Below are 56,612 nucleotides of genomic sequence, written 5' to 3' on the forward strand. Positions count from 1 at the left end.
GACGCTTTAGGTATGTAAGCAATAATTGAGCTGTTCGGGTGTAGACCATGGTAAGTGACATAAAGTATGTTTCGAGATATGGACATTCGAAACATAGAAATGAAAGCCTTTTCAATTTTTTAAATTAACTTTATTATTTGAGATTATAATTACATCTTCATTATACAAAAAATATTTCAATTGAATTTAAAAAATGAACATAAAGGTTGAAAAATGGGAAAAAAATGTCAGTTAACATCCTTTAGATCAGGGGGGAGCAAACTTTTTGGATGGAGGGCCAAATTCAAGAATTAAAAATGAGCGGCGGGCCGCAAGTAAAATACCATTTTTAGATATACACTATTTATTATCACGAAAAATAAACATTACAAAAAATTAATGAGAAGAATGAAACTGATGTACCTTTTTTAACATTTTTTTAAATTCAGGTGTTAATTTTGTAGTTGATATTCTCAAAGCTGCTTCTAAATGGGCATCAGAGATATTTGATCGTAAAGAATTTTTATTGAGGTTCATGATCGAAAATGTTTGTTCACATATATAGGTTGATCCAAAAATAACGAACATTTTTCTTTCATAATCTTTAAGTTGGTCGAAATTGTCTGAATTAAGGGCATTGTAAAATTTGGAGATTTCTTCACGACGATGCAATTCTCTTAAATCAGTGTCACACTGCAGATCAATAATCTCAAGTTGTAGCTCTGTCGGCACACTATCAATATCTATTGAAATCGATGTTCAACGTAGAAAATAGTGGTTACATAGTCTGAGACGAGACGCAAGGAAGACGTACTGAGATAATACATTTACGAAACAAGAAATTCTTCAAATTTTAATCTATTGTCAATATTTTTTAAAAAATATATAAAAAAAAGTTATCCATAATCAGAAGTACAATTAATGATGGCGGGCCGCAGTTTGCCCCCCCCTGCTTTAGATGAAATTATGATCGCATATACTTTGGACATAAGATGGTTTTCGAAAGAAGATCAAAATATGTACAGATATGCTGTAATCTATACATTTAACAATGTAACAATTAAAATTTTAAATGAACTTTACGTAAAACACTAAATATCATGATAAACTAGGCAAATGCAAAATTTATAATAAACTTCTCGAACACAATTGTTAAATACTGGTGTCCCAACAGCAACCTGCAAAAATATAATAAACAATGGTAATCGTGAAATGTGTTTATCCAATGAAATGTTTAAACGTAATTGAAAACAACCTAATCTTATGCAGTTGACATTAAATCACAGTATAAATAATAAAAAATTCAAGTAAACGATGGTAACTACAGGGAGATACCTACCATTAAAAGTTCTTGATATCAGTATAAATCACAGCATTTATAACATGTTAAGTGAAATCACTAAACAGGTTACTTGAAATATGCCAAAATCTTACCATTCTCACAACCACACTATTTGAAGAGCTTACATCACTATTTTTGGTAATAGTCCGGGTCCATCACACTATCATCGCTGTCAAAAGGATCCGTCTGATTCATAAGGTTTTCGACAAGTTCTTACATTAATAGTGAGACTGGCACTCATGTTAACTACCTACGCTCCGCCATCTTGCTTCACTTACCATAGTGTACATGAAACGATTGTCAGATACCATGGATTGCCCGTTCTAAAAAACCATCTTAATGCAGTGCTACCACAACAAATTAATCTCATATTAATTGAATTTATTAACAGACAAGAATAAGTCGAGTAAATATTGGTTCGGTCCAGGACACCCAGGAATGATAAAATGTACAAATTATTTTTATGAATGGAATATTACTTCATCTTCTTTGTCAGGACCTCATGCCTGAGAATCGTGTATCGGATGATTTGGTAATTTAATAGTCTTCTCAACGGATCGGCCTTCTCACCTAGGTATTCTACAACACGAAGGCCTTTGGCTGTAGAAGATCCGTGGCCCATGAATTGGTGCAAACGTCTGAGGCACTCGATGTTTCCTTTATATTATGACTAAAAGGCAAGACACTAACTATCCTCGCAAACAAAATCGCAACAGCGTGTCTGGGTATACGGTCCATAGTTGAAAAGACATTTTTCGGTTCTATACGTTTATCCTAGATACAGCGGCAAACACATTTTGAAAATAGCCGATATACTGGATTATTTGTTAGTTTAGGTTAGGTTATCCTAACAAATAATCCAGTATATCGGCTATTTTCAAAATGTGTTTGCCACTGTATCCACGATAACCGACTTGTACGCATTTTTCGTCAAATATACAATAAGGCAGTAAAAGCAATAAAGCAGGCACGCATATAATAATCTTATTGTTGATGAAGATGTCTTATATTCCTTTTCGTTTATTATTTTTGTAACTTGATCATGCATAATAAATTTCAGTACAATATAACAATGTTGCTGAGGACAATAGCTGTGAGGTCCCGTAGGAGTAGGCAGATTGAGCGTCGCTTGGGGGCGGCAGTTACTCGAAGGGTGGCAAATCGAGGAGAATCATTTGATATATTATATAGAAAAAGCTAAAATTATGATTTTACATATACAATAAAATTAGCATAGTAAAAATAATATGCAAATAATAAATCTTTCACTCCAATTCTGTTAAAGAACTTTACAATTTTGCCAAGCTCTTCCGTCTTACCCACCGCCAGGGCACCTTTCAATTCGTCGACATTCTCAAAGGTATCCGCAATTCGCAGCTGTACTCGTGTCGTTAAAATTTAGGGCATTGTACAATTACATGTACAATGTCCTCCAAAACATCACATTCATTGCAGAGCTGCGAATCGCTTCTTCCCATGAGGACATTGAATCTTTTACTTATTGTGTGACCTGTTCTTAACTTCAGTATCGTCAAATGGGTTACTTTGCCTAATTTTCAATATTTTTTAAAGTTAATTTTAAAATTTTGTCAGTTTTTTGTAAAAAAACTTATATTGAATTCAATTGTTTGGATTAAGAATAGCATTATTTATGGTATATGGATTCTTTTTTTTCAAAACCAAAATCAGGCAAAGTAACCTCATGGTTTGGGGCTTCTTTGCCCACACCTAACCCTTTGAGATTTTTCTCATATAAAATGGTACTTTGGTACAGTTAAACCTGGCCAAATGTTGATAAATGTTGAAACATTTTACCTCAAGAGTTGTCTTTGGATAGTTATTGGATCATAGGCAATCTTACCCCCAGGTTCACGTTGATTTTCATACATTTTTACTTTTCTAGGTTGTACATAATAAAAATTTAATCAATAAATTCAAATATAATGTAGATTAATATAGTTAGAACTAATAGGTTGTCGTAAAACATGAAATAATAAAACAACAAAAAGTATGCTAATTCTGGCTGATAAAGTAGAAAACTTAAAATTTGAAAATAATTGTCAATATTATATTACCTGGCATACAACATCTCTTCCCATGATGCCACTAGACAAGATAATATGAGATTTCTTGGTTAGTAACTTACTCTGACAAAATAATTCGATAGATAATACAATAACATCGACTCATTATTTTCTGGAACTGTTTTTATGAATGAATGTCTATGAATTTCAGGTACCTATACACATCCAATGAAATATTTTTGTAGAAACTTTGCATTCCATTGGGTACTTTTTGATAATTCTGCCACATTTGTATCATAATTAAATGCATTTTATTATCATTTGGTATTGATGTTTGAGGATATCCTTCACTTTGTGAAATATTTATCATTTTCGTTATTGGCAAAAGTTTGCTCTGTTAAATCTTTATTTTGGACTAATTACACTACGCCTGAGTGGATAGCGTTTCACATATTTCACATTTTAATCCCCATATATTGTTCTCCACACTTACAACACACGCTAACGTGTCTATGGGTGAAAAAAATCATATTATGACAGGATGTTCAACTGAACATTGACGAAATCGATGTTACCTTTATTTGTTTTTGTTAAATTAATAGTTTTCCTTTTAATTTTAATAGATTCCTTCATTTGTACTTTTATTTTTTTCCCTTTCCTTTAATTTTTAATCTTAAACAAAATTCGATATTCTAAATATTAAAATCGAACAGCTGTAAATAGTTGCTTTCAATGTGCAGTAGAATACCTATTAAGGTTATAAATAGGAAAAATTTATTATACTTAATTAAATATCAATATACCTAACACATTGCCTGGTGACTTATGTACTATCAAAACCAACCAAATCGAACTATATAAATGCCTAAATTATTCCCAAGATATCAATAAAAAACGCGGCTGATAGGGCTCTAGCCTGGGACCTGGGCGTGGCGAGTCGACCAGATAAGTGAGATAAACACATCACAAATTTGATCTAATAGTAAAAAAAGTCCTATTTTCCTTCAATACTGTTATTATTTAAAATTATATGGTTATACGATACAATTTTTAATTGTGTATCGATCCTTGACAACTTCATAATTCAAATGGATGTATTAAAATATACAAAAAAACACTTAACATTCATATTAATTTTTCCACTAACACCATTTGGAAAACGCTACTGTAGAGCATCACACTGCCTTTATCCTTAGCGATAGGTAGAGGGCCCCGCCAAAGATCCTAGCCTTTCAGGATGTGGGGGCCATGGATGCACAAACTGGCGGTGTATATGTAATTCTATGATTCATAGGTTGGTTAGCGTTTCTATGAATAAAGGTGACTTCGATAAACCTAAATAGTTGCTGACTATTAAAAAAAAAAAAATTTTACCGAGTAAATGCTGACTCAATTAATAGGTGATTGATAGATATGACATTCAAGGAAAGTTTATAATAAAACAAAATATTTTTTATTGCGTGGTAGCAATATATTTTGTAATTTACTTATTAGTATATAAAATAAAATAATTAGCATTAAATAATCTTTGAAATTTAAAACTTGCACATGGTTGGTAATAGGAAATACAGGAGAACCTCGACTTTCGCACATAATTGGTTCCTGAAAAGGTGTGCGAATGTTGAATGTTCGAAAGTAGAGGGAAGTAAAAAAAAATTAAATTGTGTGCATTTTGAAATATTTATTTATCAAGTGAATATAAGATGTTTAAGAGACATGTTTAAGTGGGGTTTGCGGGTGTTTCCCTTAAAAAGTTATCAAGAGTTAACTGTTTGCCACTCTTCTTTTTCTTATTTTAAATAAAATATTTTAAATGGTAAATCATTAACTTTACAATATTGCTTAACTGCTGGCACGAAATGTAAGGTGAACCAATCTTTTAATATTAACGCAGTAAACCCAGGCTTTTTATTTGAGTACTGGAAGCAATTCTTTATCCTTCCCTTTCAATGCTCTGGGATTTTCTGGTTGATAAATTAACATTGGCATCAATTTTAAATCACCAGCCAAGATTCCACCGAGAAGCAATGTCAATCAGTTTTTAGAAGGTTTATGCCCAGGGGCAACTGATTCTTCCTTAGATAAGAATTTACGACTAGGCATTTTTTTCCCAAAATAAACCTGTATTAAATATTTGGCTAGAGGAATATTCTCCATCTTCAATAATTTTGGATAATGAGGAAATAAATTCTTTTGCAGCTTCTTTATCCGCATCCATTGAATTTAATATAAACCAACCGTTACTTGCTTGAAAAATCGTGTTAGAATCTTCTTTTTCTAGCCTTCCAATCTTTGTGCAAACTAAGAGCCTTCGCTTGAATAATTGAAATATTCAGAGGGACATCTTTTTGATGTTGGTCGTCGATCCATGATGACAAATATTTTTCCATTTCATCCATAACTATGCCGTGTCTTTTGGAAACAACCTTTAAAGATAATATATTTCCACAATTTTGAATGTATTCCTTAATTTTATTTTTATTTTTCAAAATTGAACATATCGTAGTAGACCTGTTTGTATCATACGAAACGTCCGATTGAAGCAAAAGATTCACCGCAATCAGAACGTCATATGAAGTTTATAAGTCCTTGATTTCTTTTTGTTCGTATCAACACTGCAGTTTTTCCGTTTCTCACTCATGTTTATAAATTTTTAGGGTGAAATATTTCAAATGAAGAAAATTAGCAAAACGCCCGCACGCGCTCCTGCGCAAGACTATATCTATTCTAGCTAGCTCACAAGCAAAGTGACGGGTGCGAGCAGGATGCAAGTGACGCAAGAAATGAACTTGCTTGTGAGCGAGCGAGAAGGGGATATCTTAACCCCACGGCCAGCGTGTTGCGAATTGTGCGAAAGTCGAACGTTCGTAAGTCGAGGTCCGCCTGTATTGGTAAAAAAAAATATCTGAAGTGATTAAAAACTAGTATGCAGTATGAAAATTATCTCTTAAAACTAATAAATCTTAACAGTAGGTACAGTAGAACCTTTATATAACGGACTAATGCGGTGTCAATTATATAAAAACACAAACAGAATCCTTCACTTTGAGTTAACAAATCAAACTGCTGTGCAGCTGTGTGAATTAGCAACCAGCATTGCAAACGTTAGTACAGTAAGTCCTCGACTTGCGCGATTTTTAAAAATACTTTTTTTTTTTGCTGCAATTTGTTTTTCTGCGCTTGTGTTTACATACAATATTATGTTACGTAAAAAAAATAGTAGTAATGCAATGTATGATAATTACCAAGAAAAGAGGAATAATAATAAAAGAAGAAATAGAAAAAAATGGTTATATGGATGGAAGATATGCAGCAACAAAAATTCCAAGAAGCCTTATACTCATACAGGATAAACTTTTGAGTCGTTTTGAAGACAATAAAGTTACCGAGTTGTGCAGATACAGAGGAAGCTATGAATTTCAGTCTAGCAGAAATCATAAAAATGAGGATTACCTGCCACAACAAATTTTTAATGTGGACGAAACTGGGCTTATTGGAAAAAATGCCAAATCTGACATACTGAGAGTATTTTAAATAGTGGAACTTATCCATCTCTCATTGTTGTATGTATTTTTTTACAAGGTAATCTTTGGAATGGATTTAATACATAGAGAATCAGGCGCACATAAAAACTTAAATATCCAAATTCCACATTATAATGTTATAAGTCTTCCGTCACCTTATTTTCATTTTCAAAATTGTATATATGTAATTAAATTACTACCGAATTTTTAGAAATATCAATGGCAATAATAATTATAATAAATTGTCAATAACTTTACATATCTATTTTCACTCCTTTTGGCACATTATCGATTGCTTTGTCTTCTTCTTCTTTGATGACACTACAGCTCAAGTCGAGCCCTGCCCTCCTCCACCGCCGTTCTCCGCACGTCATTTCCAGTTCCTGATATTAAGCATTTTTAACTGGTTGGCATCTTTTTTAATGTTATCACCCCATCGTGTGCATGGCTTTCCCACTGGCCTTTTCCCCCCTGGGTTTCCTTCGAGGATCTTCTTCGGTATCCATGACTCAGGCATGCGCTGGACATAGCCTGCCCAGTTTAGCCTCTGGAGTTTTATGAAGGTGGAGAGTTTTGAATCTTGTTATAAGCGGTATAGGTCCGTGTTGTACCTAATTCTCCACTCCCCACCATCATTCATGGGTCCGTATATCCGCCTCAGGATCTTTCTCTCAAAGCAGTCCACCATTTCAGCTGCTTTCATATTTAGCGTCCATGTCTCGCACCAGTATGCAACGACTGTGCGTATGACGGTTTTATAGAGCCGGGTCTTAGTTTTTCTGTGGACATTTATGGATATGAATATGGGCAGCAATAAGTATGATTTATTTGCAGCGGTTATTCGAGCTTTTATTTCTTCCAGTTCCTAGTTCTCTTTTGTAATATTGGAACCCAGGTATGTGAATCGGTTGACAACCTCAAATTGATGGTTTCCAAAACTGGAACTTTGGCCCAGCCTACTCTGATTTTGACGGCTTTGTACCATGACTTTAGTTTTGTTTTCATTTACTTTTAAGCCAATCTCTAGTGCGGCCCTTTGGAGGTGGTCAAATTCTTTCTTCACAATCTGTATGGATGTGTCCATCATGTTGTCGTCTGCGTAGCCAACCAGTTGGCTCGGTCTGCTTAATATTGTGCCGCTCCTATTCACTTGAGACTTTCTGATAGCGGATTCGAGGGCTAAGTTGAACAGCATGGGAGCCAATCCGTCTCCTTGCTTTAGACCCCGAGATACTTCAAAGCCCTCCGTCAGTTGGCCATTCACCTTCACCTGGGAATGTGTATTCTGCAGTGTGATTCTAACAAGAGTGAATAGTTTCGGTGGGATGTCAAAGTCCAGAAGGACAGTGAATAGTTTTTCATGATCGATGCTGTCATATGCCTGCTTAACCTGGCCGCCGCGTAAGTTTCAATACAGAAGAAGCTCTGTCTGCGGTTCGTTTTTTCGAAATGTTTTTGTTTGCTTTATCGTAATAAATACGACAGTAAAAAATGAGTAGTCTGACATTTATTGCCTTCAAACACATAATGATCGCTGTGACACATATAAAATAGGAATTAATTAACCAATGCACTCAAAAATACACGAACAAATATTTCAGTAACAAATTTCTCACCCACACTGCCTAATATGTGATATGCGTTAATTTCACGGTACAAATCAATTAATCACACTGCTTCTTCTTCTTTCGACCATGTCCGATCCTAATAGGATCATATCGTCGGTCTATCTTGTAAACCTCGTAAATCCCGTTTTGGTCAAAAATGAGATTTTGAGCGAATACGTTAGAATGGTTCAATATCTACGAATGTGTTAAACTCTTATATCCATATCTCGTTTAATAATTTCAAAAATCAATCCACAAAAACCTCGTAAATCGCGTCCATACAACAATAAAATTTGCAAACCTCGTAAATACCGTAATCCCGCCATTTCGTATGGAGAACTGTCACAGTGTCTTGAGTATTACATTACCTTCGTCTTGTTTCGTTATACAACTATACTTTGGGTATCATATTACGAGAGGAATTAATTTATATTGATACAATATAGATTAAATATTAAGGTAAGCGTTTTATTTATAATGATTTCCCATAATATACACACAATGTTACATTTACAATAGAACGTTTTTTTCAGGTTAGAATTTCATGACATGCATATTTAATGATGTTTGGTTATTTTCAATGGTTTTTAGTTTATTAGCACATACAATTAGAAAAGAAAACAAATCAAATTACATTCAAGTACCCACTTACTACGTGAATGCAAAATTTACAAAGTTTAATCTGTTTTCAGATGTCATGGGCTCAAAAAATTATGGGCATGCTACAAATAAAAAATAACACAATTGAAACAACTGCTGCTAAGGAAGGAAATAATATAGAAATAATCCCAATGGAATATTATGAGACCATACATATTATTCCATTATCATCGCCATATGAGGTCATTTCTAGCGATGACAATGTTTTAATGAATGATTCACAACACGAAGCTTCTTACAATATAAGTGTGAGACCCCAACTAGCAAAATTATCAGGAAACAATATAATCGAGACTATTGACAGATCTTCAAACTATGAAAATCTCGTGAAAAAGCCATTATTTAGTTCCTTATTCCAATACTGATGATTCGTTACAGGAAATCAGTACGGACACTTAAAGGAAAAGGAGGAAAAAAAATGAATGCAAGGCAGATAAGTCCGAGTGGAAAAGTGAAAAAAAGAAGGCAAATATAGGAAGAGGTGAGCAATATTTCGGAAGGAAAAAAACAGAACATGCATGGGAGCATGTTCTGTTAAGCATCAAAAGAGTTTTTGCCATCTCTATCGGAAACAGACAGAAGAGAACTAATCCTATATAGCGATGGTTGTACATATCAAAATTGAAATTCGACGATGGAAAATTCACTATTGAATATTGCAATGATAAATGATATTAGGATATTAGAAAAAGGACACACCCAAATGCCAGTTGATTCGATGCATTCTACTATTGAAAGGTACCTGAAAAAAAACAGGATATAAATGTTCCTGCGGAATAAATGCCGTAATGCTCGAAAGAAACCAGAGCCATATTATAGTGAATATCTGTATCACAACGATTTCAACAAATTTGACTTTAAATTTATCAAAAGTGTTTGTCCTGGAAAAAAAGTTGGTAATCCGGTTGTTACTGATATAAGGGCATCATTATATGAACCAAATGAACAAAAAACAGTATAAATTAAGATTTTCAGATGTTTGGAGTGTATTGCCTCCAATGACATTAATATGGACGAAGCATCTGGGAATAAAAATGACACTCACTTTTTTGTCGGGTCTGCCGAATGGCATAATCTGTTCTAACGCCATTACAATAAAGGTGATATTGCTATAAATTCCTGATGCTTTTTGTCGGGTCTGCCGAACGGTTTGGTTCAAACGGGTTCGCTCAAATGAACATTGACACTAGAAACACTGTTCTAACGCCATTACAATAAAGGTGATATTGCTATCAATATCCGATGCGTGATATCGCATAATGGAAATTGCGTGACGTCTACCTATACATGTGCGAATGTCGCTGTGCGTGAATTTACTTGCTAGCTACTGTATTGAGTGCGTTGTCCATTAATAATGTCATTGATTGCCTCACAAAAAGGACAAGGACGTCACACCTAAAAAGTTTTCTGACCTTTCACCTCTACATGCCAGTCGTCTTAAAATCAAACCAAGGAAACATCATGATCTGCAAGAACTGAAGACTGTTTTGTCGAAAAATTTTCACGATTACTACGATAATCTACCACATTAAAAAAAAATAACATGTTCATTTATTATTTTTTTTAAATATACCTATATAAGTAAAATTGTTAATAAGTTTAAACATTACATTTGATATTTTTGTAAACTATACAATGTGTCTTAATTTGCAATTGTCTTAAACAGTACTCGTTTTTATGACTGAAAACCTTCTAAATCCATCAAAAGGCAAAATACACTAAGTATGAAAACCTCATAAATCCAAAAAAGGCTATTTTTAATAAGTATAATGAAAATTTATTAAAAATAATTACTGAATACAGTTGCTGATTTAAAAAGTAACCAAATGGATTTTTGAAATTTCGAAATTCCATTTAAAACCAAAATTAGACAGTTTTTATTGTCTCCTGAACAATTAGTTGATTTGGATTTACGAGGTTTACAAGATAGACCGACGATATGGGCCTACATATGCCCCTTTTGGGTGAGGAATTCACATTAATTATTTTTGATTGACACATTTAATAATTAAATCTTAAGTTTATTTTTTACAAAACTTAACACTTAAACACACACAAAAACAGTTTTAAAAATGTTTTGTAGAGTGGTATATTTTATAGCATGGGTTCAAACATAATCCTACATCACAAGCTACGCAAACAAAACAGGAAAATGTTTTTTTTTATTGTTTTTCTTCGAATTGCCACATACATGACATCGACGTCGAGGCTTATTGGTATTTCTAGTCGGCGGAAGTAGCTCTGGCAAGTGTTGTGTAGCGGTTTTCGGCAATAGTCTAATTGGACCATCGCTTGTTGACGGTCTAGGTTGGGGTGTATTTGAAGGGTTCACTTTATATTTATCCACTAATTGTTTAATCACGGTAAGCTGAAACTCACCCAATGTTTGTATACGTCCTGTTATAAATTTATACAAATAAAATGAATTTAATAAATATAAATCTATCATATGGAATGCCACTTTCTTATACCATTTAATGGACTTACGCATGCACGACAAGCTACTAAGCATCATGTCGGCTTTGTCAACTGTGCCCATATTTTTGTTGTAGTCAATGACACATTTGGGTTTTTGAATGAGCTCACCAGTCCTAAAGTTTATTTTTCCTGTTGGCCAAAAAGATTCGTTGTGAAGCGTGGTCAGCATGTGAATGTCTCTTCTGTCATGCCATTTTAGAGCTAAAAGGGGACTGTTGCACTTAGCCTCAGTCTCTCCCTTTTTCAATTTTTTAAAATCCGGCATCTCTTTTCGGTTTTTCCTAACCGTTCCACATGCATTGGTCATATTAGCATGGAGAAATTTAAATAGCGCCGGACTGGAGTACCAGTTATCACACCACAGTGTATGACCTTTGCCGATATAGTCATTTAGCAGTGTCGTGACGACCGCACCAGAAATTCCCAAATTGTGTGTGTCCTCTATATCGGTCCCTTCTCCACAATAAATAATGAAGTCTATAATGTATCCAATGAGAACATCACACAGGACGAACATTTTTATTCCAAAGCGATGGCGTTTAGATGGAATAAACTGCTTAAAAATCAATCTACCTTTAAATACTATTATGGATTCGTTGATACACAGATTCTGGTGTGGTTATCATTGACTCTCTGAATATCTTTCTCGTGTGTTCCAATAGTAATCTAATTTTAGCGAGTCTGTCTGGGGTGGTTGTGGTTACATTGGGATCAGAAAAATGCAGCATCTGTAAAATAAGCTGGTAACGATCCCTGGGCATTGTTATCAAAAATATCTGTGTGCAAGTACGGGTTGGTACTCCAACGCTCTTCTATTGACGTGCGCTTATTTCTTGTCACCAGCATGGATACGGCAAAAAACGTATAGAGTTCCGGCACAGAAGTATCTTCCCAATTGTGTGACCGCGATTTTGGTCCAAGGTTGGTCACATTGTACGTAAAGTTAAAAAAAGTGTTTGTTTGGTTTACAATTTTTACCATAATATCACTATTTAAAAAATGTTCAAAAAAGAGACACTCGGGAGACGTTTCATCCAAGTCATTCGATGTGTAAGCACTGTTGCGTTTAGGTATGCTCGCTTCTTTGTTGTTATAGTCTTGATGGCCTCTCTTCGCGACTGCTCATACTTAGCTCTTTTTTCTCTCATTGGTCTGTCTAAGTATATTCGTCTATCTTCATTTCTTTTCTGTATGGCTGCTGAGCAGTCTTCGTCAAACCAGTTACTTCTGGTTCTTCTAGGGCTACTGCCTATACTCTTTTCAGCTGAGAGTGCGCTAGCATTTTTGATGTTCCAGGCATCTTCAGTGGAGATTGCTGCATCAGATTCAGGAAGATTGTCGGTTAGAGAGTCCTGATATTGGCATATAACTTCTGGGTCTTCAAGGCTGTAGATATTTATTTGTGGCGCTCGTTGGTGCTTTTCTGTTTTTCTACATGTTATACGGCATCTATAAGACATGCACAGTAGATAATGGTCAGAGTCTCAATTGGCGCCTCTATAGCTTCGGACCTTTATTACACTAGAGGCACTCCTTTTGTCGATCAGTACATGATCGATTTGATTATGATGTTTGCCATCAGGAAAGGTCCATCTCCACTTGTATGTCTTTTCTAGGGAACTGGGTCGAGCCTATAACCATGTTTTTGGATATAGCAAAGTCTATGATCAGAATTCCGTTATTATTGCTCTCATTGTGTAGACTGTTTTTGCCTATTGTTCCGTGGTATATTTGTTCTTTGCCGATTTTTGAGGGAGCTTTATCATAGACATCTTCTAATTTACTGTAGAAAGTATCTTTTATTAGGTCATCTTGATCTTCTGTTTCTGCGTTGAAACCAGTTCCTTAAGGGCTCCCCTTCTATACAGTGTTTGTGTGTTCCATGTACCAAAAATCAAGTCAATGTTTCGTTTGCGAGGTCGTCGTGGAGATGGTGCTGGTTTCCGAGGTTTTGGTTGAGGATTCGTAACAGTTGGATTTTTACAAGGTGGGGTTGTTATCCCCACACTCAACCCCTTTTTCAGAGGGCCATTTCTTCCTTCTCCGTTAGTCCTGACCACACTTTCCACCAGGGTTGACTACTTGATCTTAGGTGTAGTTGCTCAGGCTTCCAGGATTCACCACGTGGAGGTGGAGATAGGTATTGAATAGGAGAGGCTACGCGACACTCAGGATACAGTGTCGAGCAGTACGCATGCACTACCTCGTTAGATACCCTGATTGGTTTGTCTACCTCTTGCTTTTTACCGGTATCCACCATAACATTCACTGATTCTGTGTTTTCAGTTTTTTTGGTTTCAAGTTTTCCTTTTCTGTTCCCTTAATATTTTCATTCACTGGACTCTTATTATCATCATTCTCAGAATCCATTTTCCCATATTCAACAGAATTACTACTTTTTTCCCCTTTCCTTTAGCTTTATTTTTAAACATACTTGATTTCACATTAAAGCCATCAGATTCTGCATTACATTTATTTTTATCAAAGGAAGTATCGTTCAAGATGTCTATATTACATTTAAAGCTTTTGTCATCTTTTTGGCAGTGTCGTTTGTAGCACTGCTGTTGGCATTAAAATATTCAATGATTTTATGTAAACTCTCATCATTAGTTAAAGGCAAAAGATTATCATCCGAATTATCGAGTCTGTCTAGAGCATTAGTCATTCAATGAAGCGTTGCCATTGTCATCCATCACATCTAGGACCACTGCTCGGTCGGCTTCAGTTTCTTCACAATCTGACTCCATGTCTGAAGCCATTGCCAATGTTTTCCGCTTCCGCTTGGTTCCATCCAATTTATTTGATGCTGAAAGAAAATAGACAAATAATTAACAAAGTGATATTAACTGGAGTATAGTGGTCCGAACATGGTCACAATTAGAGACGAGTCATTGGTTGAAGAATAATTGTGAAAGTGGTGACAAAATATTAGAATAGATGATAGAGCTGAGTCCAGATACTTATAGCAGCAAAGCTCTCAATGATATTTGCTATGTGCACAGAAAGTGTTCAGGAGACAAATGAAAACTATTCAGTACATATATCAAAATAAATATAGATTACAGATGGTTCTCGACTATTGTATATTCTACTTTTGTACAATTCGCTATTTTGTACATTTCTTAATATTTATATTTTTGTCAATAATTTAAAAACTGTACGCTTCATGCTGTCACTCCCCTGTCCTCCGATAAATAAATATTTTAAAATACATAAATTGACGATTTTTTGGCAAAAAACGCTTGGGAGTTTTCACATATCGTCGGTGTTTTGTAAAAAGGGCGAATTAACCAAAATGCTACTTTACAGGAGGAGGATTTTTAGCTTTTGACATTTATTTGTTATTTACCTGTAGATGATTATAAATATCTAACAAGTTTATAATAAAGCTTAGAAAGAATACTGTCATTATAATAGGTATTATTATATAATATTTCAAAAGGCCTAATATGTCACATTTGCTTTTTATTTCGTAATTTTAATTAACTTAATTTTAGTCGATTATCGTTTTTAAGTACTTTCCTGTGGAGATAAAAATTCGCCGTTTTTACACAACAAAGCTAGTGGGGTACATATTGTATTTTCATTAAAATCTCGATTTCACCAAAATGGTTGATTCGCCTTTTTTACAAAACACCGACGATATGCTAGGCTAAATCAGCTGGGAGTAAAAGGGTTAAAATTGAATAAGTATAAAATTTATAATGACGCTAGGTTTTACTTCGCTTGCTTCTAGAATTAATGTAGGTATAAAAAAATGCAGGATTTTACATACATTAAGGGCTAGAATGATTCTATTTGTTGAAGTTGCAAAAGGGTGACTATAAATTTTCATACATCTAAACTTACGGGCTAGAAATTCCTGTGTCGTAGTCGATCTGCTCATGTTTGCATGAATCCGCCAAATGATGATTCAGGCCTCACGGCCTTGGATCCTCTGAGGCTGCCATGGTTTAGGCGGTATCAGTATGATCATCCAATTAATTAATCGTTCATGGACACATTACCCTAAGAGGATGGAACACCAAGCCACACAGACAAACACCCCACTTATTCCGTAAAGCTGCCTTCGTAGGGTAGGGATGCTGAAAAAAACATTTGAAATTATGAAAGATTTTCATAATTTCAATTTCGTAACAATGTTTTGAATGGTTGATTTAACGATGATACGTAATATAAATTACATTAAAATGAAGATCATAGTTTCCTTTACCTTTTACAATAACTGAAGCTTTGGTTCTTGCCATTTTATTAAGGCAATACTGCTTGATACGTTGTAAAAATAGTACAAACTACAAGTTTTTGTTGACAGTAATTGTCGCAAACGGCAAAACATCAAACATCAAAACAGCTGTCAAAATGTAGCCATATTATGCAAGCTGAGATTTTTACGTATATTATCTATGGTGAGTTTTATTCATAGACATTTATTAAAATGAAATTCATTTTTCAGACCCAAAAACTTTGCAAAAATAAATAAAAACTTACCGTAAAAGAGCTACAGATGCAATGACATTAATGTCATTGTACAGATGCAAAGAATAGTAAAAAAAAACGTTGTGTGTACGCGCGTTAGAGTGCGTGTGTGGATTCCGATAGGTCTGAAAATAGGGTACAATAATTTTTAAATTTCGCAAAAAAGTTGGTTATACTTTTTCTTACCTAGATGAAAAAATACAAGACTAAAGTTGTTGGGAGAGATAAAAAAAGCCCTTGACCCTGAGTTGAAACAGAATCGCTTGATTTTACCAATAAGAATTTCTGAATATTTTGTCTTGCAGGAAAATGTCGCACATTACTTGATTTTGCTGGTAATAATTTATCTAAAAAAAAAGCTCTCGTTAATCACTCTACGTGTAATTTTTTGGAAATGAAGAAAAGTATCGGCCATTCAACCAGTCGGTACCCACTATAATTTTTGTCTGCGTACTATAATTCGGGGACAAACATATGGCAGCACTGGTCCCCGCCAATATGACGTCAATCAAGTGCTGCCAACCGTACTATAACTAATTATAGTATTTGTACTATAATTTTGGTCCGCGCGCTATGGACGAGAGCGGTGCCTTATGACACAATATCAACAAATAAAATTTAACGAAGATTAACAATAATTGTAACAAGAGGCATTATTCAAAAGTTTACAAAGGGGTCATGTCTACTGAATAGTTTTATTATTGTTATTTTAGTTTATATTTATAGTTTTTTTAATTTAATTTAATATTTAATTTAATTTATATAATAGTTTAGTTTTTAGTTTATTTATAATATGAAGTGCATGAAAGTCGTTATCTGAGTTCCCTCCATATTTTAAAATCATATCTAATAATATTATATTGCATTTACCAAAATCTACTGTTATTATTAATCTACTGATTTTTTTTGTCAAAATCTACTGAAATTTTAAATTTTGACTTGGCAACACTGAATTGGCCTATTGGCAACACTGATCATGACAATGGTGGCCGCAGGCGATGCGCTTGGTTTTCGTATCTAAATACGATTATTAAATCATGTTTTAAATTTAAGATAGATTTTAAGTGCACAGGAAAATAGAAAACCGAGGCGTAAGTATAATTTTATCTTTCAACATTGCAATTTCTCACCTGATTTATCGTGGAATGTTTACCTCACAACGGGCTTGGTCATTGGAGAAAACATTGAAAATATCGTTTTAAAGTGTTTTTAACCCACACTTACAAATCGAATTAATATTATAAACGTTTTATTATTTATCTTGTCCTTTAGTAGTCACACATCGACATTAAGGTGGCCATTATCGTATAAAAATAATTATTGAATGTGTTAATTACATCGATAGTTGCATTTTGTCTTGTCGATTATTTATATCCTTGCAAAATGTCAATACTTATTTCAATATGCTTTTAATCCACCCCGACCAGTCTACTTTTAAACCACGTCAGTTGTAAGGTATCGAACCACTGCGAGATTATTCTCACGTATTTGCACCTGCTTATTTTTTAATTGTCCATTCCAGCGATTCTCTTATTTCCGCTAGTATTTTTCATTACACTATTGTCACATCTTGTATATCTATTTATTTATCTTTAAGATTACAAGAAATACAACTTTATTACAAATTTATTGCCAACACTTTTATCTTTATTTCCAATAACAGAGTTAAGGTAAGATACCAAACCAACAATATTCTGAAAATGTTACTGTTGACATCAGTAATAACAATATAATAGGTACAGTCTCCGTCACGTAACCTTGCCATTTGGAATATATGTTTTTGAATGAAAACGTGAATAAACCAATTGAGTGCTTGGAATTTACTAATACAATTATACCAATCGAGTGCCCGGCTTTTACTAGTACATTTATACGGATGCGTATACACACAAATCCTTGTCACTGTGTACAATGTGGCAAGGTTACGTGGAGGATAGTCTACCTACCTATTCCAAATTTTCGCAAAAGTGCCGATCTCATTCTTCAAGCGTAAGCGAGACCATTGTCATTGTATAGTGCTATTTGACAGGTTGTGAAAATTGGTAAATGTGAAAATGCTTTGCGCGGTGTAATTTGTATTTTTCCAGCAGGTTCGTCACTATGTTCTACTGCGCATACGCCATGCTAGTTGCAACTATCGCGTAAAAATTGAGAAGCCTCTAAACTTTTTCACTAATGCATGCAGTCTTGCGAAATTCTTTGATACTATGTATTTATATTTGCATTTTATTATATTTATGTTTGCAACAATACGTACTGCCGCCAGTAAATCCATGCGTGTGTAAACATGCTATAAGTTTGAAATACCCTAGTTAAGGATCATGATTTTTGAATTTTTAGAAAAGGCTTACGCTTCATTAATTGTGTTACCATAACCAGCCAATCTTTTAAGTAATGATCCTGGTGCCAATTGCAAAAAATCGCAAGAAACAACTTGTGTTTCCATTATTTTTTCTATTAAAGCTTTGCAACATATTTATCCAATGAATAACAGAATTTTATATAAATTTGGGGTTATGATTCTCAAAGATTGATAGAAGTCAGTTAAATAGCCCTGGCCTATAAAGTTTACTTTTACTAGGAATCATCAATATCAACAATATTTTAAAGTATGGATGCCTATATGCTTTTTATTTGCGCTAAATGATTTTGATTAGATGGTAAATGATATTGATATTGTTTCTACATAAAATCTGATGTCGCCGATAGTCGAATGTCGCCTCTTTATTTAAGTTTTTGTAAATTAAAAAAGTTGCAGTGCTGCGTGGTTTATATTTTATGTTTTAAGTTATGGAACATTGCATAGTAAAATTATTATGATTTATATACTTCACGCTTCTTTCCTAAACACAGGGCTAAATTTATCATTGAAGAGATCCTGAAATTTAGTTTTTAAATCATACTCTTTTTTGGTTGCAAAATCACTTTTTATTTCACCAAAATCCATTATTTTTAATATTTCAGGCTTTATTGGACAGGTGAACTCAATCGATTCTGGCCAATGGTGTTTCCCAAATAATTTTATTTTGTGACAATGTAGACAATTAATGGTCTTACATCTTGGCAACTTAGTTGCAGGTCTATTGAGAACATTTCTTAAAGCAATTTGAACATTTTGAAATTGTGATCCCAAATTCTAAATACTAGAGAACCTCATTCATACATTTGCGCATTCCTTTACTGCAAGGGTTTTTGTGAATTATTTGAAATTGTATTTCTGGTTCCGGGGCCTCACAGCTATGGCCACTTTAACCGGCACTGCCCAAACATATTGTATTAGTAAATAATACTATAACAGTTGAAGTAATACAATAAAAAGTGTGATTACTTAGTGAACATAAGCGACAGAAGTTTCTTATTCTTAGAAGGTGTATTCATGTAGCTTTTTTGTGGCTGATTTTGGCAATGATTGGGTCTGTGAAACTGAATAGTTGAAAAGTTTTCACATTTACATTACTGACACAGCTGACAAAATTCACACAGAGGAAAATTTTTCATAGTCCAGGCAAATTATAATAATTTATGTATCGGCCAAAGATGTTGATGGAAACCTTCAATTGAGATGGATCCAAACTGTATGAAGATGAGCTGAAGGAGTCCAGCAGATTTATTCTAACTACATAATAGCATAACACCGTTTAGTTATATTTCTGGATTCCAGATAATGTGTTACTAAAGCATTCTGTTTGCAAAACAGTTCTAAAGTAACTACTTAGTGGCATGGCGTTTTTCATGTCCGGAAACTTGTATGTATGCAGTTCGCCGTATTACACTTTGTCGTGAAATCTTGTATTGGAAATATATGGCCGTATATTAAAGACTGTCCAACCTCTTTGGGTCGTATAGTACCTACTGACATAAAATTCATGTCTAAATAAAACATGGGTCTTGTCAGTTTATACTTTACAGGAAGCCAGCAGCAAATAAATTTTGATAATAGCCAATATACTGGATTATTTATTTTGTTAGGTTAGGTTATCATTCTTAAATTCATGAATTTTGCCAAAATCAGCTATGAAGATTGAATTAATGTTTGTTTTGAATCTAATAAAATTGAAGACCATATCGAGGGTATACTGACAGAAAGCATTAACTCATTAAAACAAGTTCTGAGATAATCGCAAAAAGGATGTCAATTTTTTTTCAAAGCGTTCTCCCACATAGATTTTTTTATGATTTAAAAACATTTTTTCTACATTATAAAGACTAACCTTTATGGCAAACACAATATACGACATGTTACAAGTCCTGTATTTTGTATACACAGAATGCATTAGGTCATTATCATGCTTTCTATCAGAATAAAAAAATAACAATATGATTTAATAATGTTTCTATTTTCTCACCATTATATCCTATGCCTTTGTGCTTTTACCAGGACGTAGAGCGTAAAATTATATACATTTTGTCATTTAAAACAGAAAAACAGCAAAAACTGAAATAATGCGTTGTCAGTATACCCTCGATATAGTATACAGACATCTCTTTTCGATAAGAAAGCTCACAGCGAACTGTGCCACGGTAAAATGTTTTAGTTGGCATACATGTTTCACCCTTCGTGAGAAGTCGTCAATGCTACATGCGTTTTCGTGAGAAATCTTGCATCTTTTGTGCGACTGTGATATCACATGAAACTTAACCTATTTATTGGTATCAAAAGTTATGGGTGGCCATGGAGAGATTGCTGTGATGCCACAGTATACTATATACTATCTTTGCTAATGTCCATGCAAAGTATATTACTATTGTAATTTGTTAAAAATATTTTGCGTAATAATGACACTTAATAGCTTGCGGAATTATAAGTTGACGATTATAAGATACGGCGGTGGCACTTAAGCATCTCAAAAGTTTGCGGGTTGTTGGCATAGGCACTTGCATAATCAAAGAAAAATAAATCCAGCGATGTCAAATCACGATCTTGATGGTTAATTAAAGTCGGCAAAGTCTTGACATTTAACTACCATCGAACTTTTCATGCAATAAAGCCAGTGTTTCACAAGCTCTATGGCAGTCGTACATAGTTCACCGAATCACATCATTTCACCGTGAAATGTTGTATCTGAAATATGTGTGTTTTGTGTGGTGTAGTTCATATTTCTTCCTGCAGGTTCGCCACTATCGTTCTACTGCACATGTGTATCCGGCATGCAAGTACTAATTCGGAACTTTTTTGATCCATGCATGCAATCTTGCAACTTGCACAATAATAATAATATGTGTTTACACGTCCATTTCAGTGTTAGCAGTAAATCCATGCACGTGTAAATGGGGTATTATAGTTGACATTATTATTAATAGGAATCATTAATATAATGACAGTTCGATTAATTAGATGGGTCCAATTTATCAAACCTGCCCTGGTCAAACCAAACTAGGGCCTAATTCATAAAAATTAAAATGACAACATAACCTAATTGTTTATAACAGAAATGTCACAATGTCTGTAAAAAGTATAAAAAAAACATTCTTTATTACGTATATTAACCAAAATATTATTACCTTATTTAATATTGCTTTGTAAGTTTGATTAAAATATTACATCAGCTCTATTATTTATTAAGCTCTATTAAGTATTTGTTGCGATATTGACAGTAGCAAACAAAAAGTATGTTCTAGCAAAAGTTTCTGGCCGATTGACAACTCATTTTTGAAAAGTTGCGCATGTGTAGTAAGTGAATTGGAAATAGTTTGAAATTTGACATTTGTGTATCTGTTCCCGCAAGAATCTGACTATCTATCAAACGGTCAAACTACTTTTTTCTGACACTTCTGACTAGGACAATTTGTCAAAATGACATTATTGTCAAGACAGGACCGGACCTATCCTAAAATGATATTCATTAATTATTTTCATAGGTACGGATATTGCGTATCTGCCATTTTCGTGACATTGCGTATGAAAATTATAATATTGATAGGATTAAGAAAAACTGAGATGCTAAATAGAATATGACAATTAAACTTATTTGTTCATGTAGACAATGAGCTATGCAGATTGAATTTTTATGACAAGTTGATATTTAAATAAATGTGTTATAGAGACAAATACAATATTGAATTAATTTTAAGTACTGTGCATGACTAATTAGTTGTCGAAAATCGCATTCCTGGGAAATTTTCATTAAACTGCTGAAATCTGATCATCATCTGACAAACCAGTTTGGTTTGTTTGGTTCAGTTTCGTTTAAAACGTTGGAATAAATTATGCATGATATTGCGGATAAACAATGATGTTGCCACATGTCGTTCTGTATTGCCAGTTTTGAAAATATCTCTTCAGAATAGGTAAATTTGCTGGTGGTTCATTTTTGCCAACACAAAAATTATATTATATTTTATTTTTAGTCGTGCTAATAATTGTTACATATTGTGACATAGTTATTGTTGATTATTAAAAAAATTATGTCATTCATGTTTTAATGAACAGATACAATTTATTTTGTTGTGTATTTCTGGGGATGTTCTACATCCAGAGTGGAGTGCACGCCACTGGTGTGAATATTTATTGTGATAGTTACCTACATCTAAAATTTCTTTCCATTATTTTGCTGAAATATATAACATGACACATTCATAGTTGAATGTTGCATTTGCGCAAATAATACACATTACTACTTGGTGATCCTATAAATTATTGATTGAATCATGTCATGCCGGCTCATATTTCAGAGAATACTTGATAAGCGTTTAAATTGATTACAGTGTTCTTGACTATTTGCTGTTTATTTTATTCATGACTTGGTATTGATCTTTTGCAGGTACCTGCGATTAAATGCAATGGTTTCGAGGGGCGCAATTGTGAATTGAGATTTATATGCTGATAATAAATTTTGACTCCCAACCATCGCCTGCAGCCTATGCATAGACTCATTATTAAATACAAGTAAGTTTCCTTGTTTCCAAATTCAAAAAAATATATTTATTAACCAGATTGCATTTAATGTATTCATCATATACTAGCAGAGCCATCGACTATTTGGGGATGAAGGTAATCCGGATAATCGAAAAAAGTACATTTATATCAACAACTCTATATAGCTTGAATTTTAAATCATTTCTTAGTAACAAATTCAATTATTTTGCTTAACCTTTTCTATATCTCACAATATTACTATGGCAGTATCTGACAGGCTGCAGATTTTTAACGACACGTTGAATGTAGAGCAAATTTCTTACTAAAATCGCTGTAATACCGATAATTTGTGGCTTAGTATTTCATAATTGTTCAAACAGATGTCACTGTGTGTTTAATTTTTTAGATTATGCAAATCAATCGACAGTGGCTAGTAATTTGAGTTTAAAGTCGGACAAGCTAACTCGCGAAATTTGTATGTGCCGCCTATTGATCACGGCATCATAGAGCCAGAAAGCTTTCCTTTTCGAAGCTGCCAAATTCTGAATACAAATTTTTAAGACACATAAGTTGTCTTGAGTTACATACTTCTTCGCTCTCAAACCACTTCATGGTGACATCTACCCATTGAAATGCTTCAGAATGTGAAGGACCAATATTTCCCCCTCGGGAATCTCCTCTTCGTCTTCTTGCTCTTGTTCCTTTGAGGCAGATAATCCCTTAATGATTTCGTCATCATTCAATATTTGTGAATCCAGGATCGTTCGTATCACAATTTAACCACTCTAGTGACAACTTCTGGGTTGCATTGGGCACACATTGAAATATGTGCTACTGCTTTCGTGACGTCTCCTTTTCTACTGCATTACTGGAACTTACCAAGTCTTTTCAAAATTTTGTTCTATGATTTTTTCAAAGTTGACACATCTAAAGAATCCCAACTTTCTGCTGCCGTGTAGGAAGCCTTTTAAATTAATTTTCTTGTTTCTTCATTTTTTTTTCCTCTGCTAGCTATATATTGATCCATATTACAGACATGACATTTGGTGGAAGAAATTGAGTGGCAAACATTTCATCAATCTGGTTTAAATCTGGCTAAAGATTTTTTAGGTAATTTTTTCCAATTTAAACCTGTCTCATCAGCATTAACTTTTGTCATATTCTTCTTTCTCCAAAAACACCTTTAACATGTCTATAAAAATGTCAGCTGAAAGGCTTTCTCCGTGAATTTCCAGTTCTCTAATAAAATGTCCCCATTTAAATTTTTTGAGCCAACCCAGTCTTGCTTTGATTTTTGAACCTCCATTCAGTCTTATGTTAAAAAATCTCACCTTTTCACAGAATAATGGACCAGATGATCACTTTTGAATGAACCACATGAAAATAAACTCTTTGACTTATTCATTTTGTGATTGTTTCATAACTACGCTCTAAGCTGCCACCATCTGACATTATACAATTAGTAAACTGCAAAATTTTTTCACTTTGGTTTTGTTATATACAGATTGTTGGGTGTCAACGCCATGCCATATCCATTAGACAAAAATGTTCTAAGTCACCTCATTTAAAAGCATTGATTATATCTACTTTGTCTTATAATGATAGTACAATACGCTTTCTTTTCGATAGCATATCGATAATTTTCAAAATAAATATTTAAATCACGAAATCAAACGTCCAATATCCCTATATAGAAATGGCCGGTTACTGACTCATATCAGTTGACTCACTAGTGCTGCTTTATTGCATGACAATCCGTAATTTGTAAAATTTGTGTTTGTTTTTAATAATCTGGATAATTGAGGTTCGGATAATCGAGGTTCCACTGTACAACATTACTGTGTTGTTCGAGACTTCGTCGTAGGGGCATTGAGCAAGAGAATGCCTTGCAATATTGTTCCGTTAATCGCGGGGGATACGTTATGGACATGGCCGGGATACAGTGATGCCAACCGTACTATAATTATAGTATAATACTGTAATTTTGATTTCGCGAAAAATGTTAAATACTATAATTTTACGCCAAATATACAAAAATACTATAATTTTAAAGGATTCAAGACGAAAAATGTTCCTGTACTATATATTTTTTAAAAATACTATAATTTTTACGCCTTTGTACTATAATCTGCTTAGAAAAATATGGCAACACTGTCGGGATAAGCGAAATTTCGTGATCAATGGGAGGATTCCCTTGTTTGGCCTCTATGTTTACATATTGTGCAAAATTTGCGATTACTGTCATGTTTTACAGCACTCACTCGCTCGTAATCTTCATCGTTCTCTTCTAACAACTCCATGCATGGCACAAATAGACAGTGGTTTTAACACTTAACTTTCGCACGGGAACATGATCGGAGACTTCATTTTCTAGGGACGTATGGCATTCCATTTCCTGCAGCTCTTCATTCGTTACTAAGAGTTTTAACAAAGTCTGAATATCTACATCAACACCTTCGATGCCTCCGGTTATTGCTATAAGACAAATCTTTGAATATCATTTTTATAATTGCAGTGAACTTCAACAATTTCACTGAGCAACCTTTTACAAACGCCTTCATTTCATACACGACTGCGTGACTTCATTCCAAGCGTCGTCGGTGTTTCTGATAAGTTTCATAATATTAAATTGTTTCCAACATACAAGCATGGCACCTCAATGACCTCCATCAGTTTCTTCAATGAGTTGAGAGAAGGAGAGTTAGACGATCCTTGGATGCTTTAAATCTAGAAGCAGTCTTCTCTATGGAAATCCCGTCTGATCCACATTAACAATTAAATTTGGTGGATAACTTCCACTTTCCACAATTTCCAATTTTAAAAAAAATGTCGCAATATAACGAATCCGCACTCACCAGGGTCACGATGAATGGTTACCTGTACAGTTAACAATAGCAACTGTAACAATAATCACATTAGTCCTGTCTAATTTCTGTGTAGATTTGAGGTTAAATTGTTTCACTATAGACGGTTTTGCTGTCACTTGAATTTTTTTTTAGATTTATGAGGTCTACAAGAAGAACAATTATTTCCTCTGTCTGGATTGGATATGTGGAATAAAGAGCCTAATTTGACATATTGTTTTTTTTCCAGATTGCATCTAGTATGGAACCATCATGTTCACGAAAATACTTTGATTGTAATGAGGGGACGAACCATGTCCCCTCTTCAACACACATAGTAGAGAGGAAGACTGAAATTGAGACTGGCGATGAGCTTGACAGCTCTGGCAGTAGTGCGCCCGATGAACCCCAGTCACTGCAAAACCTTTCAAGCGACCCCATCGATGAAATAGAACGGGAAGACTTTGAGGAAGAGAACAGACTGATAAACCAGTGCACAGGAGTGATAGTGGACGCACGGCGCCTTACCTCATCTTCTTTGTCCAGTGCCAATTCTAGCTTAGCATCCAGTTCTGAAACTATATGTAGCCTTATTTTGAACACAAAAAATGAAGAATTTACTCCCGAGGGTAGTCTTAAATCAAATGTTTCAGAAACACAATCTCAGCTATGCAACACGAAAAAGACTAGCACTCCTGATAACTGTTGTCTCAAGAAAAACCATATATATACCATGAATTTTACCCCACCTAAACCTGTAAGGCCTTCGTCTATACCAAAATACAAATTATTCGAGGGTGAAGAAACACTTGACGACACCGAGCAGAGAACATCGTGCGGTAAAAATCATGATGGGTGTGATGCTAGTACAAGGCAGTCAATCGATGGTCAGTCTGACTCGTCCATGGACAAATGCCTCGATGTTGAGAAGAATGATTTACCATCTTCAAACGAATTCAATTTGAGCGATGACTGCCGTAGAATTTCGGATAATGCCAACCAAAATGTAGACAATACTGATAATAATTTGAATGACGGTATGAAAGAAAAAAGAGACAGCATTGGAGACATGGAGCAAACCGGACAGGGAACCAGCCGAGGTTCGGACACCAAGGATTTGCCAGTAGCCGATGATACAGTGACACCCGCTTCCACTGTCCCGATCCACCATGTAAGTACGATATTGCTTTACAATTTAGTCGATAAAAAAAATGATAATTAGTAAAAATTCTTCATAACCACAAAAAAATAGCCATCGAAATCATTTATCTACTTCTACATCAATTGAATTTAAATAAATCAATTCCATAGTTAAGTTTTTCATAAATTTAATTTCATGTAAGTGTATCCTCAGATAATAGCATTAATTCTTCACTATAAAAATATACTTTATTCCTTCTTCGTTGAGACCTCATGACAAGATTGTGACCTGGTTGATTTGACTGACAGACATTGTAAAGCTTGGCACTAACCTTTCAGTATTCAGCGCCTTGCAGAACCTGTATCAGTGGAAAACCTGTGGCACTATTGATCTTTCTTTCATATGAATTGAGAACTTCATAGTCCTCTTCAAATGTCACGAGTTTTTCAGGTTGCCATCGTCCACAGGTAAACTGAAGAGATTGTCTTGAATGTAGAGTTCTCTGATGATGGACTTGTTTGTTTACTTGGCTGCCTATGAGACTCGGCATCCGCCTCCACCATCACATTTCATAAGAGTTAGAGTCTGTCTTTCTTTTGCTGTTACTGTAAAAGTAGGGCCTCCAATTAACCGGAGAGAAAATACTACGCGGTTAGCACTTTTTTTTTTACTAACTAACCGGTTCACCGGTTCAAACTGTAAGATTAGTTTTTATATACCTATATAGGTCGTTTAGATATTTTTCAAGTTAATTAAAACATAAAAAAATATAATTTTTTAAAATTTGTTATACATATTTAGTATTTTAATTATCCAACTCATTCGAGTTTCAGTCCTGTCGAATGTTTTACATATATACTTTTTGGCATATCGTCAGTTGAAAGTCTACCTTTTAACACAATGGATCGTTTCTCTACCGTAGAGCCCATAAAAATCGTACAATCATACTACGAAAATGGCAAATCTTCTGTTGTCGTTCTGCGAAAATTAAGGTCTGATTTCAATAGAAATCATCGCACAACTGAAGGCTTTATATATTCTCAAGCATTGAAGAGACTGGTAGTGTGTTGGATCACCGGACAACTGTGCATGTTCATCCAGCCCGTTCATGAAAAAACATTACTGCTATTCATAAATTCGGAAGATAATTTTTTTTATTATGTAATCACATTTTAGTCACTTTGATAATCTTTTTGCTGTTTCAAATTGGTTGCACCTTCGACATAGTGTTTTGTTGCTATTCTTATTATCCTTTTGATGTCAACCATACATCTATCTTTATGTGATATTATGTGTAGGTACAACTGATCAAAAATTATATGAAATTCAGGTGAATTTTGAAGATAGAAATCCTGTTAAGTATGAAGAGACGATAGTATTAATTTTAAACTATAAAATTATACTTACACAAACAATATTTTCCTTTCAGAGCATGCTGTTCTCCGATTATGAAGATCCTGATTCAGGAGAAGGAGAAGAGGAGGAAGCTATTTGTACATGTATATCAAATCATGTATCGGTATGTAAAACACAATTCTTTTTTTATTAGGAAAACATATTTGAGAAAATTCACATTGTGGATTAGTGGCAGTTTCTGCCTTTGAACTCAGAAATAATGGCAACTGAAATACCTAGCGGGTAAGGAGTAGCAGGTAACCGATCTCGAGTATGGAAGAATCCGGGATAAACTTAAACACGTGTCAAGAATATCTCATACATCGAATACTGACAACTGCTCTCGGTTAATGTGTTGACGCTCATTTAATATTGGTGTATTACACACACTATTGCACGTGCATAATGTGTTTAATTTTCGTAGGACACTCACACATTCAAAACCCTGCATCAAAATGTAGTGTATTGAATATAGCCTATCATAATTTTATTTATTATCTGTTCAGTGCTTTGAAGCTATAGATTATAAATTCGAAGTGGTAGTAGGCCCAACACGTCAGTAGATGAAATGACCAGCGGAGAAGGCGCTCTACTAGATCAATAAATGACATCAACGCTAGGTGAAATAGTTTGATGTAGAAGGTACAGAGGTACAGGACTGAACAGAATTGAAAAAATGTGGGAGGCATATTATATTATATCCAGCAATAGAAATCTGTAACCTGAAGAAGAATTTTAATGATTTCTTATAGTCAGGTGTTTTAGCTTGCATTGAATATTTATTTATAGTTGAGGAAGTGGTGAGGTAAGGAAGACAGTGAAGAGAATTTTTGAATGCACTCAAAGGATGGGACTCAAGATGGAAGCGTAAAACTCATCTTCCCAAAAATTTTAATAAGACAGACCTGCCAGTCTTGAACAAAAATAAGAAGATATTTTGAAGCCACATTAGTTTAGAATGATATTATTTTACCACGTTTTTATTAGCTCGTATTCTTGTTTGTCCAGTACAAATTTTTTCTTGTTTGTCCAAAATTTGTATTGGACGATTGAAGATTTTTAACTAACTTCCCGACTGGCTAGACATTTGAAACTTTTAGAATATATTAGAACACAACGACAATGCATTTTTTAATAATTTTAGCCATCTTTAAGCAGAATTGAATCATTTTCAGTTAATTCTGTTTTGTATGGAAAGTTATTTTGGAAAAAATTCATAAAAAGTAAAACACTAAACTAAATTATTAATATATACGTGCGTTACTATGGAAATCAATATGAAATGTCAAAATGACATTTCAGTATTCTATATTTATTCAGTATTTCTATCAAGTACAAAAAAAAGTATTTATTAACCTTTTCCACTCGAAATTTTTTTATAGGTACATACCACCCACTCGAGACTTTTTCCCGCACAAAGCATAATTTCAATATAAAACATTTAATTGGTGAAAAAAATGTAAAAAAAATTTTTTTTTTTTATTCTGTAAAATAAATTTATAATGAATATACTGTACTTATTTTTAGTTTATTTATAATTCTTCATTGTGTGGTATTTCACAAAGCAATCTCCAATATGTAATCCTGGCTTATCACAGAATCGTAATGAAATAGCGGTATGTAGAGAACTGGCTATAAAGTGTAAATCGTCCATTATGACTATAAATATGATACAAATGAATTGCCTTCAAATACACTTGTAATATAAGCGGCTGTCTCGTAAATTTCCTAAATTAGTTTCGGGCTCATAACAACTCATTCCCAGTGCGGTACACATTATCAAAAGATTTCTCAAAAAATAATAAATCGATACGTAATAATTTTCATTTGACTCATTAGAGTATTTCACATTATATAGGTTCCGAATCGGCATAATATACTAGTAAGTATTGTCATCAAAAACAGTATTCAAATATAAAACTGTAAACTATACGAGACGCCCCTGCGCAAGCGAGAACCAATAAAAAATATAAACACACTTCAAAATCATGCGTGACAAACACTTCACTCTAGTCTGGGAACGTTCAATAAATAAAATTTATGTGACAAAAAAACATTGCTTGCAAGCGACGACCTACGAATAAAAAAAGAGAAGATTCCGATAAAAATACTATGTTGAAATTAGGCACGCAGTATTCTTTTGCCGACTTCTTTCTCAGATAAATGTAATAACCTATTATTATTCATTCTAACTTGATTGAAATCGCATTATATAAATTTCTGAAAATATTACAAAAAATGACTTTATAGGCGGTGCCGCCGCTACGGCGGCACTCGAGTAATACGGGAAACTTCTAATGCCGCCGATATGGCGGCACTCGAGTGTTAAGGGTTAATAGTTTATATGATTCAACAGAAAATTTAAAAACGTGGTATATAAAAAGTTCTTTTTATCTTGTAAATTTAGTGTTATATTTATATGAGACTACTTCAGGCGAATTCAACCCTTTGCATGCTACGATGTTTTTAAAAATCCGGGCGAGGATTGCTACCATTTATTGTCAATAAATGAAAATATTGTATAATTTTTAGACACCTTACCACTCCAAATACGGATGACTCACAATACTTGTTGAGACTAGAAAGCAAATAGTGACTAAAGCTGCATTCACACATGATATATTACTTTTTTTTTTTTTATAATCCTATCTTGTTTTCTTTATCTCAGTTACATTACAGCCCGTAGTGTCATAAGTTTATGAAAATGCTATTTGTGTTTGAAATACAAATGGAGGAATACAATTATAAAATCTAAAATACAGTATTGGAAGTTCAAATAATTGATAGTCACAAATTACACTTTCACATCACTAAATGAAGCGCTAGTTTCAAAAACCCCTAAAACAATTTTAGATAGTTCCGAGAAAAACAATTTTAGGTAGTTTTGAGAAAAATGAGAAAAACTCATATCGATTAAATCTGTGAACTTTATGTATTTATTTTTTAATTCGTTACATTTGAAAGAGTATTTTGGCTTTCCATTTTAGGGTTATTTGAAAAGCACACCCAACCATTTTATCGAAGAAGAAGATGGTTTTTCTAATTCAGAAACCTTCGCGGGTGTGCACACAACAACTTAACAAAGTTTCATCGCAATCGGATGAATGGTATAGGAGCGCATACGGGACAAGCAAACAAACATTCATTTTTATATATATAGATTTTAAATAAAATGTTTAATAACCAAAAGCATTCTCCATATAGACTGTATGAGATTGTATGAAAGTGAAGATTCATTTGTAGAAAGCTTCATTATCGCAACTATTCGCTCACATCAGCTGATAAAAACTGCAAGAATTTCAACACTATCTGAAATACAATTGATCCAATATTGAATGTGCAGATATTTCTAAAATATACATTGAACTTTGAATTTGGTATGAATGGATGGTAATGACAATTCATATCAAAACCAAATCTGTATCTGCCGAGAAAAGGTTAGACCGTGTCAATTGTTGTACATTGATAGGCAATCAACAGTGAAACCTCGATTCTACCGTTTTCAAGGAACCCTAAAAAAAAAACGATAAATGCGGGACATATATATTTAAAAAAAAAAAAAAACTCGTTTTTCTCCTGTATTTTTTTCGAAGTCTTGAATTATTTTCAGTTCCTCATCTAGAGTTCTAGTTTTCTTCATGGGGGGCATTTTAGTTGCGACTTATAAAAATTCGTGATACGAGATGCGAGGCAAGCCTGAGCACCAATCGACCAATGCAAAGCGACGTGACTGAAAGGTCTGTATGTATCATAAACAATTCTACGAAAGCGAAATGAAAAATATTCAACAAAAACGGTCAATCGGGATAATATTTGTGATGGGACCATAATATTTAGATGATAGAGGAAAACGATAAATCAGGGAACGGTTGATGCGGAATAATTTAATATTGTTCTTATGGGTGTTTGGCGGGACTTTCAAAAATGAACGATCCGTGCGGATAAACGATTTATGCGAAAACGGTAGATCGGGGTTCCATTGTACACTAAACCATCATTATTTTGGATATTTTGATAAACATTAAAAAAAATACATGTCATGTCACATAATACCGAAACGATAAAATAGCTGCAGGTGATGGTGGCTATAATATTACTTTATAGCCATAATGTTTTAATGCGCTAATGTATAGAACATTAATTTTTCTTCGACTATCAATTCAACTACACTGAAAACATTGTGGAATCGTAATACAAAAAGTTCATAAGACAGCCTAGTAATAGTCCAAACTCTGTGTTATTATATTAACATTGTATTTTTGTTCATAGGAGGATGAAGATAGTTGCATAGATAATAGGCAGACGTGTGATGATGAAATGACGATGCTCAGTGCATCAGACAGCGAAGCTCAATATCATTCAGCAGATGAAAACTCCAGGCTTTTGGTACTTATTCATTTAATTTTTTTTTTACTTCCTACACCACCTCCTTAGTGGGCCATGTGAACACCACACGATGTTTCCAAAAATCTCTGTCGTTCTCCGGTCTTTTTGAGTCTTCCCAGTTCTGCTGTATACAACCTATGGGTATACTTATCAGCCATCCGATTTCGTATAGTGTTTGGGAATCCATAGTATGTCAGGTCAAGGCCATCTGCTCACGTGAATACTCATAAAAGACAAGACTGAAATTCAAATGTATTTCAATGGCGACTTGCTGACGGCAAGACTGGAATCTCTTAGTTTCAAAACGTCCGCGACCGAAACGGAAGAGACACGACATGCTAGTCTCCCAGTTTCCAGTCACCCATAAAACAATGGTATCAATATCAGTAGATTTGATGTAAAATCATATTTTCTTACCAAAATTGGTAGCACTGAACTGAACTAAACAAGCAAAACAAGTCAAGACGTCAAAAGATGGGCGAACCGATTTTTAATTTAAAATATGTGGCAGATGTTGAGAAATACTCCTGCCTGTATAATTACAGGCTGCCAGAATATTCCAAAGATAAAAAGCATATAGTGAAGTAGGAAAGACAATGGGTTTGACAGTTTGAGGTTATGAGATTATTAGGTTTGAGTATCGCAGTGTGCGAAGCATCAGTCACTGGCCAGTTTATGAGCTCCATCACCAACCAGTTCGTCAGATTTTAGTTTCTGCATGAGCGAATGGCCTAACTTTGCATTTTCATCTTAGGACGAGATTTCAGTTAAGGAGTAGATAAATTATTTTGAGGAATTTTTAAAATGGATTTTCCAAGATAATAAGTTTTTGCTGTTTGAATGACAGCTCATTGAGGCTGATTTATGCTACTCCAGGCCGTTCCCGAGCTGGGTATTGCCCGGGCCCGGACATGACTGTGTCAAAGATTGTTAAAAAGAATAAATTCCACAAAAAGTAAACATGAATCATGTTTCGCTCTACCATGGCACATTTCAAAAAAAATCCTCATCGGGTACTAGGGTAGATGGGTTTTAAAATTATTGATTATTTGTGTACTTATACTTACTACTTATACCTGAGATATTCATTGTTTATTTACTTTTTATAGCGTAAACGCAAAGTAGAAAGTCCATCGAGCTGTTCTTCAACAAAGAAGCACTATGTGGATCCTACTTTGGACTCCCGAACTACTAATACTGCGGAATACCCACCAGAAGCACGGCATTGGTTGACTAGGTAAGATAGGATTTTGTTAAGTCACTCTGAATACAATACAAATATGTCGTCAACTCATGAATACTAATTGAAACCATGGTAAATTTGTTACATAGTGCCTCATTCAGTAGCACAACTGGGTAGCTATTTAAACTAGGGGTGCCCAACCCAAATCATTTGGTGGACCAAAAAAAATATTACTGAGCTTAGGTGGGCCACACATTAAAAAAAGTAAAACAAAGAACTTATTCAAAATATTTTATTACCTTATAATTAATGTAACACTTGTTTTTGTATTTTGTTTGATAACTTTTTCATATCGAATGGTAATTTAGCCAACGCGCATCGCAGTTGATTGGTCGTGTTTTCACTGAGCAACCTGCTGCGACACTTCGCTTTTACTACATTTAATTTCGAAAACAACGATTCGCAGCAACATGTAGTACAAAATGCTGCTGTAATGCACATTGACAGTCGTTTTAATTTTGGAAATTTATCTTCGAGGATAATATATTTCTTATAAAACTCAAGCTTATTCCCTTCGAACATACACTTTAACTCTATGCTTGACTGAAGTTCTATTAGCTCCATTTGTAAATTTGGAGGCGCTGATTCCGCCTCCACGCTAAATGGAGTTTAGAATATTATGAACATTTCCTCATGCTTTTTTTACATAAATGCGAATCTGGGTTCGAATTCTTTGATCAATGTTTAAATATTGTTTCTTCGTCAGTATATTTAAAAAAAAAAATTACAGTCACTATTATGTATGGAGTGTGTGGAGCCGGCATAAGCATAAAAATAGGTACTAGCATGCAGCACAACAAGAAAGTTCTAATTTCACAAAATATAATATAAATGTGGTTAATTTATGAGAATTTTTTTGTGTTGTATGAATACCAAAATATAGAAATCTGAAAACTTCAATTGGGCCTTGGGCCACTGGTTGGGCATGCCTGATTTAAATAATATATTTGATGGACTACTATGGATTATTATGTATTAGTTTCCTCTTGTCAAGTCGCGTGTCTACTCGTAATGATGTGGTTAAAAATTTGGCTTATTCCCTGCTATTTATTATTTTTTGCTTTGATTTCATTAATATGGTTCTTGAAAAAAAATGATATTGTTTTATTATCGAAGGTTTACTTTGTGGTCTGGAACGGAGAGACTCCAAGCCATCGACCTCTTGATCGGACGCTGTGCAGCTGATCAAGTTCGTCATATGATGCAAGCAATTGAGCCGTTATTCCAACGAGATTTCATATCACTCCTGCCTAGAGAATTGGCTCTAGCTGTCTTGGGCTACTTAGAACCTCGTGACCTGTTGAGAGCAGCTGAAACATGCAGATATTGGAGGTAAATTGAGTTTTAATATTTTCAATTTTGGGAAAACTGCAGTGCTACTCCAGTGGAGTTCGAATGAAACATTATAATACAATCAAGTATTTCATTCAATGAAGATGTAGTTATCTAAAACCATTAGCAAGATAAATAGATATTATTTTAAAATTCAAAGATTATAAATTGCCTATTTTGTAAGAATTTCATTTTATTACGTGTTATTTTTATCATTAAAAATTAGTTTAAAAATTGGTGTCTTGAAAATTCATTGATGTAATGTATTTTACAACGTTTTTCTCAGCTCGTATTCTTATTTGTCCGGTGGTTGTTTGTCCGGTACAAATCTTGCAATCGATTTTTAACTAACTTCCCGACTAGCCAGACATTTGAAACTTTTAGAATATATCAGAACACGATGCCAATGCATTTTTTTAATACTTTTAGCCATCTTTAAGTAGAATTGAATTCATTTTCAGTTAATTCCGTTGTGTATTTAAAGTTATTTTGACACCATTATTGCTTGCTAGGGCTCGGGTCCTAGCAACCAAGTTATTAATATATACGTGCGTTACTATGGAAATCAATATGACATGTCAAGTACAAATTTTTTTGATCGTTTAAGCTGGTCAAGTCAAGTTTATATGGTTCAATAGAAGATTTAAAAACATTGTGTATAAAAAGTTCTTTTTATGTTGTAATTATTTATAGACTTTATTTATTTAATTTAAACATAGATTTTTATAGAAAATAAAGATTTGTTTAATTTGAAATGTTTTTGTTCTCGTTAACACGTTTTCAAAAATCGCGAAAAATATCAAGATGTTGAAATAATAGTAATTTTCAAAACCTGAAAACTGTATTAAAAATATGAAATTATAAAAAAAATTTAGCGATGTTAGTGCGGACTGTTCTTTATGCATATGTGCATACGCGTGCCGACGTCACTCATTCCGGGTCTAAGATAAACACATATAAACATGTCGTGTCCGGAAACTTGTACGTATGTAGTTCGCCGTATCACACATCACCGTGAAATGTTGTATCGGAAATATATGGTCGTGTATTAAGGACCGTCTGACCTCTTTGGGTCGTATAGGACATAAAATTCATGTCTAAATAAAACACGGTTTTTGTCAGTTTACACTTTACAGGAAGCCAGCCAATTTTGAAAATAGCCGATATACTGGATTACTAGTTTGGTTAGGTTTTCATTCTTGAATTCATGAATTTTGCCAAAATTGAATTGAATTGTAGTAATGTTCATATTGAATCTAATAAAATTGGAAAATTAGAATTCTAATAAAAGTCATCTCTTTCCGATAAGAAAGCTCATGGCGAACTGTGCCACGGTGAAATGTTTTATGTACAACTAACATGTAACCTAAATAGGCAGTGGTTTTTAATGTTTTGTCAATATTATAACTTATGGTTGAAAAATACTGAAAGTTTGTCTGTCACAATATGTCACTCTCAATTATACTTATGGTATAGTCTAAAATACGGATCCAGACAAAACCTGGGTTTCTCGACTCACCATCGAATTCTGACATAATCGACCCACTTGTTCACACATATTCCGCGATCCGTTTATTGACTAATGGATTCTCCGGTTTTCAATTTTTTATCACTAATTTATTACATTTTCGGTTACTTCTGAGTGTTCCGGTGATTTTCATTCCTTTATTTAGTTATTCTTCTTCGTAAAGGAACACTGTTATAATAGTTTGCCATAAATAGAGAATGTTCTACTTCAGTCTTTCCATCCATCAATTTTTTGACAACCTTATTGGTTTGGTCTTTCCCATCCAACTCTTTGTCAGCGGCGCCCACCATATATAATTAGTTTTAAAGCCAATACCACTTGATTCTTCCAACATATATATTTTTATCACATATTTGGTTTTTTTGCCCTTTATGTACTTACGAAATCTTAACTTTCCTCTCCAGAACATTAGTGACTCGTCGATAGACAGATGTTTTCGAGGTTCATATATAACATTCATTTTGTCATTGAAGAAATTTATCAGTGACTGAATTTTGTCTAAACTAAAAGTGTCATCTCTAATGTTTATTGAAGTGCAATGTCCGGAGAAAACAAAATTCTGTGTTGTGACATAATTATATTGAGAGAAAGCTTTTAGATTGATGAGGTGGTGTTTTTTCCAGTAATTGTTTATTCGATTCAGTCTAATATTTTCCATATGTTATAATAATCCAAGCCTAATGTTAAATTCAACTACTGAAATATCTTTCCAATATATAATTCTGCTTCTGTCTCTTTCCGAATGAGCTAAAACTTTTACAGAATATTCGTTGAATTCGTTTATGACGAGATTGTAAAAATCATCATTTTGATTTACAATTTCAACCTAACCGATTTCAATAATTTGTTTCTGCCGTCCTGTAAAATAGTGATACAGTTAGACACAACCATTGTTATCATAGTATGTTCCTCATTGGTTAATAATTGTATTTTTCAGATATCTAGCAGATGACAACCTTCTTTGGAAAGAACAATGCAGACGGATCGATATAGTGACATTACCGAGGAGTATGAGGTCCAACCCCTTGTCTGAGAGCACGTGGAAAGCTGCATTCATGAGACAGCACACCATCGAAAAGAACTGGTTAAAGAAGTCTATGGCGTCACCGAAAATCTTGAAAGGTCACGATGATCATGTTATAACCTGCCTGCAATTTTATGGAAATAAGATCTTAAGTGGTTCCGATGACACTACCTTGAAAGTATGGTCGGCTTTAACTGGACGGGTGAGTTGAAATTTTATTATTACATTATTTAGGCATGGACGGTGGGTTTTATTGTCGTAATAGATTTTTGGTCTGTCACTGTTATCAGTTTTCAGTCAGTTTTTGACAGGCCATGGTGGATTCGCCTTGGACTTGTAACCTGGCCAACATGTCCATGTGGCAGAGAACTACAAGATGGAAACTACATCCTCTGGGAATGTCCGTGAATGTGCTCTGAGAGGGAAGAGATGCTTAACCTTTTCGTCGCGCCAATGGTCGCCCCAATGTATATCATTTGTCAGCGGCGTGATTTTTACGAATCATAAATCATATCATAACTCGTTAAAAACTGTCATTAAAAATCCGAGAAGCAGTAGAACCGATAAATATACATTCCTAATAATTTTACGACATCTAAAAATAAACAAATACAACTTAAATGGGGCGATATAGCTTGAACAAACACGTCCCATAGTAAAAAAACCATGCATAGGTACATACCAGGCGGCCACGGTCGTACTTCAAGTGGCATGGACACTTGCGCCGATGACAAGTTTATTAGGGCACGTGGGAACCCCACTTCAAACACAGAACACATTAATATTTTACAGAGCACATAAAAAATATTACGAAATCACTTTATTTATTATTGAGGGGTTATTTCAAAACACAAAACATAAAATTTTATCGGACAAGAATTTAAAATTTAATAGTTTCATGGTAATCGTAAAAACAGGGCTGAGGGCACAAAGCTACATCACATTCTCGACACATAATATTTGTCATTTTTCTTTTTGTATTTTTAATGGTAGATTGGGAACATACCCGACACCGCCTAAATGCTTTGACTTTTTTCTCAGTTGGGGGAACTTGACGTGGCAAATGTTTTAAAAGTTCGGTTTTTAACATTCTTTTTGGATTATTACTGGAAGAAGGTATATTTAATGATGTTGAAGGTTTTGAGGCACTACCATATTTTTCTATTAATTGACGAATTACTTTAATCTGAAAATCGGCCAAAGAAGTTTTTTTACCGGTTATGACTGTGTAAATAATACTAGCATTTAATAAAAATAAATCAATGATGTGGAAACCAACTTTTTTGTACCACTTAATTGTTTTTCGCATGCACGACAGACTACTCAACATCATGTCAACTTTATCGACAGAGCCCATGTTTTTGTTGTAATCAACAACGCACTTCGGTTTTATAATGGGTAGTCCCGTGGCTCTATTGGTTTTATGTGTGGGCACCATTGAGTCGTCGTGCATGGTAGTTATCATGTGTACCTCCCTTTTGTCATGCCATTTCAACACAAGCAAAGGGTGTCGGTTTAAAGATTTTATTTCACCCTTTTTTAATTTTTGAATTTTCGGCATTTGCTTCCGATTGCTGCGAACTGTCCCGCACGCATTTGTTTTTTGTTTAAACAAATGTTCAAATAATTCTGGGCTGCTGTACCAATTGTCGCAAAAAAGTTTATGGCCTTTGCCAAAATAATCCCTCATCAATGTGGTCACAACAGCCCCAGACACACCCAACTTTTCACTATCGGTAATTTCAGTTCCGTCGCCACAATAAATTATAAAATCTAAAATATATCCAGTTTCAACATCACAAATAACAAATAACTTAATCCCAAACCTATGTCTTTTTGAAGGTATAAACTGCTTAAATATAAGTCGTCCTTTAAATACTATAATACTTTCATCTATACAGAGGTTTTCATTCGGCAACATCGAGTCTTTGAACAAATTTCTGCAGTGGTCAAGAAGTGTTCTAATTTTGTAAAGTCTATCACCGGCAGGGGTTTCACTGTCAGAGTAGTGAAGCATTTGCAAAATTAGCTCATAACGATCTCTGACCATCGTTTGGCTAAAAATTTTTGCATCTAACAAAGGGTCGGTACTCCAGTGTTCCTCTATTGTAAGACGGCGGTTTCTCGTCATCAATAGGGTAACAGCGTAAAATATGTACAATTCGCTTATGGAAGTATCATACCAGTTATGAATTCGGGCGTTAGGTGTGTGGACTTGTGTGTTGGTCAGATGATCGTGATAGCCGTTGGTAAAGTTCACTATTTTACCCATTATATCTTCATTTAAAAAGTGTGTGAAAAACTCCATTTCACTTGAATTCTCATTCAAGCCTACACTTGGATTAACACCAGTGTTAAAACTGTCAAAGTCATACACAATTGGCACAAATGGTCCCGCGGTCCACGGTTGACGTGGAGCCTCTGGTGCTTCATGTCCAGAGGTGGAAGTGGAAGCCTCTGGTGCTTCATGTCCAGAGGTGGAAGTGGAAGCCTCTCCCACATTATGGTCAACATCAGAAGGGTCGTCAATATTGTGTGGTTCTGCCAGCCCTGTTTCTCCTTCATCATCAGTTTCCATTTCATAATCGGAATCCAAGTATTCAATGGATTCTTGGGCTTCCTCATCGGATACACTATCACGCGCAGACATTTTGATCGCAATGTACAAAAATTAACTTTAAATATTTCACTACACAATGTACCTACACGAACTTATTGTCACTATTACAAATGTATATAAAAATATATATGAAGAATCTGTGAATTCGAAATTATATTATTGAAATTTAAAATACTACTTTTACACACATTTTCCACTAATTTCAATGGGTAAAATGTATGAAATCTCCAATATTATGATTAAAATAATTACACTTAATCACAGAATCGCGTATTCAAAGTATTTTTATAAAAGCCGAAACTGAATGGTATCGATAACCGTACGAAACCAGACACACACTGTTGAAATAGTATCACCGCACTATTCCAAACAAAGCCGAAGTCGGAAATGACATCACACGCCTGCGCATATTGCGCAACCAACTAGCGGAGATATTTGAATCGACAAAACTGATTATTTGTATTTTGAAGGAAGTCGATATGGGTCAAATTTCGTCTCTGTTGCTTACCAAATAACGAAAATACAGCAGTAGAAACTTACTGTCACCTCTAGGCGACGCTCGCGGCTCACATATACGGCGATCACCGGCATCTCTACATGACGCGCGCGAGGAATAGGTTAAGTCGGTCCAAGCAGTTGTTAGGCTCATCGGCAACATTTGCTCTCAGCTAAACAGACCCATTTTCGAAACATAGAGCTGTATTCACATTCATACACCTGACACTATATTTCAATACATTATCTCTTGTGAATGGCCTATGCAACGAGGCTGGAACATCAAGAAAAGAAGGAGAAAAAATACATACTGACATCCCACAATCTATTATGATAACAACCACCTATGAGTCTCAAATATTATATGGGTTTTATTGTCTACACAAACAAAACTTAAACTTAACTTCCTGCTACAGTAAAACCTCGTTAATAAAAACACGGTTAATTCAAAATTCTCCGTAATTAGAAATTTCCGCAAAAAAAAGTCCATTGAATATTATTTTCATATAAAACCTTACGTTTAATTCAAATTTCGTAATTCGAAATGATTTCAGAGTGCTGGCATACAAAAATATCAATAAATCGTAATAAAGTACACTATTTCATGAGCCGGTCATTGAAAATTGTGACAGATTTTTCTTAACACGTTGATCGCCATGGGGGTCACCGGTGACCGGCAAAGAAGACCTGCCTTAGAGTTGTTCTACAGCGCCGGCGGGCAAGCGCGCAGTGCATTTTTCGATACGCGGTGACCGGCATGGCCCTTCTGTATATTACTGCCACTTGGCCTGAAAATATGTCTTCCCAGTCACAAAATATAGGCTCACTAATGTAAAGAATGTACATAATGAAAAAAAAAGTTTTCCTTTTAAATTGTAAATGTGTTTTTATTGATATAAAAATAAAAATTAAATAGATTATAAAAATGTAAGTTATAAAAAATATGTAAATAATAAAAAAAATAGAATAACAAAAATGATTATAAGGTTTGTATACGTATATTTCCAGTTTATGTGTATCCAGGTATTATACTACCCAATTTGAAAACATTATTCCGTATTTGTGCCTTTTCTGTTTATTATACTATCTAAATCTAAATATAATTCGACCGCGAAATGGCACCATGCTCTCGTCAACACATATGGACAGGTGACCGGCGAAATGGCCGGCACGGCCCAATAGAATAAATTAACTTGTTGGCGCCGCGACGGACACATGTGGCCGGCACATCATAAAAACCAATATTTACGTAAAAAAATCATCAAAATGAAAAAAAAACATTATATTCTTTCATAACCTATCAAATAATACCTTAAAAACAAATAATCATGTTTACAATGTTTTGTCTGTAGAGTTTTTGAAATAGTGGCTTATTATACAATTCTATTTATGTGAAACACTTTCTGCAATAAATAAATTATTTTAACATATTTCAAAAAATTGCACATTGCCAGCACTATTGCCAGAAAAAATGGTGAAACATTGCGACCTGCGTCATCATTTGCCGATTTGAACATGGGCCGAATAAAGATATCATTTAAAGTAGATACAACCATTTTTTTGAACACTCGCGGCAGCTTTGAATAAAGCTTCTGGTCTCTGAACCCATGACAAATGGTCTTATTAGTGTTTTACATTATTACTACAGTATTGCGTGTATGATACCCGTGAGTCATCGCAATATAGGCAGAGTTAAAATTTTCAATAACTTGCATCTCCAATAATCTGTTTATGAATGAATGGATTTTCTATGAGTGTATCTAGGCAAACCCAGATGTGTATGAGCTGGGTCGTTTACAAGGGCCCTTTTGGGGGGCGTAAACCTGGGAGATGCAGGGTTCGATTCCCTGCCGGGGGTGGCTTACTTAAAAAAAAAAAAAAAAGATTTTTTCTATTGATTATAATATATTTTCTCAGAAAGTGTTTTTCAAAATTATGTATGTTCAATAATTAGAATGGTACATTAAATCTTGTGAATTATTCATTGAATAAAAGAAATAGTTAATATGCATATTTGTTTATTTTAAGTGTTTGCGGACTCTTGTTGGTCACACCGGTGGTGTCTGGTCATCACAGATGATAGGGCGTACAGTAATCAGTGGCTCAACCGATCGGACGCTGCGTGTATGGGATGCAAATACAGGAGCCTGTCTCCGCACCTTGACTGGACACACATCGACTGTGAGGTGCATGCACCTATTCAATGACAGGTACATATCCACATTTAAATCCATAATTTTCCATTCCAGGCTCGGTTGCAAGTAAAAAAATACAATATCTAATTCTTGTTATTTAATTGCTCATCTCAATATTGAATCGTGCCAACCCAAGGGCCAGAGTAAAAGCTTATAAATGTTTTTAAAAAGTGGAAATAGCTTACAAATATTTATTATTTTCTGTCCAATTAGGGTGGTTTCTGGTTCCCGCGATGCAACGCTCCGCGTATGGTCTGTCCCCGACGGAAGGTGTCTGCGCGTGTTGGTGGGCCACATGGCTGCTGTGCGATGCGTTCAGTACAACGGGAATCTAGTGGTTAGCGGAGCGTATGACTACTTTGTGAAAATATGGAATCCTGAGACCGCGGAATGCCTACACACATTAGCTGGTCATTCCAACCGAGTGTACAGTCTGCAGGTAGATAAATACAAATATCTTTAATAATGTTCTTGTGATTCTTATGTATTCATACTTAAAAAGGATCCAGAATCAAATCGGGTATGGCCATTTTAAGATTATCATCAAATCGTAAATTGAAATCGAAAATTTTCTTTAAGTGCTACACACTCAAGCTTTATCATAAGCTTACTACGCAAACCGGATTGTATCGGGAAGCCCGTGTATGGACGGGAAAACTGTAGCTTGCGCAAACCGAAAAGCGAAGCCTACGTAAAATTCGATTTACTTGAAACTTTGGTTTGTGCAAACTCAGTTTATGCGGTAAAGCTAGTACATGTGGGCGGGATACGGGACACAAGCCGTGCTTGTTCTCAGTTTGTCGAAGGTTACAGTGTAAATTATACGTCTTAGTACCTAATAAAGATAATTCAGATAAAATAAAATTCATGTATTCTTTGTGTAAAACCTTGTAAATTGCTTTGCACATGTTTGGAATAATTAAAGACTAGGCTTGATGAGAAATTGCTGCTGAAAATCTCAAATGTCTAGATGCTTTTCCAGTAGCTAAAAACCTCAAAATACATGTCAATCGTTATATAGATTCACGCATCATGGTGCATTTTTGTTTAATTAGAGGCATGACCAAATGTAGTAACTCATTATATTATGAATTTTTATCCATTCTTAATAATTCCATAATTAAATATAAATTTTTGTCCATTATAATGATATTATATTTTTTATGTTTGTCTTCCAGTTTGATGGTGTTCACGTTGTTAGCGGATCATTAGATACTTCCATCATGGTTTGGGATGTGGAGTCAGGGGCCTTAAAACACACTCTGATGGGCCATCAATCTCTCACATCTGGGATGGAGCTGCGATCGAATATCTTGGTCTCCGGAAATGCTGATAGCACAGTGAAAGTGTGGGACATTATAACTGGACAGTGTCTCCACACGCTTACAGGTAATGCAAGTTGCTTCTTTGTTATGCTACTTCCCCACCCCTAAGTGGAAAAATGCTTTCAACACCAACAAAAATTGGCACCTAACTTCCTTAATGTTTCGCCAGACATTTTGAAGATTTACCAAAGAGCACTCTTGATGTATTGGGTGAAGTTTTTCATTAATAATTTTAATAAAACACAATTTTTTGTACTGAATCACTTTTTTTATTAAATAATTGTACCGGTTTCGTCCGCCTCTTTGATGTCAAAATTATGAAAACTATACAATGTAAATTTAATAACTATAAATTCATGTTTAATTATATGTTATAGGTGAGTTTGCGTTATTAGTGAATATAAGTGATTTTGAAATTTCAAAACGGTGATGCTGGACTCTACTCCGACGGATATTCACAATTTTTTACCATTCTCTCACTAAATGTCAGATTGTCATGGCAAGATGAAACAATTATTTGACTCATCGGCATAATTTAAAAGATGCATTAGAAATAATAAATATAATTTAGAATCATTAAAACCAATATTGCCATTATTCTGTAGGTAGCTACTTATTTATCTCAAATATCAATTCGGATTGTGCAATCTGAATTTTAACAATTAAAGTCAATTCATAATTATTTACACCAACATGTTTCATTTCCTATAAGTATCTATTCAATTTTACAAAATATGGTACATGTATAGAATCAACGAAGGTAAAAGAAACTCGAATTTTATGGACAAATTATAGCTGTTATTCAACACTTTTATTTTGCAAATATCAAAAATATCACATATTCAATGACTTTCTTGTTGACATGTGACATTGTATTGTATTTACATAATCATAAATTTACCTAATGAGTATTTGTCGACAATTATTGATATTCTATTATCATAAGTATGGTGAGTTTCAATCAAAGATACCCGTCAACATTGTAAAATTAAATATATAATTTTATGAAAGTGAGCATTTGACAAAGTCAATACACCCCTTTAAAAAAAATGTAGGGACATTAACGGGACCCAAAGAATGAGAATTCTTTGGTTTCTTAATAAATCTAAATAAATCACCCTCATCAATTGGAAGAATATCGACGGATTGGGCATCACACAACGGTTTTCTTGACACTGAGGCAACATCCAGATTTCGGAATACTACTCGCATAAACAGACTTGAAATGACCAGCAAATGCTTCCGCCACTCCGTGATCGGTCACTTCTTGGCCCTTCCAATTATTGTATTGATAAACCCACATCTCTTATTAATGACTTAACTTGATTTCAAAATATTTAAGGATTTTCGCATCTCACTCTCAAATGACAAAAGGCTAAATATGTCATAGTCAGTCTGATTATGCAAAGCCTTCCAACTTTATGATAGTAATGTTTAACTCTTACAATCTCCTGGAAAAATCACCTCGGGTATCGCCTTCCACCACGACGTGGCGACTTCTTCTAAAAGCATTGATCAAAAATATTATACCTAGTATTATAAAATTATTGTACCGTCTTTACACACCCATCATCCGCGTGATCTGTGTATTGATTGAATAATGCAAGTAATAATCATGATTCTATGTCATTCCAGGTGTCAATAAACATCAGTCAGCGGTGACCTGTTTGCAATCCAACAATAGATTTGTGATAACCTCTTCCGATGATGGCACGGTAAAGTTGTGGGATCTGAAGACTGGTGACTTCATTAGAAATTTGATTACGCTTTCATCAGGTGGATCTGGTGGAGTAGTCTGGCGAATTAGGGCATCGTCTACTAAACTTGTGTGTGCGGTAGGCTCCCGTAATGGAACCGAAGAGACCAAATTGATGGTTTTAGATTTCGACATACCAGGAGCTTGTCCCAGGTGTGATATAATATAATACATGTATACTACTGTATTCATATTGCATTATATTGTTACACTTGTTGCATTTTTTGTTATCCTAAGTATTGGTGAAATGAGTCAGATGTTTCCAAGCTTCACTATGTTGTTTAATGACTTTATTTGACTTCTCATTGGAACTAAGTATGATCTTATTTCCCTTTTATAGTGTTGATTCATCACCCCATTATAATGTATTCACATATTTTGGTGGTTGTATAATAATTTTCAAGAAATTTTATAATACACATGATGGATGATTGATTACGCTTCTTTGGTGAATATTGGAAATGTAAGATTCGTATGTCAGTTAACCCTTGTCAGACCCACGGTACTTGCGAAGTGTCATTTTTAATGTCGCTTATTTGTACAGTCTTCGATAGTCCTGGAGTATTATAATATTATTATCTTGTACCTTTCCAAATCAATGTCACTTTAAATATTTTGAATACCATTTATTAGTTATGCAGTATAACCCTGTAAATTTGAAATCCAAGTGAATCTAAATTTGAATTAATATAAATTGCTAGATATCTATTATTGTTATAAAATTTGTTAGTTTCTCGTAAAAAAATCTTATGATTTTTTTGAATAAATTTTTGTTTGTGTAAGGGTCTTTTTAAACGTCAGTTCTGTTGTCCGTTCAGTTGATGTTTCCGTTTTGGTCCATTCAGTATTGAAACGGCGCTGTATTTAGACGATCAGTTGTCCGTTCAGTCGAGGTTTCAATTGCCAGGTCAGTTCCGAATCGGCAGTGTATATTTACGTATTTTTTACCCACTAAAAATGAATATTATTTTTCTAATTACTTTCTAAACATATTGGTTGGTGTAATGTAGTACCTATATTTAAAGAAATTATAATATTTCAATCCAACTTAGAAAAGTAGTATTAAAAATATGGCAACATACTAATTTATACATATAATAATTTATACATCAATTTATACAGCAACTCTAAAAACGGATACGATAACTGATAGAAAATCCATCCTGTCTTGTCTCCGTTTTGGTTTCAATCAGCCGCTTCAGTTTTGCATTTACACATCAGTTTAACGGACAGCTGACGGAAACGGAGACTGATTGGATAGCAAAACTGATTGTTTAAAAGCACCTTAATATTTATTTTGAATTATGAAATAACAAATATTTTGGTTGATATCATTTTAGTTCTAAAAACAATTCCGGGGGATTGGAATCGAAAATGATTTTGAATGTTCGAATTATCGGGGTTATATTATTGTATGTGATTTCCGTTGATTCTTGTTGCAAGTTTTCTCTGTCACTTTGAAGGGGCATATAGTTATGCTATGTAGTGTCATAAATTGACGAAAAAAATGATTTCGTGATGTCAAAACAATGAAGGAGTCTATTTTCAAAAACTGATATCGTCGGTCCCTATTAAAAAAGTCGGATCTGCAAAATGCTATTTTTCAGTACGAGCAATCAAAGATGTTTCATCAAATATCCTTTGTGACCTACTGCTTGCCATAATGAATAAAAATACGGGTTATAGAAACTTTTCTAAACGTTTATAAAAACATCCGTCTGTCCGGTGAACATAGCAGCAACTGTCAGATCTGACGCATCTTGCTCAGCCACGCCGAGCCACCAATGTCGGTTGGTAATAACCGACATTGTTATTCGGACACTCTCGGTACATCCGTCATTTTTAACTTGAATATCTCGAAATTTTTCAAACAGACAAAAACTGTGATTGTGGTATAAATGTTTAAAGTGTTTAAATAACTTTTACGTAATAATCCGAAAATGACAAAATTTCAGATCCGACTTTTTTAATAGGGACCGACGATATGTACACATATCGTCAAAATCCTACAAAAATATGTCCTGATTTATAACTTCTCAATCCTGCCAAAATCATTTAGAAAAGAGTTTAAAAACAATGATTTACAGATGATACCAGACCTATTTAACTTGAAATGTTGGACAAATGAATGTAAAAATAATATTATGTCCCAATTTTATTTTGCTTATATTTATTGCAATAAGCGGTTTATTGGAAAATAAAAATTGATGTAGTGGTACATAATATATAAAATACTTTGAAAAAAGAAACTAATATTAAACCAAACAAATTATGACTGATACAAAATGTTGTTTATATTGAATTATTGAGGACTTCGCGGATTATGAAAATAGACACTTCAATTTAAAAAAAAACTAATAAACAAAATTATTAAGGGACTTCCAATGTACAATAATTTTTATTACACCCATGATTGTTGATCTGGGCCTGAAAGGGTTAATGCAAGTTGTGCTTGAGCGCAATTTCTTCAATATCAAGACTGAATTAAGATAGTTAGGTATAGAAATCAAAAATTGAAAACATTGCTAAAAATTATTATAATATTTTAAAACTGTTGAAATTAGTATTACTATGATATATTATGTTACTAACTATTCCGTTATTTTTTTAATTTTCGATTGTTAAAAAATCTTTGTTTCTTATGTTTTAAAATTTCAAAGTACATACTAGTTAGTTATTCCTAGCGCTTGATACATATCTATGTCCTGAGCCGTTTTACATCACTAAAAGCGTTTTCATTATTTACTTATTAATCTGAAAGACATGTTTATAGTTTACACCGGTACCTATTCAAAGTGTTGTCCGAAAATAATAATAGTTCCAAATGTGCTGATGCACAATTACAATGAAAAAGCTTCGGAAACAGTTTTATTTATGATAAAAATAATCCAGACCAATTCTTCCCTTATTGCTACTGTGACCATTCATTCTTTATATTAGAGAACAGTCTTTTATTTAGTGATACAATTTATTTTTCTTTCAAAACTCTTACCTCGAAATTCTAAAATTATTTCTACATAAAATGGAAAAGTAATCCCCAAAAAACTCAGAAAAAACCTCTTACATCTTGTTTCCATACTCATTCGATTCATAGTTCAGAATAGCTGAAAAAAGGATCTCAACTTTGATTCTCAAGGAAATATTTTTGGGTACCGTGATACAATTTTTATACACTAATGCAGTATAAGTATTATACAGAATACCCAAATTATTATATTCTTCACATTGTCATTCAAGTACCATCAGCGTATTTTAATTTATACTTATAATATAGACAACGACAGCTAAGTTAATATGAAAATGCAAAAACTTTTCTTTTGCTTGGATATCTGTATACATATATTGTATTTACTTTCTCTTTTCAGTGACATATTCTCTTCTACGTATTATTGTGAAAAAATGAATCACATGCATAATATAAAAAGTGAATTACATACAATTTGCATAATATACAAAATAAATGAAATACAATATGCATAATATAAAAAAATGAATTATATACAATGTGCATAATATATAAAATGAATTACATGCAATGTGCATAATATACAAAATGAATTACATAATGCATAATATACTTATAACAAGAAAATGTGAAATTTCACATTTATGGTTTATATATAGATTTAATTTTTTTTAATGTAGATTTTTGTAGAAAGTATTTCATTTCTGATGTACCAGGTATTGATTTCACCTTCTAATACCTGTCTACTTGTCTACTGTATTACTTAACTGACATTATTTCTTGAGACATGTATATACTTATTTATTTAACATATATTAACTTTATTACTTTAACTTAATTCATATCTCAAGTTATGGGTATTGAATTTTGCTCTACTGATTTTTTTAGACTGTGATGTCAAAGGCAGGTTGAATTTTTCAGAACTAATTTTAGAATAGAATAAATAAACAAATTAATAACATGTGGCAAACAAGATTTTCAGTCAACAATTAATGATTATATTTACTGCTTCAACTAATTTATATTTTATCACCTTTCTGTTGTTTTCTTATACTGTTCTAATATAATATGCTTATATTATTTACCTTGTATTATCATAATATGTATTAGGATTTTTTTACTATGGAGTAACTGTCTACTCCATCGTTATTGTGACATAGAAGTGACATAGAATAAAAAAAATTGTAATGGATTCTGGAATATTTACATACTATTTATTATCTGCTCCTTACGATTTCACAATAATGAGAAAGCGGGACTGCGCTTCACTGAAGAAATTTCATAATATTTCTATGCCTAGCATGTTTCAAAAAATATATATATTATATCATCGTTCTCTCTGTCAAAATGGTTCTATTCTTTTGGTTTAATAATTCGATATCGGTAGGTCATAGCGTAATTTGCTTCAAATAAACATTATTCTAATGTAAAATGACTGAAAAATTGATAATTTATAGTTAATAGACAACAATATTATAATTTAACTAGGTATTACTTATATAAAGTCATAAATTATGTTTTGTAATATTTTAATATGAACCGTGATGTCTATTTGCTTGCAATTAATGCAAAAGTAAGGCATTTGAGAATTTATTAACCCAACCCAAAATATAAATAACAACAAAATATCAACCTGAATACGTTTGTTTGCCAACCATACCGTGCATATTTCTTTCCTTATGTTATGTTCATCTACGTAATTCTTTCTTTCTTCTATTCAGTCTTATAAACCTATTAATCTTTTGCCAGCGCGACAACTTTGTTTTATCAACAGGTTTACTCTAAGGCCATAATTATGGATTTAGCTATAAAATGAAAAAGTATGCCATGCAAATTGACCGAAACAAAGTTCACTTGTGATTTAAAAAAATCAATACATAAATGTTGTAAAATAAAACGTATTTCAGAGAACAATTTTTTTTTTGTTTTCACATGGACCATTAGGACTGTTAATTTATAGATGTATAGAAGTTATTGTATACCGTAATATGTGAAATTTTACATTTGACTGTTATTTAGTTTTTAAGTTTTCTCTTAAATATTATACCGTTTTCTGTATTTTAATTTTAAATAGTGTATATTTTGATTCATGCATTGTCAAAACTTACATGATATAATAGTTTTAGACCTCAATTCAACTGGTGACATTTCGTGTGACAATTCTTTTCCTACTTATGGACGCATAACCACCTCACAATCAAAGCCACCACCAGCTAGTGGATATACATTCATTTGTAGCAAAAGAATTTTGTCAAATTTTTCTGTAGCGATAAGTCGCAAGTGGACTTGAATTCTTAGTTTGTGCTCTAGCTTTGGATTTCCATATATACATTTTATATAATATGGAAATCCATCCAATATAAGAAACATACCCTTTTTGCTCACATACGCTATGATCCCTTTTTCATATACATTTTTATTATTTTATTAAGTTTTTGACTATTCAATCCTTTTCTCGGGAGATGTTCAAAAATGAAAAAATGCCATCGGATGTGTTTAAAGCCTACTGTGCAGTGAATCCAAATAACATTTTACACTTTCAAAAAATAATTAGTAATATTTTTTTTTTATCCATAGCGTTCAGTATGAGTCAATATATTAACAATTTAGATTCAGTAGTCTTGATTGCACATCACCTATCGGTAAAACAAACCACCATCCAGTTTGTTTCTTTAATTGTTTCATAGCAATGTCGTTTAAATGTTTCTAACAATTCATTTAGCATTGACCCCGTTTTATAATTACTTTATAAATTTTTACAATAGTTTTAACTACAGATCGTTGCTTCAATATTATGGTTATATTATTAGGATTGCCTTTTAATAATTGACTAAAAACTTGTCAGTGATCTATTTAGTTTTACAAAGCCAAATGTATTATGCCTATTTCAATATTATAAAATAGTATATTACTTTTAAGTTTTGTTAAAAAAATATTTAAAACTTGATATCTTCTATATAAATGATATAATACAAATTTTTGAGTATTAGATAGATACATTCAACTACGTTATATTGAAGCAATGATTTGTATAATATAAGTCAATATAAACACACCAGAATTTATTGACCTCCCGAATGGATGAAAGTGTATAAACAGATTTTAGCTGTAAAGAGATTATCAAAAGGTATAGTTTGAACAGAACAAATAGAGTAAACATTCTTGGGTAATTATTATTAATAATTATTTTATTGCTAGTATACCATACCTATATTTAAAGTCATTCTATCAGGTATTAATTAAATGGACTGTTCTTGATTTGTCTCTAATCTAAAATTATACTTGTGGCTGAGAAAATTCTATTATCAAAAGATTATTGTAAATTATTTTTTCTTTTCTTTAAATGAATGTTTTGGTTAATGTGACTACTAGATTTTATATACAGATATATATACTACTACAGCCACCATTTTAAGAAACAACAAAGTATCGACACGAGTATTAATTAAATAATTATGCTTATTGTATTTTTTTTTTTTAAATAGTTTGCTGTTCTTAATTAAATATTGATTATATCGATACTACAGTATGAATAATGTAATAGACTGATAAAATTCTAGCCATCACACGTAGACTAATAAATAATTCAAACACAATATTAATTGTTTGACGGTGTTCTTGGTTTTAAGATATGATCACAAAAATGCAATTGATTTTGTTTTGTCATATCAAGTTCTATCTTTGTAACTGATATTTATTCTGTTATTTATCAAATTGTATTGTCCGTAAATCGGTAGTTGAATTATGAAACGGCTGTTGTCATATATCCTTTCTCCTAGCCAAAATGTATCCTTTATTCGGTAAAATATATAATCACCATGCGCCAATTTTGAAAAACTGAAAACTCTGAACTCTCTGAACAATGTCGCTTACATTTGTGGAGCTTTTTAGCTGGTAGCACGCGTCACGTAGACTTTTTTATTACAAATATACAAGAGAAACTTAAATATCAAGATTGTTCGAAGCGACCAGACTATGTGCTAATTTTTAATCAAAAACTGTTTTTATTAAATGACAAAAGTCTTGTAGTATGACTATAGTTATATTATGATGGTTATTTTATGCGACTTGGTTGAAAGATCTGATCTAAACATTCGGAATAAGATTACCCAAATAGTGGCATTTTTTCATTTTATTTAATTTAAATTACAATCCAAATGTAACCTCACCGCCACTCAGTTTTTAGTCACCACATGATTAAAGATGTTCTGTGTGACATCTGGGTAATTGAGTGTCTCTTGTATCCATTTTGCTGATGATGGAGGAACTACATTTTATCCAAGAAGTTGTGTTTTCAAAAATGGGCCATAAGATACTATAGCGTGCAAATGTGACGAGTAGCTGAAAGCTGCTGAGGCACATTGATTTGTCATTTGTTCATACTGCTTACCTGTTTCCAACAATTCCTCACTAGATGTCGGAGACTAAAATATTCTCCACCTTTGAAATTTTACTGCCGATTTCTTTTTGTTGTGTTGTCAATCTTATTGCTGGTTTTACCTGTTTGATGCATAGTTTTTCTGTCTAGGTATTCTTGACCTTATGTGTTCACTTTGCGACGGATATGTAATGATGCAATCACAAATACTTTGCATATCTTCAATTGTATGCAAAATCTTTATAATGTAATAATTTATTAATTTCATTTTACAAACTTTTTAATAGAGCTCGAATAATATTGGCAAAGATAACTAATTACTCATTTATTGCATAAAATAGAAATTTTTATAAATTAATATAATGACAGATTGCAAATTTTAATTCTAATTCGTAAAATTCTGTCTGAATATTTCATCGAATTTAGTCTTCATCGTTGAACATTTAAGTTTAATGTGTTGTAAATTGTCATTCCACGAGTAAATAATTTTATTGGGTGGCTTAAATATTTCTCATTTAAAAATAGTTATTAATGACCGCCATGAAGTTGTTCACATAAATATCTTTTTAAGAATAATGTTTAATCGTTTAGTTACTATTATTTTCCCTTTCTCTGTATATTTTGGTCTTGAAAATGTTTATTTCTTTCTTTACTTATTTATAATTATTGATTATTATTCTTGCAAGTGTTCTTGCCAAACTTGAAATCAAAAATAATTATATATTTTTGTGTAAAATTTCTGGAATAAAAAATAATTTTCATCAAAATTTATTAGTTTCGTTTCTGTAGAAGTACAGTGCTTAGTATATTTACTAGTTTCATAACAATAGCTGGTATTGATTGCTAAATAAAAAGGATCACCAATCTGCTTTAACAGTAGGTTTCAAATGTAATTCTATTTTTTATTTCTAAAAAGTATTTTATGTACCAAGCATTTAATGTCATTTTCTGTGATAAAATAATTAATATCAGTATGTATTTTTTTTTATAAAATAAAAATTTATCACAGAAAACCTATTATTATTCTATTACTTAGAAGTGTTTCTTATATTGACCAGTAGACGAACATTGTGAACTTTAGCGTGAATGTTTCCCAGGCGTAGACCTGAACATTAACTCATAAAATATTCAGGGTCTAAACAATAAATATATATGAAAGAAAAATCTTGACAGTAATTACTGGAAGAAAAGAAACAACGCTGAGTTGTTTACGGTCTCTATGATAGTGCTATTGCAGTTCAAGTGCGATGTTCAGGAATTCAGTGGGGTGTGCGAAAAAAGGCAGGCCAGAAATTGACTGACTGACACCGAACTGGAGAGTGCCCACTCCGGATAATGACAGGTGGAGTAGTTGAACGAAGCCAGAACTTACCTTTGATTGTCACTGCTGATGATGACAAGGTTATCTATGAAATTGTCAATTCCAATTTGATTTCGGCATTGCTAATTTCCATTCACAGGGGCAGTGGATGCCATTAACTAGGAAGATGTAAGCAGAATGATTACGAATAGATATTCTTAGAGGTGACCCGACTAAGGAGCTTGCACAGGCTAAATGTAGTTAACAATTACTAGTGTTTTAAAAACCTGGAATCTGAGAAGGATATGGAAGTTTAAGTAGCAAAATATGGCAGAATTACATATTATGTTAAGGTGATGCATCAGTGAAACGGCAAATAATTTTCAACTGTAGGCGCGATAAAATTTTGGACTCGCTCGCATTCAGTGAGAGAACGTCGAGCTAGAAACACGTCACTTTGCTTCGTGATGACGACGGGCCAATTAATTCTTAAATCGTATAAAGATGACTAAAAACGTTACCCATTTGCTTTAAAAAGAAAACATGTCAATGAATATATTATTATTGTTACTAATAGAACAATAAACAGAACATAAAATGGACGTATGTTGGATTTATATGACAAATAATATTTCGTTTGACAGGCTTCATTTTCACCCGCGACCCGCAATCCGCGATTCGCCTAGCAACGATCTTTTTAGACCGTGCCTCAACTGATGTACAGCCTTAATATTGAGAGTCCATATTACAGGTAATAATCAAATGCACACAAGAAAAAAAAATTAATTATAAGTCCCTTTCAAGTTTGATGGGTAAACTGTGTTTAATATAACTTAACCATTCAACAAATCATAGATTTTGCAAAACCTATTGTGAATACATAACCGTACTGTTCAGGAGACAAATAAAACTGTAAAGTAAGATGACCAGATGACTTTCATCTGTGTAACGCTTTTATAATCAAAATGTATTGTTATTTAAAAACAAGATGTGTTTTGTAATCAAGGTAATATAGTATTATAAAAACAAGAAAGAAAGAAAAATTGCCATTGTATATTACTCATAAATCGTAAAGGGATGCACATCCCATGCAATGCAGGATCATCGACAATAATATGAAATACAACAGTTTGAATGTGGAATACAATAAGAATCATCCATGGTTTCTCTTTATGAACATTGACCATGGACACGTTTAAATGTAGAAGGAAAGAAACAGTGTCCAGTTATTTTGAATACATACATCTTCTGGAACACATGTCCCAATCATGTGAAGTGTTTCCTTCAGCCACTGAGGGCTGACGTATCCACTTACGAAATTGAGTATTTGTAATATGGTTATACCAATGTTCTCCCTAAAAGTGGTTTTATCACGGGGAAGTCCTACTCGGGAAACGTTTCAATTCTTTGATATAATGCCTCTCACCTGCTGTTTCATGGACTATAAGTACGCATTTGATAGCCCTCATCGTAATACTCTTTGGGAGATTCTGCTGGGTTATGGTGTCCTACGAAAATCGTTGCTGTGATAAGTGTTTTCTAGACAAACACTGAGCGCCATGCGGGAGCAGCTGTAACCTTCATCGAAATGAAGACCAATAAGTGTTTGTTAACTTTTTTTGTCGTGGGGTGATATGTCCGCTTATGAAATTGAGTATTTGTAATGCGGTCATACCAATGTTTTCATTAATAGAATGGTTTTATCTCGGGGAAGTCCCATTTTTGTAAAAACTGTGGAAC

General features: G+C 33.5%; 1 protein-coding gene and 1 long non-coding RNA gene across 2 annotated transcripts; one reads left to right on the top strand and one right to left on the bottom strand.

The window, feature by feature from the left end:
- Nucleotides 1–11,312: 11,312 nt before the first annotated feature.
- Nucleotides 11,313–15,951, bottom strand: LOC147079972 (uncharacterized). The gene is made up of 3 exons (XR_015070663.1): nucleotides 15,828–15,951; nucleotides 15,464–15,699; nucleotides 11,313–14,420 (listed from the first exon to the last, which is right to left on the bottom strand). It is a non-coding gene; the product is annotated as an uncharacterized LOC147079972 (long non-coding RNA).
- Nucleotides 15,952–17,062: 1,111 nt separating this feature from the next.
- Nucleotides 17,063–55,636, top strand: LOC147079973 (F-box/WD repeat-containing protein 7-like). The gene is made up of 12 exons (XM_085947380.1): nucleotides 17,063–17,181; nucleotides 22,852–22,976; nucleotides 26,040–26,960; nucleotides 28,360–28,449; nucleotides 32,595–32,711; nucleotides 33,821–33,948; nucleotides 35,071–35,286; nucleotides 37,752–38,040; nucleotides 42,982–43,163; nucleotides 43,362–43,587; nucleotides 44,327–44,537; nucleotides 46,109–55,636. The coding sequence occupies exons 3-12, from the start codon at nucleotides 26,052–26,054 to the stop codon at nucleotides 46,396–46,398; spliced, it is 2,658 nt and encodes an 885-aa protein (XP_085803506.1). The 5' UTR covers nucleotides 17,063–17,181; nucleotides 22,852–22,976; nucleotides 26,040–26,051; the 3' UTR covers nucleotides 46,399–55,636.
- The last annotated feature ends 976 nt before the right edge of the window (nucleotides 55,637–56,612 follow it).

Source organism: Rhyacophila brunnea, unplaced genomic scaffold, assembly GCF_057557595.1.
Source record: "Rhyacophila brunnea isolate RB1 unplaced genomic scaffold, BYU_Rbru_1.0 scaffold_1, whole genome shotgun sequence".
Lineage (NCBI taxonomy): Eukaryota > Metazoa > Arthropoda > Insecta > Trichoptera > Rhyacophilidae > Rhyacophila > Rhyacophila brunnea.

Coding starts and splice junctions, on each gene's coding strand:
- LOC147079973 (XM_085947380.1), top strand. CDS start 26,052: ATGGAACCATCATGTTCACGAAAATACTTTGATTGTAATGAGGGGACG. Junction 32,712..33,820: donor ATGAAAACTCCAGGCTTTTG/GTACTTATTCAT, acceptor TACTTTTTATAG/CGTAAACGCAAAGTAGAAAG. Junction 44,538..46,108: donor GTGTCTCCACACGCTTACAG/GTAATGCAAGTT, acceptor ATGTCATTCCAG/GTGTCAATAAACATCAGTCA.